Raw genomic sequence first — 72,089 nt, 5'->3', positions numbered from 1 at the left:
TATTATATTGATAAATATGGTTTGTAATATATTAAATATTATAATTCTAGAGAGTGTAAAAAAATCATTTTAATGTTTTAGAAAATAATAAAATGGGTACCCCTTGGGATACATAACCCTTATTTTTTTCATTTAAAATTAATTTTTGAAAAAATAAACGGCCAGTCATAACAGGGAAATATTATGTGCCGTGCTTACACATATTTTTCAGAAACTAGACACGGATAGTTGAAGCATGTTTACTTAAGTTATTTAATAATTAAAATAATAATAATTAGATAATTGTCTTATACAAAAGCAATAAATTAATAAAACAATAAAACAATAAATAAGACATTGTTTTCACTAAAAAATGGACTTAAACTATTAAAAAATTGACTGAAATACAACACAAACTAATATTAGTTAAAGTTTTTTATTTGCTGCAATTAAACTTTAGTTTAACACAAACTAATGTTAGTTAAGTTTTTTCATTTGTTTCGATTCGAATTGATTGGTTTTAATTATAAAAATATATTGTTAATTAATTGAATATGTATAACAAAATTAATAAACAATAAAATTAATTCAATTTAAGTTCATTTAGGTTGAAAAAGTAATTAAAGAAGAAAGACAAATCATGTTTATAATTAAGTTAAGATTGAACTGAAATAAAATTTATTATAACAAGACATTTTTGAAATATAACATCACAATAATCATAAATCATGCAATGCCATTAAATAATTCTTGATTAATTAATCAAAAGAATTATTAATTAAAATTATTATTATAAACTATAAAGTCATTAACTAAAAAGACATTAACAGATATCAAATTATCCAAAATTAAATATTAAATATCTAATCTTGTCATTAGTCAATAAGAAATAGTAAGATTTACATTTTTAAATATATATGATGACGTCACTTATAGATAAGGACTCCATATTTATAAGATAGAGTGATGATTAAAATAATTTCAATTCCCTTTATAAAATTAAATAGGAAATTGAATCTACATCATAAAAATGCATTTAATAATTAAGTTTTGTTAAAGGTGTTTCATAAAGTTGTTTCCTAGAAATTATCTAAATTTTAAGACTACATGTAGTCAAATTAATTGAAAATAAACAAAATAATGTTGGTTAGTTCTATAAAGTGAGATATAAAACTTTTTCCAAACAAAAGAAAAAAGAAGACTTAAAATTTGTCATTTTTATGCAATATCTCAAAAATATAAAAATACATAATTAAAAATATTTTAATAGAAAAATAATAGTTAATAAAACGTTAGTCCTTTTCAAAATTTTACTAAAACACTTTTTAAATATAATTTCTTGTTTTATTACGGGAAGCCTCAGCAAATTGGCTGAGTTATTTTATGTAATTTTAGAAGGGAATTTATTTATGAAGAAACCAATATTGGTAAAGATGCATACACGACAGAATCAATAACAATCAAATTAAATAATATTTAATTTTGAGAGAAATTCCAAAATAAAAAATTTATTCTTATTACATACTCATTTTTTGAATTAGACTTGTCAAAATTTCTTTTCAAAAAGTTAGGAATATTGATATAAAAAGATTAAAATTTTATTCATAGAGATATTGTATAACTAACTCATCGATTTTGTGTTTGGACGCTTAAAAATAAAAAAAAAACATAATATTGGCGGTTGATTATGATCTGGTAGAATTTCATACTTCAATAATCTCAACAACAAATTAAATGATGTGTTTTTCCACTAGCCTACATTCTTGATCATGTGAAGAGTTTAAGTAAAGAGGAGACTTTGGAATTCGAGAACTTTCATACAAAGGTAGTTTCGAATCATCCAACAATTTGTAAAATGACTTAGCATCATCAACGAGATGTTCATTGTCATTGTTCACATTATGGTACAAATCAACAATAATATCTTTCATTAGGTGATCATTACAAACGTCAATATGTTCGTCTATGGTATTACTCTCGTTATTCTATTATACATTCATCGGTTCGTTTACAAGTTCATCATCTAATTCATCATCCCCACCATCACTAACAACATTCACACTCTCACGTTCAATTCTCCTTTCCCCGTGAAAATACAAAAAAATCATAATTTTGTTTTACGTCAAATACAATCAGATGAGTTCTAACAATAGTCCTATTCTCATACACTCAATTTGCACACTTTACACAAGGACATGCAACGGAAGATCTACCCATAGATCTTTCTATAAAATCTATGAAATTGTCAACCTCCTCGATATATTTTGGATTAGTCTACGTATAATCATCCATGTTTTGTTAGGAATTTATATTGGGACTAGACAAAATATTACTATGTCAAATAAAGTATATCCTTTCAAAATCATTCATATACATAGGCCAATATTCTAATATAGAATCCAAAAATTTACAATCAATATATTTATTTAACCTACAATCAAATAATCTAACGTATCTAATTAACATAAAATCCAATAACCTAACATCATCTAACATACAAATAATTTAACATGCCTAACATACAATCCAATAATCTATCATTATCTAATATATAAATAATAAAAAACTAATATATCTAACATACATATAATCTAACATAATCTAGTCTATCTAAAATTACAAATAATTAAACCTAATCTAACATACAAATAATCAAATTTAATCTAACATATCTAACCTATCTAACATAAAAATAATCAAACATAATCTAATATATATATCTAACCTAACGGTCGGAGTAAGGAAAGAAGAAAAGAGAAGATAGACTAACCTGACGATGAACGATCGGAACGAAGAACGGCTGCGACAATAGGAGCGCAAGAATTGCGACAGTAGTAGCACATGAACGACGAACAACGAAGTGAAGAAAAAAGAAAGAAGAAAAAGAATAAAGAAGAATAAAAAAGGCTATCGAGTAAATTAAAAGGGTATTAGTAACGGCTATGTCGTGAGTCGTTACATATGCTCATTTAATGAGTATTAGTAACGGTATTGGCATTTAATCGTTATAGATACTCCTTAAGTATCAGTAACGATATTGACAAAGAGCCGTTATAAATACCCTTAGTTTGGAAAATGAAACGATAGACAACGTATCTTTAACAGTTTTCCAAAAAACCGTTACTAGTAGTATACAAGTTTCTATAACAACATTTCAAAGAGCCTTTATAAATACCTTTAATTCGGAAATGAAACGACAGAGATCGTATTTGTAACGGTTCTTTGGAATATCGTTATAGATACTTTTATACTATTAGTAACGGCATTCCTTAGACTCGTTACTATACCCTTGTTTTGAAAATTATAGTAGAAACTCTATAAAAGCGTTATTAATTAATTAAAAGAGTTATTAATTAATCAATAAATTATTAATTATTAATTTATATATTAATTAATATTCTATTAATTTATAGTAAAATACTTACAATGGAGCCCCTTCGCGAAACGAAGCTATTAAAGCGACAATCACATTGAACAATTTCTTGTTGAGTTATGAAAAAACAACACCAGAAGTTCTTACAATACTAAGGAAAATTAGAGACGACATTCAAGGGGAAATTAATTTCAACAAAAAACAAAAGACAATTGAATCATTTTTCAAGAAACTTTCATAAATCATTCATGTAATATGCTATATATAAGGAATTATTAATTTATATTATATATGGGGTTTAAAGAATTATAAAAAATGTATTATCTTATAATTTTAGCGAATTATTAATTTAGCCCCCTATCCCCGAGTTGGGACCGACCAAAAATATTATCTTAGAGAGTTTATTAAATAATCGGGTATTAATTTATCGAGTTTCTACTATAATAAGAAAACCATGGTATTAGTTAGGGATGGCAATGAGTACCCGTTTGCCCGATACCCGTGGGTACCCGATACCCGACTATTAATATGAAAGTAAAATATTTTTTTTTATTAAAACATAATGTGACTTTTTAAATGCCTATTCATTACAAATGTCATTATAAATACAATATTTAATTTTCTCTTATCAACACTTCACTTCAACTTTAAATTTTTTATATTTTTAAAAAACTATTTCTCTACATTAATCTTCTGTTTCAACTTTCTCACTCATCATCTTCATAATCAATCTTTAATTTTTTTTCAAGCTTCCACTAGTAGAAAATAGGTCTTCTGTAACGACTGCTAGTAACGGCGCTCGAACGCCCTTACTAATATTTTTTTATCACTAACGGTTATAATAAACCGTTACTATTATCAATACATCAGTAACAGCTATATAAACCGTTATAGATAAGGTTTCAGTTCAAACTTTTAGTGAGGGATATCAGTAACGGTTTTGGAAGAAACTGTTACTAATAGAGTATCTGTAACGGTTATAGAGAAAACCGTTATAGAAAGTGAGCAGTATTTTAAACTTCTCTACTAGTATCTGTAACGGTATAGAGAAAACCGTTACAGATAAGGCTTCAGTTAAAGCTTTTAGTGAGGGACATCCGTAACGGTTTTGGAAGAAAACTGTTACTAATAGAGTATCTGTAACGGTTATAGAGAAAACCGTTACAAAAAGTGAGCCGTCTTTTCAACTTCTCTACTAGCATTAGTAACAATTATAGAGAAAACCGTTACAGATAAGGCTCCAGTTAAAGCTTTTATTGAGGGATATCAGTAACGGTTTTGGAAGAAAACCGTTACTAATAGAGTATCTGTAACGGTTTTCTCTATAACCGTTACAAAAAGTGATGTGTCTTTTTAACTTCTCTACTAGTATCTGTAACGGTTTGTGTAATAACCGTTACAGATACCCATTAATAACCCGCGCCTTTTTTCCTTCTTCTGCGCCCGTTTCTTTTCCTTCTTCCGTCTGAAGTCGCTGTCGGTAATCAAACGATCTTCTTCTTCCACTAATCTTCTTCTTCCGCCGATCTTCTTCCGCCGATCATCCGCCCGCAATCAGGTAAATTTTTCTTCCCTCTTCTCTTCTTCTTCCCTCTTCTCTGTTCCGTCTGTTCCTCTTCTTCTTCTTGCAAACATTTCGATCACCGCCGCCGCTGCCTTCCGATCAATCAGGTAAGTTTTTCTTTTTTCCTCATTTCGGATTCATATCCTCATTAATCAAAACAGAGTTGTCTCTAATAAATTTGTCCTAATATACTTTTTGTTTACCGGCGATCAATCTGGTTTTCTCTCTGTTCTCGGCGGTGTTGCTGCTCCAACCGTAGCTGTTGCTGCAAGAGTATGATCAAGAAGACCAAATCAAATCTTCAACACACGTCAGTCGTAGAACAATTTTTTTAGGGTAAAAATTCCTATCCTTCTGTTTTTATTATTATTCATATTGTATCATTGATGACAAAAAAAAGTTTATCTGTTTGGCAGAATTTATATCTCAATCTTGCTTTTTTGTTACTTTTTTACCTTTTTTTATTTTATGTAATGGGCTTTAGATCTTACTAAGTTGAGCTTTCATCTTCTTAAGTGTGCAAATTTGTATTGATCTCATCATATTACCATTCTTGTACACTATGTGAGCTCTCTTGTTCTCATCTAAATCCTAGACACATATACACATCTCTCTGTATGAGATTCAATGGGTTTTCCTTTTTTGTCACCAATGGTTCATTTGACTGTATTCTGATTCATAATTATATGAATGAACCCAAGAATGGTAAATCATTCAAAGGAAGTGTTGAAAGTTGAAATCCAATTGGTAAGATAAAGTTGAAATCATTATTGATTATGACAGTATAAGCTATTGGAAATGCATTTAGATTTCATAAGGAACTCAAGTTTGAAAACATAACAAAAACTGTCTCCCATTCCCATCATATGCAAACAAAGAAAAAAGAAGAGGTTTTTGCACGGTTGGCCCCAAACATATTTCTATTTACTGTTTGTTTGCCTGTTTGTGAAAATTTGTAGTTTCTTTCTATTGGGTGTTCTTGATTATTATATCTTATCTGGGAGTATGTATTAATTATGTTGTTGGTGGAAGTCTTAGATTACAATATCTTAGTTGGGAGTAGGTATTAATTATGTTGGGTGTAGAGTGGTTTGGGTATTGGGATGTTGCTTCTTCAATAACACTATTGCTGTGTACTATTGCTTGATTTGTGGCCGTTTAAAATAATATATGAAGTTTTTTAACCTTTAATTTTAATATATATTAATTATTTTATTAATATGGACCATCGGATTGGATTGGGATGCGTCTAGAAAATATTTATACTCTTCTTTCATTCTATTTTACAGAAAATTCAATTTTCACCGTCTGAATTTGCCCTTGTATTTCCTGTCGCGGATTAAAGTTTGCCCTTTCAATTTCTGGTTAGCGTTCTTATTTACAACCAATGTTTGATTGTTAGATTAATATATTATTGGATTATAGCATTGTTAGATTAGTATTTTATTATGTTAGGTTAGTGGATAATTTGTATGTTAGGTTAGATAATATTGAATGCTAAGTTAGATTATTTGTATGTTAGATTATTGGATTGGTAGATTAAGTTAGATTATTTGTATGTTAGATTATTGATGGATTGTTGGTTTATTAGATTATTGTATGTTTGAATTATTACATTAATAAACGATTTGTATGTTTGATTATTGATGTTAGGTTAGATAATATTGAATGCTAAGTTAGATTATTTGTATGTTAGATTATTGGATTGGTAGATTAAGTTAGATTATTGATAGATTGTTGGTTTATTAGATTATTGTATGTTTGGATTATTAACTTAATAAATGATTTGTATGTTTGATTATTGATGTTAGGTTGTTGGATTATTAATTTGTATGTTAGGTTAGATGAAAATCCCAGACAAAACATGGATGACTATACTTCGTACCGATCCTAAATATAGTAAGGGGTTGACAAATTCATAGAATTTGCTGAAAGGTCTACGGGTAGATCATCGATTGCATGTCCTTGTGTAAGGTGTGCAAATCGAGTATATGAGAATAAGACTGTGATTAGATCACATCTGATTATATTTGGAATAAGACAAAATTATGGTTTTTGGTATTTTCACGGTGAAAAAAGAATTGAACGTCAAACTGTAAATGCTATTATTGAGAATGTGGAGGAAGATGAATCAGATGATGAACTTCAAGATGAACTGATCAATGTACAACCAAATAACGAGACTAATATCATGGAAGACGAACCTGCTGAAGTTTGTGAGGATCATATAATGGAAGATATTATTGCTGAGGATCATCTAATGGAAGATATTATTGCTGATTTGTATCCTAATATCAACAATGATAATGAACATCCGAGTGAAAATGAGCATCTCGTTGATGATGCTAAGACGTTTTACAAATTGTTGGACGATTCGAAACTACCTTTGTATGAAGGTTCTCGCATTTCCAAAGCCTCAACTCTTCTTAAACTTATTCACATAAAGAATGTAGGTCAGTGGACAAACACGTCATTTGATTTATTGATGAGTTTATTGAAGGAGGAAATACTGCCAATTCATAATCAACTACCAAATTCGTATTATGAATGCAAGAAATTCATTAAAGACATGGGTCTATCGTACGAAACAAATGACGCGTGTAAGAATGATTGCATGCTTTTTCGTAAAGAGGATAAGGATTTGCAGCAATGTAAAGTTTGTGGGATTTCTAGGTGGAATGTCAATAAATCTAATGGTGCAATTTGAACGAAGGTGAATGGCAAATATATACCCAATAAGGTGCTCCGCTATTTTCCATTAAAACTGAGGTTACAAAGATTATACATGTGTTCCAAAACTGCTCCACGCATGACTTGGTATAAAGATAATAATCCTGAAGATGATGTGTTGAGGCATCCTACTAATTCAATGACATGGAAGATCTTTGATAACTTGTACCAAAATTTCTCAACAGAACCTCGAAATGTGCGACTTGGTTTGGCAAGTGATGGTTTTCAACCTTTTGCTAGAGGAAAAACATCATACAGTATTTGGCCAGTTATTCTCATCCCTTACAACATCTCTCCTACCATATGTATGGACAAAAGCAATTTTCTTCTTTCAATGCTCATTCCAGGACCAAAAAGTTCCGGAGATTGTATTGACGTATTTCTTGAGCCACTTATTGAAGAGTTGACGGAATTGTGGAATACTGGTGTGAAGACATACGATGCAAGCAGAAAACAATATTTTAATTTACGGGCAACTCTTATGTGGAATATTAATGATTTCCCGGGTATATGCAAATTTGTCTGGATGGAGTACAAAGGGGAAATTGGCATGTCCGTCTTATAATCAGAACACTATGTCTTTGAGGTTAACAAATTGCCAGAAGGAGTGTTACATGAATCATTGACGATTCCTCTCGTCTAATCATCGATGGTGCAAAGAGACCGATACGTTTGACGGGCATACTGAGCATAGAGGTCCTCTTATACTAATATCGGGTTCCGAAATTCAATTGTAGGCACGAGATCTAAAGGAATTTTGTTTGACAAAGTACCTGTCTAAGAAAACAAAAGTTATTCATGAATCCTGAGGTGATAATTGGAACAAATTCAGTATATTCTTTCAATTGTCTTACTGAAAATCTTTGATGTTGAGACACAATTTAGATGTAATGCATATTGAGAAGAATATATATGATAGTTTGTTGGGAACTTTAATGAATTTCAAAGAAAAGACCAAGGATGGAATTAAAGCAAGGAAAGATTTGGTCATAATGACATAAAACATTCCTTACATCCGATTGAAGTTGATGGTGTTCTTCGGTGTCCGCCGCCCCCCTATGCATTGTCCTCAAAACACAAGAAACGTTTATGCCAGTTTTTGAAAGATATTAAAATGCCCGACGATTTTTGTTCAAATATTGGGGCGTGTGTAAACATGGAGGAGAAAAAAAATTCAGGATTGAAAAGTCACGATTGTCACATTTTATTACAATATCTCATTCCACTAGCTACACGTGCCCTACTTCCCGATGATGTGTACGATGCTGTGGTGAATTTAGCAATGTTCTTTCGGATGCTTTACCAAAAATTTTTACAACGCGGGAAATTGGAAACACTATATGACAACATTGTCTTGACACTTTGCAAATTGGAGAAGATATTTCCACCTTCTTTTTTTGATATAATGGTGCACTTACCAGTTCATTTAGCTTTTGAAGCTTGTCTTGGAGGGCCGATTCAGTATCGATGGATGTATCTAGTTGAACAATATATGAGCACATTGAAGAAATACCTTAGGAACAAGAACTTTCCAGAAGGTTCAATCAGCGAGAGCTACCTTTTGAATGAGAGTATGAGCATGTGTGCCCGATATTTGGACGACCACGAGTTAGAAGATGAATCAATACATACAAGTACAACATTCTCCATATTCATCGTTATGGAAGACTTATCTAATGGCACAGCCTACACATATCAACCGGGTGATCGTGAGCGTGCTCATTGGTACATCTTAAAAAATTGTCGCGAAGATGAAGAATATTATAAGTAAGTCCATTAATTTCATTATGAGGTATGATTTAAGTAATAATTTAATCTATCATTTGCCCAGCGATTTCGTTCAATCATGCCCTCCTAATATTTCCAATGAAGCTCGGGATAAACAATATGTTAGATATTTCCAAGAAAGAGTAAGTAATCGTCTCAACAATTTCTTTTTTTAGTATATGACAATTAGTTCAACAATAATTTATGTGACGATAGGTGGAGCAATTAACCGATCAATCCGATAGGACAACGAATCTTAAGATTTTAGGACGTGGGCCTACATTGTATGCAAAGAAATATAACTCGTGCAAAATAAATGGGTACAAGTTTAACACTGAAAAATATGACGAGTGCTTGACCACCCAAAATAGTGGGGTTTTGGTTGTTGGTAATAATTGGGCCGAGACTATTAACTACTATGGAGTGATTAATGAAATCATAGAAGTGATATTCTTTTGTGGAAGACGAGTGATTCTCTTCAAATGCAAATGGTTTGATGTTCATCACAAAGATCGGTGCATTAAAGTTGATAAATATGGTTATGTTAGTATAAATATCAACAAAATTCTACATACTCAATTAAATGAACCATTCATAATGGCAAGCCAAGCACAACAAGTCTTTTACTCTATAGATATGGCATCAAGGTTTGAATGGAAAATTGTGACACCAATAAATCCACGTTACTCTAATTAAGTTTGAATTAATTTCTATGAAGGGTTACTTGTAAATTTTTCTTATAAACATTACATTCAATATTTGCAGTTATCATGACACCTAAAAGAATACAAGTTAAGGGTTTAAGCAGCGCACTAAACGACCTTGTACAGAGGACCGAGGAGCATTCAGAAGACCCTTTGACACTACTTAACTCTATCGAGGAAATTTATTTGGACCTTGATGATGTCATGAACGTTGAGAGTGTGCAAAACACTAACCTCGATGATGATGATGAGACACAACCCCTTCTGAGGAACAAGATGGAGGTACCAATTTTTGATTAAGTATTTTGTTATGATCCTATATAATTTTGTGTTTTATTTTAGGATCTATTTCGAGGAGGAGACGGGGTAAAAAAAAAATACAGCAGTTGGTAGATTGCAAGCGGGGCAAAAGATGACTCTTTATTTTAACCCGGTAGATGGTAAGCCCATGTGCGAGAATAGGACAGCGTGGTCGAGGCATATTGGGAGTGTCATTCGAGACTCCAATGCACTACCTCACAGGACTTTGCGTTGGTCGGACCTGAGCTCTACACAGCTAGATCACATATGGATGGCTATCACGAAAACTTTTTATATTATTAATTTTTATGTATTCATCACAATCTATAATCATATTTTAATGCTGACTATTTAGGATCCTTTCGTGGCTGTGGGGGATGACATCAACAACTATCGCAAACAAGGTTTATTTCAAGCTAAAAAATTATGGGATAGATGGAGATGTCAATGGAACACATTGTACGTTAAAGCTCGTGAAGATAACGAGGAAGCGATTAGGGCAAATCCCCCTCCCGAGATCGAACTAAGTGATTGGCATTATCTTCTTTATCGTCGCTTTCTCACTCCGGAGTTCAAGGTAAGTTAATTTTTATAAAGAGCTCTTACATTAATAATTCATTAAACACAAATGTTTTCTTATTTACAGAAAACAAGTAATGTGAATGCGCAAAATAGGTCGTGTGTTGTGTACAAGAATCATGCGGGCAGCATCTCATTTTCGCAAATGGTTCGTTTAATCATTAAATAACAAAGTTGTTAATGTTATTACGTTTTTATCAATTATTAAATTTGTACAGGAGAAGACTACCGGTACATCGCCTAATTTTGCTGAATTATTTCTCCACACTCATACAAAGAAACCAACTCTACAAGATCCAAATCCGGAGGTCCCCCCTATTATTCAACAAAAAGTGGTAAGTCGTGTTTATTAGTTTCATTTATTTTATGTATGTAATCAAATGTAATTTGTGTTTTTAGACTGCCTTGCGAACTGCTATAGAAAAAGACCCCACTAGGAATGACCTACAGTTGACTGAGTATGCATTCGGGTCTCAGGGACATGGGCGAGTCGTGGGTATGGGCTCAGGTGTCACACCTGCATGTTTTAGAGCAGATGCTCGTGGGGGTTCTAGCACACTACGCAGTGACACGTAACATTTCCGTGAAGAAACCCGAGTTTTACTTGAGGAGTTGCAGAGAATGCGAGAGGAGCGTGAAGCGGAGAAACTTCAGTCACGGAGAGAGCGCGAAGAAGCATTACTCGAGCGTCAAATGGAACGTGAGGAAGCACAAAGGCAACGTCAAATGGAGCGCGGAGAAGTTTCAAAGGCAGCATGAAATGAAACGTGAAGAAGCTCAAAGGGAGAGACAACAATCATTTGTAAAGCGTGATAGAATGCGGGATGAGATGCTTGAGATGAGGGAGACAATGAACTTCTTATTATCCATGATTCCCGGTGCTCGATCTACACGTCCACCTGCCCCTCCCACTAGAGATGATGCCCCTTCGACTAGTGATGATGCCCCTCCCACTTGAATTCTGGTTAGTTGAAGGTTTAGATAGTTTTTGAAATGTATGTGTTATTTGAAGTACGTTAATTAATGGTTTTTTTGGATTTAAGATATGATTGTAATTTGTGGATGATTGTTGTTTTGAATTGATGATTGTGGTTTTTGGTTATTGATGATTGTGGTTTTGGTTATTGATGATTGTGGTTTTGGTTATTGATGATTGTGATTTTTGGTTATTGATTTATATAGGTATAAATTAATATGAAATATATATAAAAAACGATTATTATTTTGTAACAGTTTTATGCATTAAAAAACCGTTACTATAATTTGCTCTGTAACGGTTTAACAAAACAAAGACCGTGACTGAAAATTCTCAGGTATCAGTAACGGTTTTCGAAAACCGTTACTGATAGTCATTGAACAACAGTAACAATTTTCACTCGGCTAGTACCATTACTGTTGTCCAACGACTATCAGTAAAGGTTTTCGAAAACCGTTACTGATATCCAATACATTCAGTAACGGTTTTACCTCGGCTAGTACCGTTACTGTTGTCCAGTGACTATCAGTAACGGCTTTCGAAAGCCGTTACTGATGCCTGAGAAGTTTCTATGACGGGCGTGTCTGTAACGAATGGTAACGATTTTATTTGCCGTTACAGATACTTATCAGTAACGACTTTTGATGCTTTCAGTAACGGTTTTCGCCCTTACTTATACCTTTTTTTCTACTAGTGTTCATTCAAATTTTTCTTCACTCTATAACAATAAATTTTTCTTCAAGATCTATAAAAGTTAGTATGCAGGTAGGTAATGTTTTGATTTATTTTTTTTTAACATTTATATATTACAAATTTTAAAATTATTATGTTTCTTTTTCTTCCACCTCTATAATCTTATAAGTTTTTAAATCAGGTAATGGATACTCGTCAGGAATTGGGTACCCGATAAATAGGAGATGGAATAAAAATAGAGACGCTCGTCGGGTTCGGGTTCGGGGTCGGGTTAAGTAATATAAGAAAACCGGGTTCGGGGATGAGTACTTCACTACTCGTCAAGTAGGGTCCCTGTTGCCATCCTTAGTATCAGTAATGACTTTTTTAAGAGTCGTTACACATAATACATATCAATAACGGTCTTATAAAACTGTTACTAATATCTAGTATTTGTAACGACCCCATTTAGCCATTACTAATATGTAGTGTCTGTAACGGCCATATATAGTCGACTCACATTTGTTACATATGACCCTTTTCTACTGGTGAGAACCGTTAAAATTTTATAAAAGTTTTCTCTGTCAATTTCTTCATAGATGCAATAAATGTACATAATTTCTGTGAAATTTTCATGATTCTAGAACAGACTTTCATAATTCAGTCAAGTAAAAACAATGAATGATGCACACCATTTATTTTAAGAGAGTAAATAATTAGAATGATTTGAATTTGGAATTATTTGAATAAAATTTTGAATTCTAAATTTAAAATTTTGTTTGATGAAAAACTTAATTATTTAAAATAAATGATTAAATATTTATTTTATATTTAATTTAAAAATAAAATAATAAAATAAAGTAAAATATAATAGATTGATATATATATATATATATATATATATATATATATATATATATATATATATATATATATATATATATATATATATATATATATATATATAATCTCACACTAGGACTATTTAAAAAAATAATTGATTGAAAATGTGAAAAAATATTTTAATTAAATTTAAATAATCCTCATACTTATTATAAGTGTATTTGGAATGAAAACTTTCTCATAATCAAACACAAATTACTATTTTCAATATTAACATTGTAAATCAACTTTTTATGATTTCAATTGGACAAGGGAAATTTGATCAAATGATCCTTAAAGGAGGGTCATTCCCAAAACTAATCTTACTAATTTCAATTTTAATTTTTAACATTTTTTTAAAATAATTTAGAAACTTTTATCCTTACTAACCTTTTTTTTCTTTTTTCCCTCCCTTTCTTTCCCATTTCCCCATTTTCACTTTTGTCTTCATCCTCTCTTCGGGCCCTTAATCCCCAACCACCAACCGGTCCCCCACCAACCAACCCCCGCTCTCCCTCCCATCTCCCCAACCCCCAAGAAACCACCTGCAACGGTCCCCCTACGACGCCGGAGGACGACGAGACCTAACAACATCCGTGTACACCCGACCGACCCAGCATCGCCTTCAAAATGGGTATGTTTCCCATTTCTTTCATTCTCATTTAGCTGAACACTAAATATGTTTGGTACGTTTGAAATGTTGTGTCATACGTTTGAAATGTTGTGTCATACGTTTGAAATGCTATCAAAATGGGTATGTTTATTGAACGACCCACGACCCACGCATCAGGACCCATGCATCATGACCACGCACCACGGACCATGCACCACGCACCACTCCACGCCCCACGCATCACTCCACGCCCCACGCACCACGCACCACCCCCATGCCCCACGCTCAACTCCCACGCCCTACGCACAAGACGACGCCCCCACGCCCCACACACTCACCCCATGCTCAACCCCACGCACCACCCCCACGCCCATTGCCCACCCCACGCCTCACGCACAACCCCCACACCCCACCCCCACGCCCCACGCACAACCCCCACACCACACGCCCCACGCACAACCCCCACACCCCACCCCCACGCACAACCCCCACGCCCACCCCATGCCCCACCCCCACGCCTAAGCACACGCCATTTCAATTTTTTTACCACACTAACATGGTTTTGTTTACTACACTAATATTTCAATTTATATCAATTGCAGATCCCACTTTATTTGTTAACTGTTTTGTCCTATATGATGGAGAGTGGAGGAAAGATGATGATGATGTTAGTTTTTTTGACTCAAGTTCATTAGTAAGTGTGTCTCTATCCCTAAGTACTACATATGACGAATTAACTAACATTATCTATAATGTTATTGGTGTGGACAAATTGAGATATGATTTAGTGTTCAAAGTCAAGTATACTTTGATTTTGAAAACTCCTCCTCCTGTTGATATCCGATATGATAGATATGTGATGTTCTATGTAAAAGAAATTTTGACCTCACCACACGAGCTTCACAATCCTCTTTGTGTCTCTTTAGTAGAGAAATCACTACCTTCACACCCAACTGATGAAATCCAAAGAGAGGAGGTTCCTGAATTCCCTATATTTGAGTAGGATGTCTTACAAAGTCAAAATGACATACACCATGCAGAAGATGAAGAACAACAAGTCCCATGTTTGCATCTGAGTGAATTGGTTTCTAGTACCCCTCCTTTTGCACCCCGGCCAGCCATCATCACTTCCCCTATGAGGAAAACATCCAGCCATATTGAGTTGTTTAATACATTTAAACAAATCCAGGTTGAAACACATGCTCAATTAATCATTGAAAATGAATTGGAAGTGTGTACATTTTTTATGAAAAAAAAACTTCAATTGAGGGTGCATAAATATGCGATGGCTAATCATTTTGAATTAAAAGTCGAAAAGTCAACAAAAGATCTTTTGTTTGTGAAATGTGTGAATGAGGACTGAAAGTGGAGATTGCGCGCTGTGAAAGGAAAATTCCAGCAGATGTTTGAGATTCGAAAATTAGTAATGAACACGCATGCTCAATTTTGACTAGGCAATATAATGTGAGGCAAGCACCAACATGAGTAATTGCGGAGTACATCAAACGTAAGTACATGGACCATCACCATGACTACATGCCTAAGAAAATAATGGAAAACATGCAGACAAATTATGGGTTTAAACTGACCTATAATAAGGCTTAGAGGTTCAGGGAAATGGCCTTAATGGCGGTGCGAGGAACAGTGGACGAATCCTATGGAAAATTGCCATCATATCTGTTCATGTTGGCGAAGAATAATCCAGGTACCATAACTGACATTCAGACGGATGAGCATGGCCACTTCAGGTATATGTTCATGTCCTTAGGCTACTCAATTAGAGGTTTCAGGTATTGTCGTCCAGTATTGTGCGTCGACGCCAGTTTTCTTAAACACAAGATTGGAGGTCAACTATTGGTTGTAATTGCATTGGATGCGAATGAACAATTATATCTCGTTGCTTTTGGCGTCGTTGATTCAGAGAATAATTACTCTTGGACATATTTCATACAACAACTAAGAGTGGCAATTGGAGTAGTCCCGGATCTCGTCTTCGTATCTTATAGATACCCAAGTATTACCAATGCCTTGTCTGCTGTTTTTCTAAAAGCACATCACGCTGCATGTACATACCACATCAAAATGAATATTATGGCCAAATTTAAAACCGATAATTGCCACGATGAGTTTGATATGGCTTCACGCGCATATACAGTGTCACAGTTTCATCACCATTTTGATAAGATCAAGACTAAGGACCCTCAGATTGCTGCCTATCTGGAAAAAATAGGAGTGGAGAGATGGAGTCGTGTCTTTTTCCCCGGTTCGCGATACAATCAAATGACAAGCAATTACGTTGAGAGCTTTAAAAGTTAGTGCAAGGATGCTAGGAAATATCCCATATCGACTTTGGATGAGTATTTACGATTAACACTACAAGAATGACTTCATAATAGAAGAGAAAAAGCTTTTAACCACACAGAACGTCTATCTCCATACTATGAAAAGTTTTATGTGAACAAGCTGAGAAGGCCAGATTTTACAACGTTAATCCGCTTAACTGATACGATTTTCATGTGAACGACGGTGAACATAATTTTCATGTTGACTTCCAAACTCGAACTTGTACTTGTAGAGTATTTAATATATCTAGTCTTCCTTGTAAATATGCCCTTGTTGCTACCCGTTCTCGGAAAACTATTCCCTATGAATACTGCTCAATGTTAAAGAATGATTGCATGTTTAATTCTAAGATTGAATTTATATGACTTAAATATTATTTTTCAGGTTTTTCACAACTCAAGCGTGGTGCGTGGCATATGAGGAGACAATTTATCAGTTTGCAATGAAGGTTCTGGAGATATTCCGGAAAATATCAAGGAACGAGTTTGCCTAAAACGCCCTGTCAAGGTTAAGAAAGGGTCAGACAACAACAAAGCGTAGTGTTAGATAAATTAGACCGGTTAAAACAAGTTTCATAACAAAACACCGTATGAAGTGTATTTTGATAGAATTCCTAACATTAGGTATCTTAAAATTTTCGGTTGTAAATGTTACATTAACATAAATGGAAAAAATTACTTATCTGCTTTTGATGCAAAATCCGATATTGGAATTATGCTAGGTTACTTAGTGGTTAGTAAAGCATATAGAGTATATAATACTAGAACTTTAACCATGGAGTAATCTCTTCATGTTGTATTCGATGAATCAGTTGAAAGTAACACTGCATCAGCCATTGATCTGCACAACAGATTGGAAAATAATAATATCCATTCTGATAGTGAAGATGAGGTTCCTGTTTTCAGACGGTTTGTCCATGACCAAATGGGTGCTATTCAAACTCAGCCGGATCAAGCTGTCACACAGCAGGAAGCTGACACATCGGTTCAAATTGAGGAAATCGGTCGGTCTGACAATATTGATTAGCCTACCCATATGTCTTGCCTTGATCAAACAAACGGTGATTTGGTAGACACTCCTAAACCGAATCTCAAAAGGAACACAAATCATCCTCCTGAGCTTATTATAGGCGACCCTTCAAAACCCGTCCAAACTAGGCAACAAATACTGGAGGAATACTTCAATTCCGCTTTCATATCCCAGATTGAGCCGAAAAGGGTGAATGAAGCATTGTCGGATCCGGATTGGATCTTGGGAATGCAAGAAGAGTTAAACCAGTTTGAGAGTAATAAAGTCTAGTACCTAGTCCCTAGACCGAAAGATCAACCAGTCATAGGAACAAGATGAGTATTCAGAAATAAACTCAATGAAGACAGTTTGATTACGAGGAACAAAGCTAAATTAGTGGCACAAGGATACAAACAGGAAGAAGGCATTGATTTTGAAGAATCATTTGCTCCTATAGCTAGAATGGAAGCCATTAGGATTTTTCTAGCATTTGCTTCTTTCAAAAATTTTAAAGTCTTTCAAATGGATGTTAAAAGTGCATTTTTAAATGGTGACCTACGCGAAGAAGTATACGTTGAGCAACCTCCCGGTTTCAAAAATGATGACCTGCCTAATCATGTATACCGCCTAAATAAAATATTGTACGGTTTAAAACAAGCTCTTAGAGCTTGGTATGACACATTAACCGCATTTCTGATACATCATGATTTTACAATAGGTTTAGTGGATAAAACTCTATTCAAATTTGAGAAAAAGGGACACATTCTACTTGTTCAAATATATGTGGATGATATCATTTTTGGATCAACCGATCCTAAGCTATGTGATAAATTCTCAACCTTGATGACTAACAAATTTGAAATGAGTATGATGGGATAATTAAGCTTCTTCCTAGGCCTTCAAGTTAAACAACTCGAAGGAGGAACGTTCATTAGTCAGCCCAAATATACAAAGGAACTTCTAAAGAAATTTGGGATGAACACATGCTCCTCTGCCACTACTCCAATGAGCTCATCAATCAAGCTGGATTAGGATGATGACGGTCAGGGAGTAGACCTGACTGCTTATCGTGGAATTATCGGCTCACTTCTATACCTGACAACAAGTAGATCGGACATACTATTTGCGGTCGGAGTGTGTGGAAGATTTCAGGCTAATCCCAAACAATCTCATTATATAGTCGCTAAGCGAATCCTAAAATATCTAAAGGGAACCCCTGAAGTCGGTCTGTGGTATCAAAAGGACTCATCTTTTAACCTCACAAGCTATTCTGATGTAGACTATGCAGGCTGTAAAGTTGACAGAAAAAGTACCAGCGGAACATGCCAATTCTTAGGTGATCGGCTTGTTTCATGGCACAACAAGAAGCAAACATCGGTTGCTACATCAACCGCAGAGGCTGAATAACTGGCAGCCGGAAGTTGTTGTTCACAACTCCTATGGATTCAACAACAACTAAAGGACTTCGTTATCACCGCCGAAGAATCTCCGATTTTCTGTGACAACACAAGTGCCATAGCAATCACATACAATCCGGTTTTACACTCTAGAACCAAGCACATCGACATAAGGCATCATTTCATTCGGGAACATGTCATGTAGAAGCATATCCGGCTAGAATACGTATCCATTGATCAACAAGTAGCCGATATCTTCACAAAGACGCTGCAGGAAGCTAAGTTTTCTTACTTCAGAATCATCCTCGGTTTAACCGATATTCATCAACTCATTTCTTAAACCTTTAATCTCTAAAGGGAAAATCGGTTCGGACAGAAAAAACCAGTAGCTCTTCCTAAATTGTCGGAAACCGAATTTACCATCGTATTTATTGAAGAACCGTTTTGTCTATCAGTTACATTAAACCGACCAGTTACTTAGTGCCTACACTAATTAACTGTATCGGGACCAATGACTGAAAACCAACCGGTTTGAATATAATATATTCTGGATTATTTGGCTTCCGAACAAAAATGGAACAACTGTCTGTTCTTAGATGTATCTGTTCTGAAAAGATACATTTTCAAAACAAAACAGTCATGCCTCAAAAGACGTGAAGATATGATATCTCTTACCGTCCAGGCCTATGACTCACATCATTAGGCTGTGCATATACATAATTCATGCAAAATGTTTTATCCTATGGTTAATAAATTAAATCACCTACTACCCACTGGATAATACTATCACCTCTCAACTAATATATAAGTTAGGTGAAAATCATACAAATATTCACAATATCAACTCATCATCTCACTAAGACAAAAATGTCTCAGTTCCAAAACATTATTCAAGTTGATTTTGACTCAACGCAGGGGACACAACACTATGAGATATTGTGGATATTTGTCAAAGACTCCCGCCAAAGACTTACCGCCAAAAGTTTGCCGCCCAAAGACATTTTGGAGGGAAAATTTGCCGCTCATTCTTGATGTGATGGTTTGCGACGGTTTACATTCCAATCCGCGGCTATAAATACCTTCATTCGTCATTTTATTTCCTTCTTCCGCGAATCTGCTTTCTCTCTCTAGCAATCAACTCTTTCCTAAGTTCTCAATCTCTCAATCTTTCGGTCTCTCCAAGTAAAATGGGTCGTGATTCTGTGCTCTTTACTCACATCTTCCAAGTGGACTTCGAAGAAATTCGATCCAACGGATCGACAGAGGCTAAACAGGTGCTGAATCTCATAACTGCTTCGGGTCTTGAACACTTTATGAATGGACCGTTTGTCCTGTATCAAGACGCGGTCATGAAATTTTTCCAAACTATCGTACACAGTGAGGGAGTTATATCCGTAACGATCGGCATAAAACCGTTTCAACTCACAAAAGAATCGGTTGCTGAAGTTCTCCGCTTACCGACAGAAGGGAGTGACTTCTCGGTGCTTACAGACGAGGATGCATTCCTTGCGGTTTGCTGTAATGTATCGAATACTAAAGAACCGATAATGGTGTCCGACAAGAAAACCGACCTCAAACCAGAATACATACCACTTTGCGAGATTCTCTCAAAGTCGGTTCAAGGAAGAGGAGGAAACTACGATAGCCTCACACGCTCGAAAATTGAGATGATAGCCGGGTTAGTCAGAGGCATTAAGATCAACTAGGCCAAGGTTATTTTCTCTAATCTGTGTGAGATGGTGGATCCATCTTCAAAACGGTCGTGGGGATACGCCATTCCACTCGGCAAGCTGATGCGCCACTCAAATGCCGAAACCGGCCCGGGTGTTTTTATTCCTTCCAGCAAGATAATAAAATCCACCCACTTTCTGAAACCGGAGGACAAACCGGGCAGAGTGAAGGTCTCAGCCGGTAAACAATCAAACACTCGTCCTAGGAAATCGCAGCCTAGAAAGAGAAAAGCTCCGGTGGGTGAACAGTCCATAAGCAAGGCGGTTCCGCACACGTCCGGATCGGCTAATATTCAAGCCGACACCCCTAATCCAGAGAACTCCGCGTCTAACTCTAGCCGGACCCACTCCAACAACACCGAGGAGAATAAGCTAGACAAAGGGAAGGTGGTCGAAGAACAACCGGCCAGAAATTTTAATGATGAAACCGGTTCAGCTAGGCAACCGGAGGTATTTGAAACCGCGGACGACAACGTTCGGCAATTGGGAGAGGAACTTGTCTCCCAAATATTAGAACAACTTTACGATCAGGGTCATGTTGCGAGCGATGTCTACTATAAATGGGCTCTGGAACGATAGGAAGTCCTTTATGCCAACATGTTATCGGAGCATCCCGCTAACCATAGATATGAAAAACTGATTGAGATGGAAAGGTCGGTGCACAACCTTACAAAGGCTAAGAACGTGGTCACCGCTCTTTGAAGAGGAAGGATGGTTGAACCGCACGCCCAGTTGATAGAACTCACCGATCACATCCGTCATCTTCGTGAAAAAGATGTCCCTGAAGAGGAGAAAACCCAGTTCGATGACTTAGTGCTGGAATTGCTAACGACTGAAGAACGGGAGCTAATCGATGAAATGACGCGGTTGGAATCGGAACCCGCTCACCAAGAAGCGTCACACTTTTCCAGATCTCATCATAAAGGTGATGACGGTAACGAATCCAACGGCGGTCTGAATCCGAATGAGGCCGAGAATATCCCTCCTCCACTGGAACCCCCGGTCAACACCGTTGAAACCGAAACAGATACACTACTCACCAATCGGCCTGGATCTCCATAAACCAACAAAACGCCGGTGCCTGCTCAAACCGAGGCTAAGGTCATGGATTTAATCGAGGAATTTTGTAAAGATGCCATCATGCCGTGACAGAAGAAAGTGAGGGAAAGAGAAAAGAAATCCATCCGGTTGATTGAGTTTACCGGTGAAAGGATGAACTCCACAGTTCAACGGCTTACGGCCGTTGAAGATAACTACGGTTTGACCGATCAACTGTTCAGCTCAACGATACAAAGAACGATAAATCTGGAGACCAGTCTTGCTCACACCGACCAGCGAGTCGGTTTAATGGATCAAAAGCTAATGACAACAGATCAAAGGCTGGCAACTTTTAAAGAGGGTCTGTTTCAATCCGGTATCCAAGTCGGTTCAATACTTGAAAAAGTGGCATCACTTGAAGAAAAGCATGCCCAGACCGAAGTCGAGCTAAAGGCGGTCTCCGAATAGCTGGCGGAGATGATAGCGGCCAAGCTAACAGCCGACGAAGCGCTTGAAAAAGCGAATGAGATCGCGGCTCAGAAGATTCAAGAGGCCGAAGACGAGCGAATACAGCTTCAAAAGGAAAGGGAACAGGCGGATGCAGCCCTGGCCCAACATGTTCAAACAGTAGAAGATGCTGCACCGACACAAGCGGTTCAAGCAAATGAGGATTTTTCTCGGTTGTTCCAACAACACTTAATCGTGGAGGAAATAGAAGAAATAAATAAATCCTCGAAGGCGGCTGCTCCATCAACCGGACTGGTCACCAGAAAGAGAAAGGCCTCCTCCAAGAGGGCATCGGCTAAACGAAATCAACATCTGTTGGACGACATCGCTGAACCGATTGCTGCTCCTCCACCCAACCCAATTTCTCCAGAAGTTGAAGAGGTCGAGAAAGAGGATATACCGTTGAACAAGAGAACACGAGGTATCGAGGCAATTCCAAACAGATCAGTTCCCTCGCAGGTTTCACCGTTCACCGGAACCTCGGACGGTCAAGTATCCTCCTCCAGAGTTGGCGCCGATCCCTGCAATCCGGGAAAGGGAATGATAGCTGACTACCTACGGGAAAGATTCATGCCTAAGAAGAGGGAATAGAAGTTTTAATTATCTACTACTTATGTCAATTTTAGTATATTTCCCACTTATATATATATATATAAAGTATTTTTGGAAACCGGCCTATAATTTACTTCTTACATGGTTTTGAATATTTTAAATAAAATAATAAAAAAAAGGAGAAATTGATAAAATAAATTTCTTCTTCAAAAAAAAAATTTCTCAAAAATTTCTTAAATTTTCTCTAAGTCATTTTTCCAAAAATCCGGCAAAATAAAATTTTAAAACAACCGGCCTACAATTTACTTCTAACATGGTTTTGAATATTTTAAATAAAATAATCAAAAAGGGAGAAATTGTTAGATAAATTAGACCGGTTAAAATAAGAACTTAACAAAACAAACTTTCTGTGCATGAACGGCTAAGAACCAGGATTGGTCAAAAATCTGACCAGTCAAGAATCCAACCGATCAAGAAAACAAAACCGGTCAGAAGACAAGGCAAAAGATGTAACCAAAACCGAAAGTCATCCGGTTAACTTGAAGCTATGAACAACCGGTAGACATCCAAAACCGAAATGCATCCAACCGGAAAACCGATGAAGAAGCTACTTAGAGAAAGAAGCCAAGAATTTCAAACTAAGTACAACATACAAATCGGTGTAAACAGATACTTTGAGTATATGCGGAAAATGATACCAAAGGAACAGACTGTAACATTGCCATATTCATATAAGTTCAGTGATACTCTTCAGGCTGCAGAAGACCGCCTGAAAAGATCTTTCCACTCTGGGATAAGTCAGAGGCACAACATTCCAAGTGCAGGCAACTGTCCAACCGACAGTTGCTACATTAAGTAAAAGACAAACCTAGCCGGTTTGACCTACGCATTGGAAGCCTAAACCGCCAGGTCTGAAACACTGAACCTCTGCTCAACTAATCAGATTCAAGGAGAAGAAATATGACCGTTGGCACATTTCACCTATAAAAGGAAATGAAGAGGAGTAAATGCAGCTACCAGTTTAACCAACTACAAGAGCTAAGAGTTATTAATTACAAGTTCATCTCTCTACAAGATTCAAAGTTTAAGTGTACATTTGAAGTGAGATTACAATTTCAGTGATAATTGTACGAGTGTTTATCGAGCAGCAAATAAGTCTCGATCGGATATTGTGTTTGTACATTCCTTAGTGAATATCCTTCTCGCGGTTTCGAGAAAAAGGGGTGACGTAGGAGTTTTATCTCCGAACATCCATAAAAAACCTGTCTTGTTCTTTACTTTCTGTCGGTTCTACATTCTAACCGATTTGTACTAACCGACTCATACCGCCCTAACCGATTAAACATCACTTTAACCGATTTACTAAACCTTAAACCGACCTCCTAATTTCCAAACCAATATTCTCCAGACTCTATCTTCATTCATCCTGTGTGTTGCTTCAACCTAAAACAAACCACTTTCGCACTTCATTTAAAAAATTATGTTAATAGTGAAATTATGTTCACAAGAACGTGAAAAATTAAAGAAGAAAAAAAAGTTAAGAGTGAACAGAAATTAAATTTATAATAATAAATCAATATAACATCACAATAATCATAATTCATGCAATGCCATGAAATAATTCATGATTAATTAATCAAAATAATTATTAATTAAAATGATTATTATAAACTATAAAGTCATAAACCAAAAAGACATGAATGAATATTAAATTATTCAAAATTAAGATATTACTAAATATCTAATATTGTCATTAGTCAATAAGTAAGATTTATATTGTTAATATATATGATGACATCACTTAAATAAGACCCCTTATCTATATAAAAGAGTGATGATTAAAATCATTTCACTCTCTCTATAAAATAAAAGATTGAACTTACATTAAAAAAATGCATTTAATAATTAAGTTTTGTTTAGAAGTGTTTCCAAGTAATGATCTAAATTTTAAGACTACATGTAATCAAATAAATTTAGTTACACTTCAATTATCGGCGGAATTATTAAATATATTATAAATATGACGATATCCTAATCTTTTATTTATTTTTTATTTAATTCATTATTTGCATTTCTGATAGGATCGGTGACACCAATAGAGATCAAGACACGTCTCCAAACTTACTTATGATGATGAGGAATGAAGAGTCTTTGTGGAGTTTGTGGAGTAAGCCAGATCTGGAATATTCGGATTGTGAATGTGTTCCAAAAAAAGAATTCTTTTAGACTGATAGATTCTCTTTTGAGAGAATAAAGATAGTTCTTCATTTCAGAAAAGAAAACTTAATTATAAAATACAGTCCTTTATCTACTAGAAATACAACAAGTAAAATCTAATTATGTAGATAAATAAATATTGGAGCTACTTCTACAATGGTACTATGTTGCTTTTGCAGTTCATCATCTGATACATATACTCACGCAGCTTCAAACTTGGTTGCTTCTAGTAATCTTGAACAGACCATTCAACAAATAATTGATATGGGGGAGGCAACTGGGATAAGGAAACTGTCACTCGAGCTCTTCGTGCTGCTTACAACAATCCTGAGCAAGCTGTAGATTACTTATATTCAGTATGCCCTTGAACTTGTTAATTTTAGTTTCTTTTGGCATGTGAGATATTGATATATCTATTAACATTGTAGGGAATTCCAGAAACAACAGAAGTTGCAGTCCATGTGCCTCACTTTCCTACAAGTCAGGTTGCCTTGGAAGGGACTGGAATGGGCACAGTTTCTAATTCTTCTTCTATCGGAACACCCAATTCATCTCCACTGAACTTGTTTCCGCAGGTAGCATTCTCAGTTTCTTCCTTTGTCCTCTATATATTTTTTCTGTTTATTGCATGGTTAAGATGTAACAGGAAGTAGTTTCTGGTAGTGGCAACGATGGATTTGGTTCTCTTGTTTTTCTCAGAAGCATCCAACAGGTTTTGATTACTCTTCATTCATCCTATTTGGAAACTTATATTTGTCACGATTACATTGGAAAATCGACAAAGTTAAAACTGAAAGTTATTTTTTTCGTTTGGTATAAGATTTGTTCTGCATCATAATTATTTTGGATCAGCCAAATTATAGTGGGATTTTTATTGCTTCTTTTGGTATATAAATCATTTTCTAGATTATGATCCAAATAATAGTGATTTGTTTGCTTCATTTGATATAGAGATTTTTTTTCTTGCTCATGATAAGATCATGTTCAAATTATATTTTAGATCATTTTAATTTTTAGATGCATAACCAATCACAATCAACATGATTTTCTTGTCTACCAAAATAGCCCATTGGTAATTGGTAGCCTAGGTCAAAGCTTGGAGTACCCAGATAGACAACTTTCAGTCATCTAATGAGATTTTAAAAACTTATAAAAATGAAAATCATTTAAGCAGGGTCCTGCTGTGATGCTGGCACAATTTATTTTTAATGGGTTCTTTGTGAATTTGGCTTTCAGTTCCAAGCATTATGCACTATGGTTCAATCAAATCCACAAATTTTACAGGTGTGTTTTTGATAATCTGTTTTGCAAAAATGCTTATTTGGATGGGTTTTTGGGTTGGTAGATCATATCTCTTTCTGTTTGCAGCCCATGCTTCAGGAGCTTGGGAAGCAAAATCCACAACTGTTAAGACTTATACAAGAGCATCACACAGAGTTTCTTCAACTGCTTAATGAGCCTAGCGACGTTTCTGAAGGGTCAGTATATTATGACTAACGCTACAATTGAATTTGATATGTGCATTCCTTTTTGTAGCTTACTGCAAATGATCAATAGGGGGAAGATCTCATAGTTTTTTATGTATCCAAAGATCAGTGAACTCAAAAACTTTATGTGTCTGGATTTTGATCAAAATCCGGATCCAGATGAGAAATATCCAATAATTTTTTACCTAAGATCTATTTTCAAACATGGTCTCAACTGAATCCTTTGACAGAAAAAAAAAAGTGTTCCAACTTGGAAAGATGATGACACCTTTTGGAGAATCATATTTGGAATATTTTTATGGTTATCTATGTTGTTATTGCTAATGGTTTATTAGTAAACTAAATTCTCAGCGATATGCTCGACCATGCCGATCAGGAAATGCCTCATTCTATCAGTGTCACACCAGCAGAGCAGGAAGCAATTGCACGTGTATGGATAATTTATTTTCTCTTTAATCTCTTGATACATTTTTTTCACAAATTTGTCGTGTTGTACTATTTAGGTGGTCTCCATTTGCAGCTTGAGGCAATGGGATTTGATAGAGCCTTTGTAATTGAGGCATTCCTTGCCTGTGATCGTAATGAGGAATTGGTTGTTAACTATTTGTTAGAGCAAATTGAAGACTACGAGGATTGAATGGTAAATCATTTTCCTGAATTCTCTAGTCTCACATGTTTGCTCACAAATTTTTAAATAAACTAATTAAGATATATGCTAAAGGCAAAAATGGGCTCATTTTTTTGACCTTATGACTGCTTGAAGTTTTGAACAACTTCTTTGTAAATATGTTGCCATATTCAAAGTAAATTGCTGCACCTATTTGTTCTATGATGGGTACAGACAAAATATAATTTCATTGTAGGACAAATCTTGAGATATTCTATATCTTAATAACTGTTTTTACAACTTTAACAATAAATGGATCAGGATTATTTGAGATATTTGAATGTTTTAAAGTGATTTGCATATAAGCATTAAAATTGTCTCACGTCTACACTTACATATCTAAACATTCAAGTTTTAGGTTTAAATTTGTTAAACTTGCATGCCATTTATTTGAAATCTAAGTTTTCAAATTATCTCAAGGTTAATAGTTTCACTTGCAGTAAATGTACAAACTAATATTGGAAATGTTTCATGATGCTGGAACTTTCATAATTCAGTCAGCTAAAACATGAATGCATCATGCATACACAACATACATTTTAAGAGAATCAGATTATAATTAATTGAATTTGGGGTTATATTTGAATTATAAATTTAAATCTTGTTTGATTAAAAATTTGATTATTTAAAATGAATGATTAAATATTTATTTAATATTTGATAAAAATAAATAAAATACAATAGATTTATAGAAAATCTTCACTAGGACTATTTAAAAAGAAATAGATAGATAATATGATAAAAAAAAATTTAAATCATCCCCACATTTATTATATGGTAAAATTTGGAATGAAAACTTTATCAATAATAACCAAAACAGCTGGTTAATTTTAATTTTGTAAGCCATTTTTTAAAATTATCCACTGAAGTGCACAAACATATTTTCTTGTAACTTGTGTTATTTGTAAGTTTGATTTAAATAAACTTTTAAATTATTTAAATTTTTATATTTATAAAGATAAAAGTTTACAAATTTATAAATAATTATTATATGATTTAGAAAATAAAGTGAATTTACATTTATAAATTTTAAAAAATATATTATAATTATTTATTTGAATAAATGAATTAGGTTATTGATTTTGTAAATATGATTAGTTTATTTATTATTATTTTAATTAATTTATACTTAATTATATATATATATATAATAATAATATATAACTAATATTTATTAATTATTCCATTCTTTCTTTAAAGTATACACTGTTTCATGTTCACAAATAATTATTGAAGTGATAATTGAAAAATAAAATACAAAAATTATTAATATAAGTAAATCATAATGGCATAATTTTTTTTTTAATATAAATAAATCATAATGGCATAAAGGTACGTATATGAATATTTGAGGGATCCTAAAAGAAGAGTCATCTCAAAAATAACTCCCCTAACTTAGATTTTACAAAAATAATTTTTTTAAAATAATTTTGACGATTTTATTTTTACATTTTTTTTTCTCTTTTCTCCCCTCATTTTCTCATTTCTTCTTTTTCTCCTCTCCTCCGGCCGACCGTTGCTCTCCCTTCCCTGCTTCCCTCCCCTCCCCTCCCCGAATTTCCTACTCCTGACAATCGCCAAGCAACGCCGAATGACGCTTTCTCGCGAGCCCCGACTCCAGCAGCTCGCTGGACCACGAGACCACGCATGCAACTGTAGCAGCTCGCCGGACCACAAGACCACGCATGCAACTTTAGTAAGGCGACTGTAGCCGCTGATACAAAAGATGAGTTACACAAGTCGAGTGGAGGACCATGGTGTCGAACAGGTCGCTTCACTAGAAGGCAATGCAGTAGTCGAGGTAAAAGTTAGTTTGCGTCCGGCGCAAGATGAAGGTAAAATATAATTTGCGTCGACATAATTTAAAACAAAGTAGTTGTATTACTTATTCATGTATGTCATATAAGTGACCTCGATTTCAAGCAACTGTTTTATTTTTTTTACATTGTGTCGTAATGTAAAACAAAACAATTGAACCCTAGTCACTTGTATGAAAGGTGGTAATAAGTACCACTATACAACAACTACTTTGTTATAAATTGTGTGGACGCAAACTATACATTGCGTGGTCAATTTGTATATGTGGTGAGGAATAGAATCAAATTGAGCCATGAAAATTCTATCTTCATTTTTTTTCAAGAACATTCTATCACCCACAGGTCAGTTACGAACTTGTGATTGATAACTGCTATAATGAGTTATATTGAATCTCTAAATAGGTTATTATTGAATTATTGTATTGTGTTGCAGTTGCTATGATGTCTGCGGTTTATGAGCAAAATAAGGACGAAGATGGCTTTCTTTACATGACTTATAGTGGCAAGAACACCTTTGGGTTGTTTTAGAACTAAAAAGAAGAAGAGATGAATTGTGAATATATCTTTACTCATTTGAAATGCTTTGTTTTTAGTCTATTTTAATTTGCTTTATGTGAAGATGGAATTTGTTGATATGATATAGAGGAGAGTATTTATGAAACTTTTTCAATCTTGTTTTCTTACCAGTTTGTGGTGCGATTAAAATTAATTTAGAAATGATATTCTTGATTAATGATTCTTTTACTTTTCCCCTTTCATATCAATTACAAATTAAGGGTTTGTTTGATGTTGGTTAACTAGATTAAATCTAAATAAAAAAATCTCCCAATAACTTGAATCTAATAGGAAAAAGGAATTTGAACATAAACTTTATTATTAATAAGAGAAACAATATGTTTTCTCCTACAATAAAAATGAACCAAAAATGGAAGAAGTTATAGATATAATAAATGCATAATTCTAAACAAATGGTTTATTTATGACTCTTCCATGTTCACTGAAAATTCTCGATAATATGTCGTTAGTCAAACAGATCTTTAAATCCACTACAAGTAAAAAAAAAGGAATATATTATTTGGAATGAAACTAAAAATCATGAAAAGATTACAATAATCATATCACATATCTACATTCTAAAATTGTTTGGTTATCAATTTTGGAGTAGACATTATCAAAGAAAACGAATATATTATTAAAGAATAAGACATCCAGAGGGGAACATCCAATGTTGTTTGGCATTAGATTAAGAACCTTTATAACCATATTCACTTTATAATCCCACAACATAAGTGCCAAATGTTATTCTCCAATCACAAACATTTGGTGATGGGATTTCTTCCAGAAAAGAGAAAAAAAATTGAATGGAGAATTAACACTTTCGTCGGCGCAAACAACACTTACGCAAACTGTAACATTTTGCGTCGATGCAAAGTAAAGTTTGCGAATGTAACATATATATTCAGTCACATTCAGAATGGACACAATTAATTTGCGTCCCACAAAGAATGCAATTTGCGTGGGGACATAATATATAGAAATATTCTCACACATTCAGTCAGAATAATAACCATTCATACTCATTCAAACCACATTCAAACCATTTAGAAAAATATTCACCTAAAACCCTAAAAACCTAAAACCCTAAAACTTATCATACTTAGAATGCAAGCGGGGAAAAAATAAAAACTCACCTAAATATGCAAGCGGTGAATGGTGAATGTTGATGTGGGGAAGCGTCCAGTATTGCTTGGCGATCGTCGAGGAATGATGGAGGTTAGTAGCAGGGGAGAGAAGCGGGGAAGCGTTCGGCGATGCTGCTGGAATCGAGGCTCGCGGGGAAGCGTTCGGCGATGCTGCTGGAGTTGGGGCTCGCGGGGAGGGATGGGAAGCGCAATGGTCGCCCGAAGGAGAAGAGAGAAAGAAGAGAAGAGAAAATGAGAGGGAAAGAAAAAGAAACGAAAATAAAAAATATATATTAAGGGTCAAGTGGTCATATTTTTTTAAAATAGGTTAGTTTTATCAATTGTTTTTGGGCTAATTGTTTTTGGGCTAAGTTATTTTTTAAATAAGACTCATTTTTAAGTTCATTTTATCAAATTTCCCTATTTGAGAGGTTCTATCCGGCGATGAGTGGATAATTTCGGATCGGCTATCTAGTTTTTGTTCAATATTAAGTTTTTTTTAAATAAAAAAAATTATCATTAATTTAACTTTAAGTTTTCCTTTGTTTAATGTAAGAATTGAATGTAAATTTTATTATTAAGATAATTAGACTATATATTATTTTTTTATAATTTGTAAGGATCTTTAACCTTAAGTCGAAACACTTTTTACAAATATATAAAATATTTTTAAATACACTTTAGCAAACATAACAAACATTATAAACATGATGAAATCAAAATAAAAAAAATAATTAAAAAAAATATTATCTTAAATATATATTAATAATCAAATCTTTTATATGACAAAATAAACAAGTAACTTAATAAGAAATATAAAATATCTAATTTTACAAATTAATTGCTGACCAAAATTTTTCAAATAAATCTAATTTTTAAATTTTATGTTAAATTCTTATATATATTTTTAATATCAATGTATTTGAATAATTGATTATAATGATGTAAATTCTATAAAAACTAATTAGTTATTATTTTATTATTTTTTATATAAAAAAATAGATTTTTACTCATATTATTTTATCGGAAAATATGAATGTTGAAAATACTCTAAAATTTGTAATATAAGTATTGAATATAGTTAAGAAGAAAAAAAGTTAATAAAATTCAAATTTAACAAAACTGAAATATAGTTAGAATTGTGTGTTATGAGTAAGGTTTTAAAATACGCGATTCGACTAGTTGTTTAATCGGTCCGACCGCGAAACGCCTGAATGGGCGGTTCGGATTTTGACTTCAATACGCTTACCTTTCGAACCGGTAAAAATCCGGATCGACCGGAAAACCAAACTGGATATTTCCGGTTCGAAAGGTCCTGATTCTCATCTTGTTTACTATTTCTCCTCTCTCTTAACAAACTCTACTCAGTCTCTCAGATCTATTTTATAACCTCCAGATCTATTGCGGGGAAGAAAGAGGACGATCGGCGGAGTAAAGATGCAGTATATCTAGATCTGAGAAATTAAAGAACGGTAACTTCTGAGGAGTTAAGAAATGTAAAACCAGTTGGGTATATGATCTGCAATTACCTCTTCCTCAACTTCTTCAAATTTCAAACAAACCTGATCGCCACCTGCATTTCTTCTCCTCCGTTTACCTGACCTCACCTGACCTGACTTGACCTGACCTCCACCTGCATTTCTTCCCCTCTGTTTTACCCTACCTGCATTTCACTTCTTTTTCTTTTATACAGCTGTTGTGAGGTTGTGAGGGATAATAAAATATTAGCTGTACTTTCTTTTTTTTCCAAGTTAATTGTTGTTGAGAGATAAAAAGATAATAAAACATTAGGCTATAGGGTATAGTAGAGGTTGGTATGGATAAGTTTGGTAAGTAATTATTGTTGTGTAGGAATTAAATTTTAAGTCCTATTATAATTACATGGTAGGTTATTAATTTGTATAATAAATGATTGAGTTTAATTATTATGTATTTTATTATTTTGTATATGTCAAAATTATATATATAATCTATGTATTAATATATTTAAATTTATTTTAAAAAAAAATAAAATTAATCCGGTTTAACAAGTGGTTCAACCGGTTGAACCGGTCGGACCGAAGTTCGCCTAAAAATCCGGATTGACGACCAGAACGGTTTTCAGAACCATGATTATGGCACAACCCTACACGATGGTCAGGTCAGGGCCACTCGTGTATTGAATATGACTTTGTTTCTTTTTACGTGTCATTTGTCCTTTTAATGTATATATTTTAAAATTAATAATAATAATTAGTTTGTTTGAAAAAACAATAAATTTGTTAATTAATGATATTAATAATAAATTAATTTAATAAATTAAAAATTTTAATTATATTTAATTATATATTTTTGGTTTAATTAACTTTAAAAAATGTAAATTAAATCGCAATTTATATATGCGTCACAACTGCACACTCCCTGCTTACATCACTCCCTCACACCTCACACTAGGATATTACTAATACATGTAATGTATTAAATTATGGAGGTTAGTAGCGGGGAGAGAAGTGGGGAAGCATCCGGCGATGCTGTTAGAGTTGGGGCTCGCGGGGAAGCGTCTGGTGATGCTGCTGGAGTCGGGGCTCGCGGGAAGGGATGGGAAGCGCAATGATCGCCCGGAGGAGAAGAGAGAAAGAAGTGAAGAGAAAATGAGGGAGAAAAAAAACGGAAATAAAAAATATATATTAAAGGTAAAATGGTCAAATTTTTTGAAAAAAAAATTAGTTTTATCAATTGTTTTTGGGCTAAGTTATTTTTTAAATAAGACTCATTTTCATGGTCATTTTATCAAAATTTCCTATTTGAGAGGTTCTATCAAGTGATGAGTTGATAATTTCGGATTGACTTTCTAGTTTTGTTCAATATTAAGTTTATTTTTAAATAAAAAAAATTATTATTAATTTAAATTATTATTGTTTAATGTAAGAATTGAATTTAAATTTTATTATTAAGATAGAAATAAAAAGGTTAAACGCTAGTTCTTCTTTTAAGCCAGTGTAAACTTATTTGAGCTAACTTAGACTTGAAAATATATATTATTTTTTTATAATTTGTAAGGATCTTTAACCTTAAGTCGAAACACTTTTTTACAAATATATAAAATATTTTTAAGTACACTTTAGCAAACGTAATAAACATTATAAACAGGATGAAATCAAAATAAAAAATAATTAAAAGAAAACTATTGTCTTAAATATATATTAATAATCAAATCTTTTATATGACAAGATAACAAAGTAACTTAATAAGAACTATAGAATATCTAATTTTACAGATTAATTGCTGACCAATTGTTTTATCAAATAAATCTAATTTTTAATTTTTATGTTAAATTCTTATATATATTTTTAATATCAGTGTATTTGAATAATTGATTATAATGATGTAAATTCTATAAAAACAAATTAGTTATTATCTTATTAGTTTATAAAAAAATAAAAATATACTTTTACTTATATTTTTATCGAAAAATATGAATGTTAAAAATACTCTAAAACTTGTAATATGAGTATTGAATATAGTTAATAAGAAAAATATTTAATAAAATTCAAATTTAACAAAACTGAAATGTAGTTAGAATTGTGTATTATGGCACCACCCCGCACGATGATCAGGTGACTCGTGTATTGAATATGACTTTCTTTTTTATGTCATTTGTGCTTGTAATGTATATATTTTAAAATTAATAATAATAATTAGTTTGTTTGGAAAAATAATAAAATTTGTAATTAATGATATTAATAATAAATTAATTTAAAAAACTAATAAATTTAATTATATATTTTTGGGTTAATTAACTTTAAATAATGTAAATTAAATCGTAATTTATATATGCGTCACAACTGCACACTCCCCGCTTACATCACTCCCTCACACTAGGATATTACTAATACTTGCAATGTATTAAATTAATTTAAATCATAACTTAACTCTTATGGACATTTATTCAATCATCCTTAACTTATCCGACACACAATCATACCTTTTTAGCTATTATCAAAACCCAAAAGCTAAGAATTAGGGAAAGTATTGGGTTAAGAGACACAAATACATATGGATGAAAACTTAGTGCAAGAGTAGAAATATTTTAAAATTAAAATTTTGTTTAGTTTTACTATATGATAGTTTTCAAATATAAATTATAATGTATCCAATTAAAATATATGTTTAAACAAAGTTAAAAATAATACTAAACCAAAACATATTTAAATTAAATGCAAAAAGGGATTAAATAACCTTGTGCCCAAAGTGAATTATACACAATTTTTGGTGCATTCTTAGTTTCACCTATAAAAACAGTTTTCACCCTATTTCTAGATACTCTACTTATGCTATATATATGTCACATATTTTATATTATTTTAAGTGAAGTGGTCTATTCATTTGTTAAAACTTGTCAATGTTGTATATAAAAATATCGATGATTGTCATACTTATATTTCAGCAATGTTTAGAGAACATAAACATCTATATTTAGGTTTTTAATAATGTATATTAGAACTTAGAATATTCTTTCTGATATTTAGAAATTAGAATGCATTATACTTTCCCTTACTTGTGCTTCCCCCAATTATTTCTTGATACTCTAATTATGCTATATAACTATATTGTAAGTCTTTATTATATTGATAAATATGGTTTTGTAATATATTAAATATTATAATTCTAGAGAGTGTAAAAAAAAAATCATTTTAATGTTTTAGAAAATAATAAAATGGGAACCCCTTGTGATACATAACCCTTATTTTTTTTTCATTTAAAATTAATTTTTGAAAAAATAAACGGCCAGTTATGTGCCGTGCTTACACATATTTTTCAGAAAATAGACACGGATAGTTGAAGCATGTTTACTTAAGTTATTTAATAATTAAAATAATAATAATTAGATAATTGTCTTATACAAAAACAATAAATTAATAAAACAATAAATAAATAAATAAAAACAATGTTTTCACTAAAAAATGGACTTAAACTATTAAAAAATTGACTGAAATACAACACAAACTAATGTTAGTTAAAGTTTTTTATTTGCTGCAATTAAACTTTAGTTTAACACAAACTAATGTTAGTTAAGTTTTTTCATTTGTTTCGATTCAAATTGGTTAGTTTATTTATAAAAATATATTGTTAATTAATTGACTATCTATAACAAAATTAATATACAATGGAATTAATTCAATTTAAGTTCATTAAGTAGGTTGAAAAAGTAATTAAAGAAGAAAGACAAATCATTTTTATAATTAAGTTAAGATTGAACTGAAATAAAATTTATAATAATAAGACATTTTTGAAATATAACATCACAATAATCATAAATCATGCAAACCCATTAAATAATTTTTGATTAATTACTCAAAAGAATTATTAATTAAAATTATTATTATAAACTATAAAGTCGATCATTAACTAAAAAGACATCAACATATATCAAATTATCCAAAATTAAATACTAAATATCTAATATTGTCATTAGTCAATAAGAAATAGTAAGATTTACATTATTAAATATATATGGTGACATCACTTATAGATAAGACCTTATTTATAAGAAAGAGTGGTGATTAAAATTATTTCAATTCCCTCTATAAAATAGAGGATTGAACCTACATCATAAAAATGCATATAATAATTAAGTTTTGTTAAAGTGTTTCATAAATTTGTTTTCGAGTAATTATCTAAATTTTAAGGCTACATGTAATCAAATAAATTGTAAATAAACAAAATAATTAATGTTGGTTAGTTCTATAAAGTGAGATATAAAACTTTTTCCAAGCAAAAGAAAGAAGAAGAGACTTAAAATTTTCCATTCTTATGCAATATCTCAAAAAATATAAAAACTAATAATTAAAAATATTTTAATGGAAAAACAATATTTGACAAAACCTTAAGGAAAGATTTAATTATTTGAAACTCCTTTGCAAACATTAGAAAGATAATAGTAAACTTAGTTACATTTCAGCCATTTTCAAAATTTTACTGAAAGACTTTTTAAATATACTTTCTTGTTTTATTACTGGAAGCCTCAAAGATTACGTACATAGTAATTGGGTTGAGAGATGCATACACGACAGAATCAATAACAATCAAATTAAATAAGATTTAATTTGGAGAGAAATTCTAAAATTATATTTTTTTTTATTACATATATACTCATTTTTTAATTGGACTTGTCAAACAAAAATAACTTTGAAGTTGGGAAGCATACAAAATCTTAGAACCACTATTTCAAGAAGTTAGGAATATTGATATAACAAGATTAAAAAGTTTTCCTAGAGATAATGTCTAACCAACTCTCATTTTTTTTGTTTGTACGCGTAAAACCAAATAGCATAAGAGGGACAAAAGAACTACCAAAGAACTGCCAACATTTTATAAAAGTTTTTTCACTCATCCTTAATTTTCTATGTTCAATGTTTGTTTAACAAAAAAAATGAATTGTATTTATATGAAGGAAGAAAATATTGTCAATTTCTTCATAAATGCAATAAATGTACATAATTTCTTGGAAATTTTCATGATTCTAGAACAAACTCTCATAATTCAGTCAAGATGCAAACCATGCATTTTAAGAGAGTAAATAATTAAAATTATTTGAATTTGGAATTATTTAAATAGGTTTGTTTCACCGGTACTGTTTATATACAATTTCTGGTGTCACATTCTATCCTACCAAAGATGTGAGAGGAGAACCTATATACATATTTATCAGGTTATTTATATAATTTTGAGTACAATAATCTATTCATTTGTTAAGACTTCGTCTAGTAATGTTTTTTTGTCATAGTTATATTTCAGCAATGTTTATAAAAGATAAATATCTATATTTATGTTTTTAATAAAGTATATTAGAACTTAGAACAATGGAGATTTTTAAAAGAATCGTTTAAGTTTAAGGCTTAAAAAATATGTTCTGAAACGAGCACAGCACGGCTAAGATTTGAGTTAAGACACGAGCACACGATTATTTACTAATGCTATTTTTTTGTGTAACTAATTTAATGATTTTGAATTTAATACTTATATTAATTGTTTTATTTTTAATAATGATAAAACATTTTCATTATTTATATAACTATACTTTAATTCTTTATTGATGAATATGGTTTGTAATGTTTTAAATATTATAAAATTAATCTATAATCACTAAATACAAAATAAATACACTTATATCAAACCAAGTTCTTTATGAATTAGGTGGGGAGTGATTTTAGTCTAAAAGATATATAATTAATTGGTTGTAACATTATCTTAATATTGGTTGTAACATTATCTTAATAGTATAATCAATTTTTCAGTAATTTTGAATTCCTTTCAATATTTAAATTAAAAATATTGTTTATTAATATCATTTATAAATAACTAAGAAAAATTAAGAATCTCAAACTAAAAATCTTAGATGTAAAAATTTATATATCGTTTACAATAATTATTTCTTAGAAATAATTGTTTTTTTCTTAAAATTAATTAAACTCTTTGTTAACATTTGAGACACCTAAAATAAATATGACAAGATGTAGACTAATTAATTAATGACCCAATATTAAAAAATTGATCAAAATACATACAAGTTAGTTAAGTTCTACCATTACACTTTTCCATTTAGTTTGGGTAATTTTAATTATAAAAATTAATTGTTTAACCCACTAACAGTTTATTAAAAAATTAAGAAGATGTAAAATTAAGTCAACAAGAACGTGAAAAATTAAAGAAGAAAAAAAGTTAAGAGTGAACATAAATTAAATTTATAATAATAAATCAATATAACATCACAATAATCATAATTCATGCAATGCCATGAAATAATTTTTGATTGATTACTCAAAATAATTATTAATTAAAATGATTATTATAAACTATAAAGTCATTAACCAAAAAGACATTAATGAATATTAAATTATTCAAAATTAAGATGTTATTAAATATCTAATATTGTCATTAGTCAATAAGTAAGATTTATATTGTTAATATATATGATGACATCACTTAAAAAAGACCCCTTATCTATAAGAAATAGTGATGATTAAAATCATTTCATTCTCTCTATAAAATAAAAGATTGAACTTACATAAAAAAAAAAATACATTTAATAATTAAGTTTTGTTTAGAGGTGTTTCCAAGTAATGATCTAAATTTTAAGACTACATGTAATCAAATAAATTTTAAATAAACAAAAAATACTTGTTAGTTCAAATAAGTGAGATATGAAACTTTTTTTAAACAAAAAAATATAGAAATTCCAAATTTGCCTTATTTACTACAATATCTCACAAATATGAAAAACTAAGAATGAAAAATATTTTAATAATAAAATAACACTTAAAAAAACATTGAGAAAAGTGTTAATTATTCTAAACTCTCCCAGAAAAAATGATAATGATAAACTTAGTTACACTCCAATTATCGGCGGAATTATTAAATATATTATAAATATGACGATATCCTAATGTTTTATTTATTTAATTCATTATTTGCATTTTTGATAGGATCGGTGACACCAATAGAGATCAAGACACATCTCCAAACTTAGTTATGATGATGAGGAATGAAGAATGAAGAATCTTTGTGGAGTAAGCCAGATCTGGAATATTCGGATTGTGAATGTGTTCCACAAAAAGAATGCTTTTAGACTGATAGATTCTCTTTTGAGAGAATAAAGATAGTTCTTCATTTCAGAAAAAAAAAACTTAATTATAAAATACAGTCCTTTATCTACTAGAAATACAACAAGTAAATTCTAATTTATGTAGATAAATATTGGAGCTACTTCTACAATGGTACTATGTTGCTTTTGCAGTTCATCATCTGATACCTATACTCACGCAGCTTCAAACTTGGTTGCTTCTAGTAATCTTGAGCAGATCATTCAACAAATAATTGATATGGGGGTGGCAACTGGGATAAGGAAACTGTCATTCGAGCTCTTCGAGCTGCTTACAACAATCCTGAGCGAGCTGTAGATTACTTATATTCAATATGCCCTTGAACTTGTTAATTTTAGTTTCTTTTGGCATGTGAGATATTGATATATGTATTAACATTGTAGGGAATTCCAGAAACAACAGAAGTTGCAGTCCCTGTGCCTCACTTTCCTACAAGTCAGGTTGCCTTGGAAGGGACTGGAATGGGCACAGTTTCTAATGCTTCTTCTATCGGAGCACCTGATTCATCTCCACTGAACTTGTTTCCGCAGGTAGCATTCTCAGTTTCTTCCTTTGTCCTCTATATATTTTTTCTGTTTATTTCATGGTTAAGATGTAACAGGAAGCAGTTTCTGGTGGTGACAACGATGGACTTGGTTCTCTTGTTTTTCTCAGAAGCAACCAACAGGTTTTGATTACTCTTCATTCATCCTATTTGAAAACTTATATTTGTCACTATTACATTAGAAAATCGACAAAGTTAAAACTGAAAGTTATTTTTTTCGTTTGGTATAAGATTTGTTCTACATCATGATTATTTTGGATCAGCCAAATTATAGTGGGATTTTTATTGCTTCTTTTGGTATATAAATCATTTTCTAGATCATGATCCAAATAATAGTGATTTGTTTGCCTCATTTGATATAGAGATTTTTTTTCTTGCTCATGATAAGATCATGATCAAATTATATTTTAGATCATTTTAATTTTTAGATGCATAACCAATCACAATCAACATGATTTTTTTGTATACCAAAATAGCCCATTGGTAATTGGTAGCCTAGGTCAAAGCTTGGAGTACCTAGATTGACAACTCTCAGTCATCTAATGAGACTTTAAAAACTTCCAAGAATGAAAATCATTTAAGCAGGGTCCCTGCTGTGATGCTGGCACAATTTATTTTTAATGGGTTCTTTGTGAATTTGGCTTTCAGTTCTAAGCATTACGCACTATTGTTCAATCAAATCCACAAATTTTACAGGTGTGTTTTTGATAATTTGTTTTGCAAAAATGCTTATTTGGATGGGTTTTTGGGTTGGTAGATCATATCTTCAACTGTTAAGACTTATACAAGAGCATCACACAGAGTTTCTTCAACTGCTTAATGAGCCTAGCGACGTTTCTGAAGGGTCAGTATATTATGACTAACGCTACAATTGAATTTGATATGTGCATTCCTTTTTGTAGCTTACTGCAAATGATCAATAGGGGGAAGATCTCATAATTTTTTATGTATCCAAAGATCAGTGAACTCAAAAACTTTATGTGTCTGGATTTTGATCTAAATCCGGATCCAGATGAGAAATATCCAATAATTTTTTAACTAAGATCTATTTTCAAACATGGTCTCAACTGAATCCTCTGACAGAAAAAAAAAGTGTTCCAACTTGGAAAGATGATGACACCTTTTGGAGAATCCTATTTGGAATATTTTATGGTTATCTATGTTTTTATTGCTAATGGTTTATTAGTAAACTAAATTCTCAGCGATATGCTCGACCATGCCTCATTCTATCAGTGTCACACCAGCAGAGCAGGAAGCAATTGCACGTGTATGGATAATTTATTTTCTCTTTAATCTCTTGATTCATTTTTTCACAAATTTTTCGTGTTGTACTATTGAGGTGGTCTCCGTTTGCAGCTTGAGGCAATGGGATTTGACAGAGCCGTTGTAATTGAGGCATTCCTTGCCTGTGATCGTAATGAGGAATTGGCTGTTAACTATTTGTTAGAGCAAACGGAAGACTACGAGGATTGAATGGTAAATCATTTTCCTGAATTCTTTAGTCTCACATGTTTGCTCACCAATTTTTAAATAAACTAATTAAGGTATATGCTAAAGGCAAAAATGGGCTCATTTTTTTTTGACCTTATGACTGCTTGAAGTCTTGAACAACTGCTTTGTAAATATGTTGCCATATTCGAAGTAAATTGCTGCACCTATTTGTTCTATGATGGGTACAGACAAGATATAATTTCATTGTATGACAAATCTTGAGATATTCTATATCTTAATAACTGTTTTTACAACTTTAACTATGACAAATCTTGAGATATTCTATATTTTAATAACTGTTTTTACAACTTTAACAATAAATAGATCAGGATTATTTGAGATATTTGAATGTTTTAAAGTGATTTGCATCTAAGCATTCAAATTGTCTCACTTCTACACTTACATATCTAAACATTCAAGTTTTAGGTTTAAATTTGTTAAACTTGCATGCCATTTATTTGAAATCTAAGCTTTCAAATTATCTCAAAGTTAATAGTTTCACTTTCAGTAAATGTACAAACTAATCTTGAAAATGTTTCATGATTCTGGAACTGACCTTCATAATTCAGTCAGCTAAAACATGAATGCATCATGCATACACAACATATATTTTAAAAGAATCAGATTATAATTATTTGAATTTGGTGTTATATTTGAATTATAAATTTAAATCTTGTTTGATTAAAAAATTGATTATTTAAAATGAATGATTAAATATTTATTTAGTATTTGATAAAATAAATAAAATACAATAGATTTATAGAAAATCTTTACTAGGACTATTTAAAAAGAAATAGATAGATAATATGATAAAAAATTAAATTTAAATCATCCCGACATTTATTATACGGTAAAATTTGGAATGAAAACTTTATCAATAATAACCAAAACAGCTGGTTAATTTTAATTTTGTAAGCCATTTTTTGAAATTATCCACACTGAAGTGGACAAACATCTTTTCTTGTAACTTGTGTTATTTGTAAGTTGAACACATTTTGAGCATTACTTTTGTTAATATTTTGAATTAAAAAGTTTGATTTAAATAAACTTTTAAATTATTTAAATTTTTATATTTATAAAGAAAAAATTTACAAATTTATAAATAATTATTATAAGATTTGGAAAATAAAGTGAATTTACATTTATAAATTTTAAAAAATATATTATAATTATTTATTTGAATAAATGAATTAGGTTATTATTTTGTAAATATGATTAGTTTATTTATTATTATTTTAATTAATTTATACTTAATTATATATATATATAAATAATAATAATAATAATATATAACTAATATTTATTAATTATTTCATTCTTTCTTTAAACTATACACTGTTTCATGTTCACAAATAATTATTGAAGTGATAACTGAAAAATAAAATACAAAAATTATTAATATAAGTAAATCATACAGGCATACAAAAATTATTAATATAAATAAATCATAATTGCATAAAGGTAAGTATATGAATATTTGAGGGATCCTAAATGGAGGGTCATCTAAAAAATAACTCACCTAACTTAGATTTTACAAAAATAATTTTTTTTAAATAATTTTGACAATTTTACTTTTACTTTTTTTTCTCTTTTCTGCCTCATTTTCTCATTTCTTCTTTCTCTCTTCGCCTCCGGCCGACCATTGCTCTCCCTTCCCTGCTTCCCTCCCCTCCCCTCCCCGAATTTCCTACTCCTCACGATCGCCAAGCAACGCCGAAGGATGCTTCCCCGCGAGCCCCGACTCCAGCAGCTCGCTGGACCACGAGACCATGCATGCAACTGTAGCAGCTCGCCGGACCACGAGACCACGCATGCAACTGTAGTAAGGCGACTGTAGCCGCTGATACAAAAGATGAGTTACACAAGTCGAGTGGAGGACCATGGTGTCGAACAGGTCGCTTCACTAGAAGGCAATGCAGCAGTCGAGATAAAAGTTAGTTTGCGTCCGGCGCAAGATGAAGGTAAAATATAATTTGCGTCGACATAATTTAAAACAAAGTAGTTATAGTACTTATTCATGTATGTCATATAAGTGACCTCGATTCCAAGCAACTGTTTTATTTTTTTACATTATGTCGTAATGTAAAACAAAACAATTGAACCCTAGTATTTTGTATGAAATGCGATAATAAGTATCACTATACTACAACTACTTTGTTATAAATTGCGTGGACACAAACTATACATTGCGTGGTCAATTTGTGTATGTGGTGAGGAAGAGAATCAAATTGAGCCCTGAAAATGCTATCTTTATTTTTTTCAAGAACATTCTATCAACCACGGGTCAGTTACGAACTTGCGATTGATAACTGCTATAATGAGTTATATTGAATCTCTAAATAGGTTATTGTTGAATTATTGTATTGTGTTGCAGCTGCTATGATGTCTGCGGTTTATAAGGAAAATAAGGACGAAGATGGCTTTCTTTACATGACTTATAGTGGCAAGAACACCTTTGGGTTGTTTTAGAACTAAAAAGAAGAAGAGATGAATTGTGAATATATCTTTACTCATTTGAAATGCTTTGTTTTCAGTCTATTTTAATTTTCTTTATGTGAAGATGGAATTTGTTGATATGATATAGAGGAGAGTATTTATGAAACTTCTTTAATCTTGTTTTCTTACCAGTTTGTGGTGCGATTAAAATTAATTTAGAAATGATATTCTTGATTAATGATTCTTTTAATTTTCCCCTTTCATATCAATTACAAATTAAGAGTTTGTTTGATGTTGGTTAACTAGATTAAATCTAAATAAAAAAATCTTCCAATAACTTGAATCTAATAGGAAAAAGGAATTTGAACATAAACTTTATTATTAATAAGGGAAACAATATGTTTTCTCCTACAATAAAAATGAACCAAAAATGGAAGAAGTTATAGATATAATAAATGAATAATTCTAAACAAATGGTTTATCTATGACTCTTCCATGTTCACTGAAAATTCTCGATAATATGTCGTTAGTCAAACAGATCTTTAAATCCACTACAAGTAAAAAAAAAAGGAATATATTATTTGGAATGAGACTAAAAATCATGAAAAGATTACAATAATCATATCACATATCTACATTCTAAAATTGTTTGGTTATCAATTTTGGAGTAGACATTATCAAAGAAAACGAATATATTATCAATGAATAAGACATCCAGAGGGGAACATCCAATATTGTTTGTGTGAGTTTAAGCATTGATTGTGAGAAAATATAAAGGTGTAGGCCTTTATTGATGTTAGTGTATATAATATAATAATATATTATATTGATATATTATTATATTATACAATATAATATATTATATTATTATATTGTCCTTTATACCATTAGGGTATATTTAATTATTAATGGGCTTGGGCCTATATGTATAAGTAATTTAGGGTTCTAGGCTAATTACTCCTATATAAGGATTGTTTGTAAAGGTTGAATATACAACACTCAAGATTTTCAAGACTTTTTCCTTTTTAGCAAATATCTATTTTCCAGAGTTTCATATCTTCATAGCTGTTCTTAGAAAGATCCAATAGTCAAAGCCAACATTTGGTATCAGAGCTAGATTGAAGAACATGTCGTCGACAAGATCAACCTGAGATGCGGCGGCAATGAAGATTGGAAGAGAAGGGAATGTGACGCTCTCCTATCCGTTACTTACGAAGAGTAACTACTCGGTTTGGGCATTGAAGATGCGGGTAAACTTACAAGCACAAGGAGTGTGGGAAGCCGTGATGCTCGAAGATGTCGACGAACGGATGGATAGAATGGCTCTCGCCGCCATCTATCAAGCACTCCCTGAGGACGTTCTTCTCATGGTGGCTGAGAAGGATTCCGCTAAGCTAGCGTGGGAGACGTTAAAGACAATGCATGTTGGAGTGGAGAGAGTCAAGGAGGCAAAAGTGCAAACTTTGAAGACACAATTTGAGGCGATTCGTATGAAGAATGGGGAATCGGTGGATGATTTCGCCATGAAATTGACATCCATTGTGACTGGTATCCGCTCGTTAGGAGAGAAGGTGGAGGAGATATCCGTCGTCAAGAAGTTCCTTAGAGCCTTACCACAAACATACATGCAGATCGTTACAACGATCGAGCAATTTGGTGACCTCAAGAATATGACCGTCGAAGAGATCGTCGGCCGTCTCAAAGTCCACGAGGAGAGACTTCGCGGATACGGAGACCAAGAGGAGGAGCATCTATTGCTCACGCATGATGAATGGATGTCACAAATAAAGAAAAACGGAGAAGCCGATTTTTCTTCTGGATCATCGAGTCGTAGCGGCAGTGGTGGAGATAACCGAGGTCGTGGCAAAGGGCAAGGTCAAGGTCAAGGACGAGGTTGTGCAGAAAGCTCACCTCGACAAGAAGGTACCAAGCCCCACAAAGACAAGAGCACAGTGAAGTGTTACGCTTGTCAAAAGTATGGGCACTACGCGTCTAAGTGCCCTAACAATAGGTCTGACGGTGAGGCAAACCTCACTAGCTTCTATGATGAGGAGCCAGCATTAATGTTTGCTGAGGTAGTGACAAAAGCTTTGCCCAAAGAAGATGATGCAAACCTCGCTAGCTTCTATGAAGAGGAGCCAATATTAATGTTTGCTGAGGGAGACGAGAAGACAAACCTTGAGGAGTTCATGCAAGAACCGTCCAAGGAGGAACCAGATGTGGTGTTGTTCAGTGAAGAGAAAGTCATGGAGAAACTCCTCGCAAGTGGCGATGAGTGTAATCACACTAATGTGTGGTACCTATACAATGGAGCAAACAACCATATGAAGGGCCATCGAGAGAAGCTCAATGAGCTAGACGAGAAAATTACTGGAAATGTGAAGTTCGAAGACGGAAGCGAGGCGCACAAGTTTCCTAATTCATCTTACAGGGAAATCTATGTGAGCAGAGACGCTATATTCGAGGAGGAGAAAAAGTGGGAGTGGTGCAACGACAACAACAAGCTCGTACAAAATTCAAAGGAGTTTGGAATCCTACGAGATGTCTACGCGGAGGCACCACTAGTAGAGATGGATCCTGATGAATTGTTGTTGCTCACCACCGATGAGCCAACAACATATCACGAGGCGTTAGTCAAAGAGTCGTGGAATGAAGCCATGAACAAAGAGCTCGAGTCTATCAGGAAGAATAATAAGACATGGGAGCTCACCGACTTACCGTCCAATCACAAGACCATCGAGTTAAAGTGGTATTTCAAGTTTAAAAGAGACAGCGAATGCAACATCCTCAAGCACCAAGAGAGATTGGTAGAAAAAGGCTATGTGCATAAGCAAGGTAATGATTTTGAGGAGAACTTTGCACCGGTGGCGAAACATTACACAGTCAGGTTAATTCTTGGTATCGAGGTGGACCAGAAGAAAGATAGCATTAAGGTAAAGCAGGAAGCTTATGCGAAGAAGATGTTGAAACAGTTTGTAATGGAGGATTATAACTCGAGCAAGTATCCTATGGAAGCAAAGTTGCAGCTCGGAAAGGATGTGGAAGGAAACTTAGTGGATCCGAAGGAGTATTGGCGTATCATCGGGTGTCTCAGGTACTTGACACACACTCGACCGGATATCTCTTATGTAGTTGACATAGCGAGTCGATACATGGAGAAGCCTGCCACTCTACACCAACAGGCAGTAAAAGACATTCTTCGTTACGTGAAGGGAATGATGAATTATGGGATTCAGTTAAGAAGAGGACGAGAAGTTGAAGAACTCGTTGGTTTTACTGACAGTGACCTAGCCGGTGACACAGATGACAGAAAAAGTACTAGAGGGATGGTATTTTATCTCAACGGGAATCTGATCACGTGGCAATATCAGAAACAACGAACTATTGTTTTATCTTCATGTGAGGCGGAGTTTATGGAAGCTACTGCAGCGTCGTGCCAAAGACTTTGGCTAAGAAACTTGTTGAGCGAGGTGCTCGGATGCGAGATGAGGCAGGTAACCCTCTATGTCGACAACAAGTCTGCAATAGAATTAATAAAGAACTCGGTGTTTCATGGACTCAGAAAACACATCGACATTCGGTTCCACTTCATCCGTGAATGCGTCAAGAATCAACAGATCGTTGTAGAGTTTGTAGGCACTAGAGAGCAGCGTGCAGACATTCTCACTAAGGCACTAGCAAGAGTCAAATTTGCAGAGATGCGAGAGATGCTCGGCGTGAAGTATCTTGAACCAAATCAAGCTTATGGGGGAGATTGTGAGTTTAAGAATTGATTGTGAGAAAATATAAAGGTGTAGGCCTTTATTGATGTTAGTGTATATAATATAATAATATATTATATTGATATATTATTATATTATACAATATAATATATTATATTATTATATTGCCCTTTATACCATTAGGGTATATTTAATTATTAATGGGCTTGGGCCTATATGTATAAGTAATTTAGGGTTCTAGGCTAATTACTCCTATATAAGGATTGTTTGTAAAGGTTGAATATACAACACTCAAGATTTTCAAGACTTTTTCCTTTTTAGCAAATATCTATTTTCCAGAGTTTCATATCTTCATAGTTGTTCTTAGAAAGATCCAATAGTCAAAGCCAACAGTTTGGCATTAGATTAAGAACCTTTTGTAACCATATTCACTTTATAATCCCACAACATAAGTGCCAAATGTTATTCTCCCATCCCAAACATTTGGTGAAGGGATTTCTTCCAGAAAAGAGAAAAAGAAATTGAATGGAGAATTAACACTTTGCGTCGGCTCAAACAACACTTACGCAAACTGTGCATTTTGCGTCGATGCAAAGTAAAGTTTGCGAATGTAACATACATATTCAGTCACATTCAGAATGGACACAATTAATTTACGTCCCACGAAGAATGCAATTTGCGTGGGGACGTAATATATAGAAAGATTCTCACACATTTAGTTAAAATAATAACCATTCATACTCATTCAAACCACATTCAAACTATTTAGAAAAATATTCACCTAAAACCCTAAAACTCTAAAACCCTAAAACTTATCATACTCAGAATGCAAGCGAAAAAAAAATAAAAACTTACCTAAATATGCAAGCGGTGAATGGTGAATGTTGATGTGGGGAAGCGTCTAGTGTTGCTTGGCCATCGTCGAGGAATGATGGAGGTTAGTAGCGGGGAAGTGTTCGACGATGCTGCTGGAGTCGGGGCTCGTAGGGAAGCGTTCGGCGATGCTGCTGGAGTTGGGGCTCGCGGGGAGGGATGGGAAGCGCAATGGTCGTCCAGAGGAGAAGAGAGAAAGAAGAGAAGAGAAAATGAGAGGGAAAGAAAAAGAAACGGAAATAAAAAATATATATTAAGGGTCAAATGGTCAAATTTTTTTAAAATAGGTTAGTTTTATCAATTGTTTTTGGGCTAAGTTATTTTTTAAATAAGACTCATTTTCAAGTTCATTTTATCAAATTTCCCTATTTGAGAGGTTCTATCCGGTGATGAGTGGATAATTTCGGATCGGCTTTCTAGTTTTTGTCCAATATTAAGTTTTTTTTTAAAAAAAATTATCATTAATTTAACTTTAAGTTTTCCTTTGTTTAATGTAAGAATTGAATTTAAATTTTATTATTAAAATAGAAATAAAAAGGTTAAACGCTAGTTTTTCTTTCAAGCCAGTGTGAACTTATTGAGCTAACTTAGACTTGGAAATATATATTATTTTTTTATAATTTGTGAGGATCTTTAACCTTAAGTCAAAACACTTTTTACAAATATATAAAATATTTTTAAACACACTTTAGCAAACATAACAAACATTATAAACATGATGAAATCAAAATAAAAAAATAATTAAAAGAAAATTATTGTCTTAAATATATATTAATAATCAAATCTTTTATATGACAAGTAACTTAATAAGAAATATAGAATATCTAATTTTACAGATTAATTGCTGACCAAAATTTTTTCAAATAAATCTAATTTTTAACTTTTATGTTAATTTTTTATATATATTTTTAATATCAATGTATTTGAATAATTGATTATAATGATGTAAATTCTATAAAAACTAATTAGTTATTATCTTATTATTTTATATATAAAAAATAGATTTTTACTTATATTTTTTATCGGAAAATATGAATGTTGAAAATACTCTAAAATTTGTAAAAATTTGTAATATGAGTATTGAATATAGTTAATAAGAAAAAAAGTTAATAAAATTCAAATTTAACAAAACTGAAATATAGTTAGAATTGTGTATTATGAGTAAGGTTTTAAAATACGCGGTTCGACCGATGGTTCGACCGATGATTCGACCGATGGTTCAACCGGTCCGACCGTGAAACGGATGAATGGGCGGTTCGGATTTTGACTTCAATACGCTTACCTTTCGAACCGGTTAAAATTCGGATCGACCGGAAAACCAAACTGGAAAGGTCTGATTCTCATCTTGTTTACTATTTCTCTTCTCTCCTAAAAAACTCTACTCAGTCTCTCAGATCTATTTTATCACCTCCAGATCTATTGCGGGGAAGAAAGAGGACGATTGGCGGAGTAAAGATGCAGTGTATCTAGATCTGAGAAGTTAGTTAAGGAACGGTAACTTCTGAGGAGTTCAGAAATGTAAAACCAGTTGGGTATATGATCTGCAATTGCTTCTTCCTCAACTTCTTCAAATTTCAAACAAACCTGATCGCCACCTGCATTTCTTCTCCTCCGTTTACCTGACCTGACCGCCACCTGCATTTCTTCCCCTCCGTTTTACCCTACATTTCACTTCTTTTTCTTTTATACAGCTGTTGTGAGGTTGTGAGGGATAATAAAATATTAGTTGTACTTTCTTTTTTTCCAAGTTAATTGCTGTTGAGAGATAAAAAGATAATAAAACATTAGGCTATAGGGGTATAGTAGAGGTTGGTATGGATAAGTTTGGTAAGTAATTATTGTTGTGTAGGAATTAAATTTTAAGTCTTATTATAATTACATGGTAGGTTATTAATTTGTATAATAAATGATTGAGTTTAATTATTATGTATTTTGTTATTTTGTATATGTCTAAATTATATATATAATTTATGTATTAATATATTTAAATTTATTTAAAAAAAAATAAAATTAATCCGGTTTAACAAGTGGTTCAACCGGTTGAATCGATCGGACCACGATGTTCGCCTAAAAATCCGGATTGACGACCAAAACGGTTTTCAGAACCATGATTATGGCACCACCCTACACGATGGTTAGGTCAGGGCCACTCGTGTATTGAATATGACTTTGTTTCTTTTTACGTGTTATTTGTCCTTTTAATGTATATATTTTAAAATTAATAATAATAATAAGTTTGTTAGGAAAAATAATAAATTTTGTAATTAATAATATATTAATTTAATAAATTAATAATTTTAATTATATTTAATTATATTTTTTGGTTTAATTAACTTTAAATAATGTAAATTAAATCGCAATTTATATATGCGTCACAACTGCACACTCCCCGCTTACATCACTCCCTCACACCTCACACTAGGATATTACTAATACTTGTAATGCATTAAATTAATTTAAATTATAACTTAACTATTCCAGTATTCCGGACATTTATTCAATCATACTTAACTTATCCGACACACAATCATACATTATTAGCTATTATCAAAACCCAAAAGCTTAGAATTAGGGAAAGGATTGGGCTAAGAGACACCAATACATATGATGAAAACTTAGTGCAAGAGTAAAAATATTTTAGAATTAAAATTTTGTTTAGTTTTACTATAAAATATTTTTCAAAAATAAATTATAATGTATCCCCTTCAAATATATGTTTAAACAAAGTTAAAAATAATACTAAACCAAAACAGATTTAAATTAAATGCAAAAAGGGATTAAATAAGCTTTGGGCAAAAGTGAATTATACACAACTTTTGGTGCATTCTTAGTTTCACCTATAAACAGTCTTCACCCTATTTCTGGATACTCTACTTATGCTATATATATGTCACATGTTTTATATTATTTTAAGTGAAGTGGTCTATTCATTTGTTAAAACTTGTCAATGTTGTATATAAAAATGTCAAAACATGTTAATGTTGTATATAAAAATGTCATGATTAATTGAGTTTGTAATATGTCTGATAGGATCGACTTTATCGTTAGAGACGGGGTCTGGCTAAAGATGAAAGCTTATGAAAAACGGTTTGAAAGAAATCATGTTAGGGATTTAATTCACTTTCTATTCTACGCAAACTTGTGTAAACACTTGAAACGGATTCAAGGCGGAATTGTTTACTTAGGTTTGAAGCACAAGTCGAAATATGAAAAGATGACAGAAAATGAAGAACACAACAGTTTGTTTATGGATGTTCGGAGAAACTCTCCTACGTCACCCCTTCTTCCAACTACCGGAAGGATTCACTATATGATGAGAATCAAATACAGTTTACACACACACTTAGCTCACTATTGAACATAACACTTTCTGTTCAATTACAAGAAGATGAAGAATATCACTCAGCTAATGGTGTTTTGATTCTAGCTCTCTCTCTCGATTCACACACAGTACAATCAGAAAAAAGCTTCAAGATGAGTTCAGTAAGCAAGATGATTGAGTAGACTCTCTCTCTGCAAAATCAGTATGCTTGTTCGCAAGGTTTCTTGTCAGGCAAGGTAAGAATCGGTACTTCATCCGTTGCTCTAAGGATTGGTTAAATACTAATCAGAAGCTAACGGTCGAATCTTCAAAATGATACGTGGAGCTCTTTCATTGGAAAGCCTCCATTGTACACAACAGGTTCTAAGCACAAGGATCGTGACCGTACCGAACTGGTAGTGCACCGAATATTCCATCAGGGATGTACCTGCAAAACGGGTAATGTGAGGAAAATTCTCTTACGTGTCATTCCTTGATTGGATGCATATAGCTGTTGTACTAATCTTCACAAGATAGTGGAGCAGGAATACGGTACAGCTATAGCACGTGGGTAGGAGAAATGCTAGATTCAAGCGTACTGCTTGAATTAGAGCATTAGACGTATTTCAGTTAGACGGATCAGTCTAATGAAATAAGTCAACTCCTTCTGATGAAAAACGTCTATTAGACCGCCTTGTCTAATGTACTTAGACTTGCGTCTAATATCAATAACCATTAGACGGGTACGTCTAACTCCACTGAGTTAGACTACCACGTCTAATTCCGGTTCTACCTCAGACTTATCTGAAGGAGTTAGACTCACGTCTAACTTTCACTAATTAGACAATCCGTCTAATTATAATAACCATTAGATGGGTACGTCTAACTCCACTAAGTTAGACTACCACATCTATTTCCGGTTCTACCTCAGACTTATCTGAAGGAGTTACACTCATATCTAACTTTCACTAATTAGACAATCCGTCTAATTATAATAACCATTAGACGGGTACGTCTAACTCCACTGAGTTAGACTACCACGTCTAATTCCGCGTATTCATTAGACCATCCGTCTAATTCTTTACGTCTATTAGACTTACACGTCTAACTCCGATGAGTTAGACTGTACGTCTAATTCCATTAGACTAACGTCTAATTCCGTGTATTCATTAAACCACCCGTCTAATTCTTTACACGTCTATTAGACTTACACGTCTAACTCCGATGAGTTAGACTGTACGTCTAATTCTATTAGACTGACGTCTAATTCCGTGTATTCATTAGACTACCCGTCTAATTCTTTACACGTCTATTAGACTTACACGTCTAACTCCGATGAGTTAGACTGTACGTCTAATTCATGCGTCTATTAAACTGCCCCGTCTAACTCCGTTGAGTTAGACTAAGCGACTAATTTCATTAGACTTGCGTCTAACTTAATGCGAATGGAGATCAAAATTGGTCTAATGACCCTCATTAGATCCAAGTCTAAAGACATGTTTGTCTTAATACACCTGCATCAAGACTTATAAATTATTTCATCATCAAAATATTAGGGGATAAATTATTTCAACACTTAGTCAAATTAATTTGACCCAAGAATTTCCCCCTTTTTGATGAAGAAATTGCAAACCTGCATACAAATAGCACAACATGCATTCATCCAATAAATAAACAAACGGACAACATGCAAGTAATCATTCAAAAGCATCTACGTTAATCACATATAAGTGTTTTCAGAAGAAACACTCAAAACATTGTTCAGTGTAACCATGATAATTTTACCAAAAGCATTATAAAGACATTCAAAAATAACTACAAAAAGACATTTAAACATTAGTCTTCTTCTTCTTCTTCTCCCTGGTCATAACTTTTGGATGGGATACGCTTCAGCCTAAGATGCCTCTAAGACAACAGTTACGAGAGAGTTGGAGTCTTCACTTTTACGTTTCTTAGATTTGAGCGTTTCCACCCTTTGAATATAATCTACCACTTTCTGGTAGTTCAGGATCTTAGAAGAGAGAGGGAAACTTTTACCAGATTCGTTCAGACGATGACAAAGAAAGGAACTGAAAGGACCATCAAAGCCAAAGATCTTCTTTCTGGCTACAACCATTCTGACAAGATTCCCGAAGAGGAAGCTTTTCCAGTTCACAGGAACACCCCTGGTGATGGCCACCATTATCTGAAAAACCTTCGTACAATACTTGTAGGAGGTTTCTTTAGATAGAAGGGATTTAGAGATGATATCACTAAGAAGAGCATATTCAACCTTCAGAAGGTTCTTATTTCCATGAATATCTACTTCAGAGGAATCCGAAAAGACTTTGATCATCGAAATCATGAGGTTAGGGTGAGTAGAAGAGAAGTCATCAATACCTTCAGTTGGGAGATGGAAAAACTCACCAAAGGATTCTTCTGTGAGCCATACCATCTGGCCCATTACAGCACCAGCAATGACGCTATCTTGATAGAAGCTAGCGGTTTGGAAGAACTCATTTACAAGCTGTTCATGATAGGTTTCATGAGGGGTGAGGAATCTTCTCAGCCCTGTAGCTTTCAGAGAGTCGAACATCCTTTGCATGCCCGGAGATTCAAGAGTGGAAACGGATTGAAAGTCCACCTGAATCGATTTTGGTTGGAAGGGCAGCATGTTGATTTGAAGAACAAAGGATTGAGAGATTCAAAAGGTTCGATTTCTAAAGAGAGAAAGAGATTTCAGGGAACTTCTAACATTTCAGAGAGAATGAACCTATTAATACCGGGGTTTTAATTATGAGGAAGAATGCTTAATGATTACTTCTACCGTCAAAAATTTCAAAAGACAGTTCCCAATACACAACATTTAATGTTAGCATGAAATAATCCGTCTAATACTAAATGTACAAGCAAAAGATGTCAGAAATATTTGTCATTTCTTGCATATTGAGAGACACGTGTCTTCAATTCTTTTGAGAAATGACTGATTTATTTTTCGGCGGGAAAAAATAACTCAAACAGACGTCATTAAAAGGACAGTTGTCCTAATTGACAGAAGATGAAGAGTCTAATTACACCAGTAGTTAGACGTTTTTATTCTTCTTTTCACATTTTCAATTTCTTTTGAAAATTAGTCTATTAGACGTGTGCGTCTAATTATGCTATAACAACACGTGATACACGCGTGTCTAATTAGAAGTGAGCAGCCTCTTGCTCATGACGTAAAAACGTCTAACGTCTATTAAACGTTTCCGTCTAATAGATGAATCCGTTTAATCAAGCAAGTTAAAATAACCAAGACAATGATTTTATATAGAAATTAAACTGCTCAATGGAAATGTTCGTCTAAGTAGCTGTGTTTCTCAGACTCTAAATCCTTAGGACAAATTAGAACCTCCGTCTTTTATATCTGTTCAGTTTCGATTTGAACAATACGTTCCCCTCAATTTATGCACATAATTACGTCAATCAAGATCAACAAGACCTAGCATGTTTCTGAAATGAGAAAACTTAGCTTCCGGAAGAGGTTTTGTGAAAATGTCTGCGGTTTTGTTGATCTGTAGGAACATGTTAAAGACGGATTTGCTTCTAATTGACGTGTTCTCGGATGAAATGATGCCTGATTTCAATATGCTTTGTCCGAGAATGCAGAACAGGATTATAGGATATTGCGATGGCACTAGTGTTGTCGCAGAAAATTAGAGATTCATCAGCCTCAATTCCATAGTCTCTGAGCTATTGCTGAATCCACAGAACTTGAGAGCAGCAACTACCAGCTGCAAGATACTCTGCTTCAGCTGTAGAGGTTGCCACAGAAGTCTACTTCTTGCTGAACCATGTGATTAGACGATCTCCAAGGAACTGGCAAGTTCCATTTGTGTTTTTTCTATCAATTTTGCATCCTGCATAATCTGCATCTGAGAAACTAATTAAATTGAAACTGGAATCCTTCGGATACCACAGTCCCATATTTTGAGTTCCCTTTAAATATTTAAGAATACGTTTAGCAGCAGTGAAATGAGAGAGTTTAAGATCAGCCTGAAATCTGCCACAAACACCAACAGCAAATTGGATATCTGGCCTGCTGGCAATTACATATAGCAAGGAACCGATGAGTCCTCTATATGCTGTAACATCTACGCTTTGGCCACCTTCATCTTTGTCCAATTTGACTGAGGAGCTCATAGGAGTAGCTGCTGCAGAACAGTTCTCCAAACCAAATTTCTTTAGCAGTTCTTTGGTGTATTTGGCTTGGTTGATGAGGGTTCCGTTTTCCAGTTGACGGATTTGAAGTCCAAGGAAGAATGTAAGTTCTCCCATCATGCTCATTTCAAACCTATCCTACATCAGCTTGGCAAATTTCTCACATAATTTGGGGTTAGTTGACCCAAAGATAATGTCATCAACATATATCTGAACAAGTAGTATATGAGAGTCTTTAGCAAATCTGAACAGGGTTTTATCCACTGTTCCAACAACAAAATCATGATCAAATAAGAAATTGGTTAGAGTGTCATACCAAGCTCTAGGAGCTTATTTTAGACCATACAATGCTTTGTTAAGTCTATAAACATAATCAGGTAAAACATGATCTACGAAACCAGGGGGCTGCTCAACATATACTTCTTCATTTAATTTTCCATTTAAAAATGCATTTTTTACATCCATTTGAAAAACTTTAAAATTCTTAAATGATGCATATGCTAGGAAGATTCCGATTGCCTCTAATCTTGCAACCAGTGCAAAAGACTCATCAAAATCAATACCTTCCTCTTGTCTGTATCCTTGAGCAACTAAACGAGCTTTGTTTTTGATGACTAGACCATCTTCATTGAGCTTGTTTCTAAAGACCCATCTTGTTCCTATAACCGACTTGTCAGTTGGTCTAGGAGTAAGATACCACACTTTATTTCTATCAAATTGGTTTAACTCCTCTTGCATAGCATTGATCCAATCTGGATCAACTATAGCTTCACCAATTTTCTTTGGTTCAATTTGAGAAATAAATGCAGAATTGGCCATTTCATCCATCAACTGACGTCTTGTCCTTCGAGGAGAAAAAGGGTTACCAATTATCAGTTCTGGTGCATGATTTCTGTTCCATCTGAAGTTGGAACCAAGAGGATTGGTCATCTGAACTAGTGATACCGCGACATCCAAACTTTCAACTTCTTGTTGAACAGGAGTTTGTACGTCTGGTTGAGCTTCAACCGGATCAGCCACAGGATTAGATAGAGCCATCCACTTGTCCATAGTTTCTTCTTCACTCACAGTCTCAAGACTAGCGGCTTGCAGTCTGTCAGCAAGATCAATGGGTTATTTGGATTTACTCTCAACAGGCTCATCAAAGATTACATGAAGGGATTCTTCAACAGTATGAGTTCTTTTGTTGTATACTCTGTAAGCTTTGTTTACTGATGAGTATCCCAACATAAATCCCTCATCTGCCTTAGCATCAAAAGCAGTTAAATAAACCTTTCCATTGTAATGGATAAAACATTTACATCCAAATATTTTAAAATAAGAAACTGTGGGAATTCTCCCATAATACAGTTCATAGGGAGTTTTATCAAAACGTTTGTTAATAATTGAACGGTTTTGAGTATAGCAGGAAGTACTAATGGCTTCAGCCCAGAACCTCTGAGGAACATCTGATTCAGCAAGCATAGATCTCGCTGCTTCTTTCAAAGTTCTCACTCTTCTCTCAGCAATGCCGTTTTGCTGTGGAGTTCTGGCACTAGAAAACTCGTGCCTAATTCCATTCTCCTCAAGATAAGATGATAGAATTATGTTAGTGAATTCAGTTCCTTGATCACTTCTAATACATGAGATATTCAGAGATTTCTAATTCTGAATGCCTCTAAATATTCTGATCAAATTTTCAGCAGTTTTATCTTTTGATGGCAAAAATGCAACCCACATAAAACGTGAAAAATCATCAATAACAATTAAGGAAAATCTCATTCCTCCTACACTTTTTACAGGAATTGGACCAAAGAGATCCATATGTAAAAGTTCTAGGATACGGCTGGATTGTGATTTTCCTTTGCTTTTGAACGATGATCTGCCCTGTTTGCCTAACTGGCAAGTAGTGCAAATCTTGTCCTTTGAAAAATGAAGATTAGATAAAACAATAACTAAATTGTTTGAACAAATATTGTTGATGATTTTAAAATTCAAGTGGTTCAAACGTTTATGCCATAACCATTTCTGGTCATTTTTGGCAATCATGCACATAAGATAAGATGTTTCTTTTTGCCAATTCATTTTATATGAGTTTCCTACTCTACTTCCAGTTAATAAAATGTTTCCATCTTGGTCTTTAACTAAGCATGCATGAGTTTGAAAGTCTACTGACAAACCATTATCACATAGTTGACTGATACTAATTAAATTATAACACAAGTTGTCAACAAGTAGCACATCATTAATGGTTAGGTTACCATAGATAATCTTACCCTTACCCATGGTCTTACCCTTCTTGTTGTCACCAAATGTGATCTTAGGTCTAGAGTAGTCTGATATATCAGTGAGAAGCCGTCTGTTTCCAGTCATATGCCTAGAACATCCGCTATCAAGATACCATACATATTCCTTCAGTCCTTCATTTATTTGTACCTACATAAATAAATATTTACAATCTTTTGGTACCCACCTTTAATTGGGTCCTCGGTCAATCAGTCCCTTAGGAATCCATATTTGAGTTATTCTGATGGATTTCCCATTCTGTGTTGTTATTAATGCATATAATTTTGACTTAGCAGATGACTTCCTGCTAGCCACTGATCCTTTAGTTTTTGAAGAGGATTTTCTTTTAAAACTTCTTGACTTAGAGTCAGACTTTAATTTACCATACATATTGGCCTTTTCAAGCTTATTCTTAAGCCAGCTAACAGTTGGTGGAACATAAATTATTTCATTTTTAAAAACCACTTCTTCATGAATTGGATCAGATTCCATGTCAGGCATACTTCCTTTGACAAAACTTATTGGCTTAAGTTTGTCATTTGGCTTTGACTTTTTGCAGGACAGGTTAGGATCATTGCTATCAAATCCCAATCCGGATTTAGATCCAGCAGGTTTCAACATGCTGATCTGATATTTGACATCATCACCAGACCTTGTCCATGCACTGACTATGTAGTTCAGTCTTTTGTTTTTAGATGAAAGAGTTTGAATCTGTTCTTTGAGCATCTCATTCTCTAATGAGATCTCTGTTAAATTTTCATCAAAAGCATTTGATTCGGGTTCTTGTTTTGAAAAGAGAACAGTTGATTCATATTTGACTTTCATTTCATAAAAAGAGTCAGCTAACTTTTTGTACTCAATAGCCATGTCATTGAGTGCATTAGTTAGCTCCTCGTTTGTAAATTCTGGTTCAGAGATATCATTTACCTTAGGTTGGTCATCAGCCATCAGGCATTTTACAGCTTCATTTTCTTTTTCGGTAGGAGATTCCTCAGTATCAATGTCAGCCCATCTGGATTTGTTCTGACTACACATGAATACGTTCTGGTTGTTCTTTGCTTGAGGACTCACTCCATGGATCTGGATGAGCTTATCCCATATTTCTTTTGTAGTGGAGTAGGACTTAATCTCACAGAACATGTTAGTGTTGAGAGACTGGAACAGGATGTTCTTAGCAACATTATCCAGGTTATTTGTCACCTTATCTTCAGTGGTCCACTCACTTCTTGGCTTTGAGATTTTTATGGGACCATCCGTGATAACACTCCACATATCATAGTCAATAGCAGCCAAGTGAACTTGCATCTTTATCATCCACAAATCATAGTTGTCCTTTGACAGAAGAGGGATTTCATTGATGCAAGACATGCTTTGGGAACTTGATGCTTGAGAATAGAAACAAGGCTCTGATACCAATTGATAGGATCGGCTTTATCGTTAGAGACGGGGGTCTGGCTAAGGTTGAAGGCTTATGAAAAACGGTTTGAAAGAAATCATGTTAGGGATTTAATTCACTTTCTATTCTACGCAAACTTGTGTAAACACTTGAAACGGATTCAAGGCGGAATTGTTTACTTGGGTTTGAAGCACAAGTCGAAATATGAAAAGATGACAGAAAATGAAGAACACAACAGTTTGTTTATGGATGTTCGGAGAAACTCTCCTACGTCACCCCTTCTTCCAACCACCGGAAGGATTCACTATATGATGAGAATCAAATACAGTTTACACACACTTAGCTCACTATTCAACAAAACACTTTCTGTTCAATTACAAGAAGATGAAGAATATCACTCAGCTAATGGTGTTTTGATTCTAGCTCTCTCTCTCGATTCACACACAGTACAATTAGAAAGAAGCTTCAAGAATGAGTTCTGTAAGCAAGATGATTGAGTAGACTCTCTCTCTGCAAAATTAGTATGCTTGTTCGTAAGGTTTCGTGTCAGGCAAGGTAATAATCGGTACTTCGTCCGTTGCTCTAAGGATTGGTTAAATACTGATCATAAGCTAACGGTCGAATTTTCAAGAATGATATGTGGCGCTCTTTCATTGGAAAGCCTCCATTGTACACAGCAGGTTCTGAGCACAAGGATCATGGCCGTACCGAACTGGTAGTGCGTTGAATATTCCATCAGGGATGTACCTACAAAACGGGTAATGTGAGGAAAATTCTCTTAAGTGTCATTCCTTGATTGGATGCATATAGCTGTTGTACTAATCCCCCAATTATTTCTGGATACTCTAATTATGCTATATAACTATATTGTAAGTCTTTATTATATTGATAAATATGATTTGTAATATATTAAATATTATAATTCTAGAGTGTAAAAAAAAATATTTTGATGTTTTAGAAAATAATAAAATGGGTACTCCTTGGGATACATAACCCTTATTTTTTCATTTAAAATTTATTATTGAAAAAATAAACGGCTAGTCACAACAGGGAAATATTATGTGACGTGCTTACACATACTTTTCATAAACTAGACACAGACAATTGAAGTATGTTTACTTAAGTTATTTAATAATTAAAATAATAATAATTAGATAATTGTCTTATACAAAAACAATAAACTAATAAAACAATAAATAAAACATTGTTTTCACTAAAAATAAATGGACTAAAACTATTCAAAAATTGACTGAAATACAACACAAACTAATGTTAGTTAAAAAAAAAATTTGCTGCAATTAAACTTTAGTTTAACACAAACTAATGTTAGTTAAATTTTTCATTTGTTTCGATTAAACATTCGAATTGATTGGGTTTAATTATAAAAATATATTGTTAATTAATCGACTATGTATAACAAAATTAATAAACAATCAAATTAATTCAATCTAAGTTAATTAAGTAGGTTGAAAAAATATTAAAGAAGAGAGACAAATCATTTTTATAATTAAGTTAACATTGAACTGAAATAAAATTTATAATAATAAGACATTTTTGAAATATAACATCACAATAATTATAAATCATGCAATGTCATTAAATAATTCTTGATTAATTAATCAAAAGAATTATTAATTAAAATTATTATTATAAACTATAAAGTCATTAACTAAAAAGACATTAACAGATATCAAATTATCCAAAATTAAATACTAAATATCTAATCTTGTCATTAGTCAATAAGAAATAGTAAGATTTACATTGTTAAATATATATGATGACGTCACTTATAGATAAAGACCCCATATTTATAAGATAGAGTAATGATTAAAATAATTTCAATTCCATTTATAAAATAAAATAGGGGATTGAATCTACATCATAAAAATGCATTTAATAATTAAGTTTTGTTAAAAGTGTTTCATAAAGTTGTTTTCTAGTAATTATCTAAATTTTAAGACTACCTGTAGTCAAATTAATTGAAAATAAACAAAATAATGTTGGTTAGTTCTAAAAAGTGAGATATAAAACTTTTTCCAAACAAAAGAAAAAACAAGACTTAAAATTTGCCATTTTTATGCAATATCTCAAAAATATAAAAATACATAAGTAAAAATATTTTAATGGAAAAATAATAGTTGATAAAACGTTAGCCCTTTTCAAAATTTTACTAAAAGACTTTTTAAATATACTTTCTTGTTTTATTACGGGAAGCCTCAACAATTACATAGTAATTGACTGAGTTTTTTCTGTAACTTTATAAGGGAATTTATTTATGAAGAAACCAATATTGGTAAAGATGCATACACGACAGAATCAATAACAATCAAATTAAATTAAATAAGATTTAATTTTGAGAGAAATTCCAAAATAAAAAATTTATTCTTATTACATACTCATTTTTTGAATTGGACTGGTCAAATAAAAATAACTTTGAATTGAACTTGTCAAACAAAAATTTCAAGAAGTTAGGAATATTGATATAAAAAGATTAAAATTTTATTCATAGAGATATTGTATAACTAACTCATCGATGGTGTGTTTGGACGCTTAAAAATCAAAAAAACATAATATTGACGGTTGATTATGAACCGATAGTATTTAATCCTTCAATAATCTCAACAACAAATTAAATGACGTGTTTGTCCACTAGCCTACATTCTTGATCATGTGAAGAAGTTTAAGTAAAAAGGAGACTTTAGAATTCGAGAACTTTCATACAAAGGTAGTTTCGAATCATCCAACAATTTGTAAAATGACTTAGCATCATCAACGAGATGTTCATTGTCATTGTTCACATTATGGTACAAATCAACAATAATATCTTTCATTAGGTGATCATTACAAACGTCAATATGTTCGTCGATGGTATTACTTTCATTATTTTGTTGTACATTCATCAGTTTGATTACAAACTCATCATCTAATTCATCATCCCCACATCAACTAACAACATTCACACTCTCACGTTCAATTCTCCTTTCCCCGTGAAAATACAAAAAAATCATAATTTTGTTTTACGTCAAATACAATCAGATGAGTTCTAACAATAGTCCTATTCTCATACACTCAATTTGCACACTTTACACAAGGACATGCAATGAAAGATCTACCCATAGATCTTTCTATAAAATCTATGAAATTGTCAACCTCCTCGATATATTTTGGATTAGTCTACGTATAATCATCCATGTTTTGTTAGGAATTTATATTGGGACTAGACAAAATATTACTATGTCAAATAAAGTATATCCTTTCAAAATCATTCATATACCTAAACCAATAATCTAATATAGAATCCAAAAATTTACAATCAATATATCTATTTAACCTACAATCCAATAATCTAACATATCTAATTAACATAAAATCCAATAACCTAACATCATCTAACATACAAATAATTTAACATGCCTAACATACAATCCAATAATCTATCATTATCTAATATATAAATAATAAAAAACTAATATATCTAACATACAAATAATCTAACATGATCTAACATACAAATAATCAAATCTAATCTAACATATCTAACATAAAAATAATCAAATATATATATCTAACCTAACAGACAGAGCAAGGAAAGAAGAAAAGAGAAGATAGACTAACCTGACGACGAACGATCAGAACAAAGAACGACAACGACAATAGGAGCGCAAGAACAACGACAGTAGTAGCACAGGAACGACGGACATCGAAGGGAAGAAAGAAGAAAAAATAATAAAAAAGACTAAAAAGGCTATCGAGTAAATTAAAAGGGTATCAATAACGGCTATGTCGTGAGTCTTTACAGATGCTCATTTAATGAGTACTAGTAACGGCATTGGCATTTAGCCGTTACAGATACTCCTTGAGTATCAGTAATGATATTGACAAAGAGCCGTTACAAATACCCTTAATTCGGAAAATAAAACGACAAACATCGTATCTGTAACAGTTTTCCAAAAAACCGTTACTAGTAGTATACAAGTTTATGTAACAACATTTCAAAGAGCCGTTATAAATACCTTTAATTCGGAAATGAAACGACAAACATCGTATCTGTAACGGTTCTTTGGAAAATCGTTATAGATATTTTTATACAATTTGTAACGGCATTCCTTAGACTCCTTACTGATACACTTGTTTTGAAAAATAATAAAAAAATCAAGGTATTAGTTAGGGATGGCAATGAGTAGCCGTATGCCCGATACCCGTGGGTACTTGATACCCGACTATATTAATATAAAAATAAAATATTTTTTATTAAAACTTAATGTGACTTTTTAAATGCCTATTCATTACAAATGTCATTATAAACACATTATTTAATTTGTTCTTATCTACACTTCACTTCAACTTTAAATTTTTTATATTTCTAAAAAACTATTTCTCTACATTAATCTTCTCTTTCAACTTTCTCACTCATCATCTTCATAATTAATCTTTAATTTTTTTTTCAAGCTCCATTCAAATTTTGCTTCACTCTATAACAATAAAATCTTCTTTAAGATCTGCAAAAGTTGGTATGCAGGTAGGTAATGTTTTGATTTATTTTTTTTTAACACTTTAAAATTATTATGTTTATTTTTTTTCCACCTCTATAATCTTATAAGTTCTTAAATCGGGTAATGAATACTCGTCAGGAATTGGGTACCCGACAAATCGGAGATGGGATAAAAATAGAGATGTTCGTCGGGTTCGGGGATGAGTATTTCACTACCTATCAAGTAGGGTACACGTTGCCATCTTTCGTATCAGTAATGACTTTTTTAAGAGTCGTTGCACATAATACATATCAATAACGATCTTATAAAACTGTTACTAATATCTAGTATTTGTAACGGCCTCATTTAACCGTTACTAATATGTAGTGTATGTAACAGTCATATATATTCGCCTCACATTTGTTACATATGACCCTTTTCTACTAGTGAGAACCGTTAAAATTTTATAAAAGTTTTCTCACCATCCTTAATTTTCTATTTTCAATGTTTGTTTAACCCAAAAAAAATTGAGTTGTATTTATATGAAGGAAGAAAACATTGTCAATTTCTTCGTAGATGCAATAAATGTACATAATTTCATTGAAATTTTCATGATTCTAGAACAGACTCTCATAATTCAGTCAAGTAAAAACATGAATGATGCACACCATTTATTTTAAGAGAGTAAATAATTAGAATGATTTGAATTTGGAATTATTTGAATAAAATTTTGAATTCTAAATTTAAAATTTTGTTTGATAAAAAACTTGATTATTTAAAATAAATTATTAAATGTTTATTTTATATTTAATTTAAAAATGATAAAATAAAGTAAAATATAATAGATAGATAGATAGATATATAGAAAATCTCACACTAGGACTATTTAAAAAAAAATAATTGATTGATAATGTGAAAAAATATTTTAATTAAATTTAAATAATCCTCATACTTATTTTAAATGTATTTGGAATGAAAAATTTCTTATAACCAAACACAAATTACTATTTTCAATTTTAACATTGTAAACCAACTTTTTAAAATTATCCTATGATCGATTGGACAACATATAACAGTGTAACTTGGACAACATTAAATAATTATCTAACACTATGGAACACATTTTAGTTGATCTTTGTAAGTTTAGAGGATAATTTAATTCATGAATTTTGTTAATATTTGGTCAAAGTTCTTAGATAACCTTTTAAACGAGTTAAATTCTTATAACTTGAAAATAAAATTTTACGAGTTTATAAATAATTTTGATTATTCGATCTTATAAAAAAAGTGAATTTATATTTATAAATTTAAATAAAATATTATTATTTATTTAAATAAATGAAATATGTAATTAATTTTGAAAATATGATTAATTTATTTTTTTATTATTTTTAATGTATGTATATTTAACTATATATATAACTATATTTTCAAATAAACTTTTAAATAAATAAATTCTCAATTTCATGAGTTTATAAAAATGTTAGCTAAATTTATATTTTTTTAGGATGCTTCATGTTTAACACTAAAATAGTGAAATTATAACTTAAAAAAATTATAAAGTGTAATCATCCCAAACTAAGTTAAATAATTAACATATAAGATTTACTCCTTTTCTAATCGGAAGTCACTAAGTCAGAGTAAGAGTTGCCCATACTAGACCTGCGCGCAATCAATAGGTAGAATTTAAATTTTCTTTAATATAATTTATTTTAAATTTTACTTTAATTTAAGACGTTTTAAATGATAATTGAATTCTTAAGTTTAAGTTTTTATCTCTTTTTTCATTTTTACATTTGAACTTAATTAATTAAAAATAATTTTTTTTTTATAATTTATAGTGTTTTTAACTTATATTGAACTATCTTAGTTAATTAAAAGGAATATTATTTTTTATAATTTATAAGAATCTTTAACTTATATATATTTTTTTAAATTAACTTATTCGTAAATGCACTTAAACATCCATAAAAAAAAATTGCAATAGAATGAAATCAAAATAAACACAAGACAAAGTAATTAAAAGAAAATTCTTAAATATATTTATTGGTCATCAAATCTTTTATATGGAAACTTAGATAATAAAGTAGTTTAATATGAAATATAAAGTACCTAATTTTACATATTAATCCGCTGACCAAAATCATATTCAAATAAATCTAATTTTTATGTTGAATTCTTATATACTTTTTTAATATTAATGTATTTGAATTTATTATAATGGGATGTAAATTCCTTAAAAATAATTATTTGTTATGTTATTATTTTATAAAAATTTAGAATTATTTTTACTTATATTTTTTGGAAAAATATAAATTTAAAAAATACTTTAAATTTTGAAAAAAATAGTTTGACACATAAATTGAGAAGAAAAACAAATATTTTTTTAAAATATTTTTTAGGCTTTTTTAATTTTAAATTTATTTTGTATTTTTAATTTTAAGAAATATTTATTTATAAAATATAAAAAAAATATTTCATTTTTTTCAATTTATTTTAAAAAATATATATATATTTAAAATTTAAATTTAATAAAACCAAAATATGTTAGATTACACCACACAACTCACGACACAACACTAGTGTGCTCACGATCAATTGTGTTTTTCCATAATAATTAAAAAATAATTATTATGTATAAATAAAACAAGAAAATAAGAATAATTGGTAATTAATGATATTAAAATTAGTTAATTAATTTAAATTAATAATTGTATAATATTTTGTTGGCTTCACTAAACTTTAAATCATGTCTCTTACATCACTCACTGATATTAGTAATACTTATAATTTTTTTAAAATAACTTAAATCATAAATTAACTTAACCTATTGATAATCATCCTTTAAGTTATTTGACACTCATTCAATCATACCTTTTTTCTTATATTAACTTTATAAGTCGTTTCCACAATCCATATATCGTTCCGATCAAAACTCAAAACAATCCATATATATCGTTCTGATCAAAACTCAAAAGTTTCTTTCTTTATTAAATAAATTAGTATAAGCCTAGTGAGAAGGAAGTAGAGAGGCAGCGGCAAAAGAGAGATATCAACACAAAATTAGAATAAAGATGAAAACTTAGTGCATTAGTAGCAATATTTTAAAATGAAAATTTTGTTTTAAGTTTTATAACATTGTCTTTAATGCTCATTTATAATGATATTTTCGAGATATAAATTGTATTATATCTTGTTAAAATATAAATTTAAACAAAGTTAGTAGATGATAATATTAAACCCAAAAATATTATTTAAATTAAATGCAAAAAAAAGGATTAAATAGGTTTGTTTCACAAATACTGTTTATATACAATTTCTGGTTCCTACTTAATTTCTGGTGTCACATTCTATCCTGCCAAAGATGTGAGAGGAGAACCTATATACATATTTATCAGGTTATTTATATAATTTTGAGTATAGTAATCTATTCATTTGTTAAGACTTCATCTAGTAATATTTCTTGTCATAGTTATATTTCAGCAATGTTTATAAAACATAAATATCTATATTTATGTTTTTAATCATGTATATTAGAACTTAGAACAATGAAGATTTGTAAAGAAACGTTTAAGTTTAAGGGCTAAAAAATATGTTCTGAAACGAGCACGGCTACGATTTGAGTTAAGACACGAGTACACGATTATTTACTAATGCTATTTTTTGTGTAACTAATTTAATGATTTTAAATTTAATACTTATATTAATTATTTTCTTTTTAATAACGATAAAACATTTTCATTATTTATATAACTACTTTAATTCTTTATTGATGAATATGGTTTGTAATATTTTAAATATTATAAAATTAATCTATAATCACTAAATACAAAATAAATACACTTATATCAAACTAAGTTCTTTATGAATCAGGTGGGGAGTGATTTTAGTCTAAAAGATATATAAGTAATTGGTTGTAACATTATCTTAATAGTATAATCAATTTTTCAGTAATTTTGAATTCCTTTCAATATTTTAATTAAAAATATTGTTTATTAATATTATTTATAAATAATTAAGAAAATTAAGAATCTCAAACTAAAAATCTTAGTTGTAAAAAATTATATATATTTACAATAATTATTTCTTAGAAATAATTGTTTTTTTTCTTAAAATTAATTAAACTCTTTGTTAACATTTGAGACACCTAAAATAAATATGACAAGATGTAGACTAATTAATTAACAACCCAATATTAAAAAATTGATCAAAATACAACCATGTTAGTTAGGTTCTGCCATTACACTTTTCCATTTCGTTTGGATAATTTTAATTATAAAAATTAATTGTTTATCCCCACTAACTGTTTATAAAAAAATTAAGAAGATGTAAAATTAAGTTCACGTGAAAAATTAAAGAAAAAAAAAAGTTAAGAGTGAACAGAAATTAAATTTATAATAATAAATCAATATAACATCACAATAATCGTAATTCATGCAATGCCATGAAATAATTCTTGATTAATTAATCAAAATAATTATTAATTAAAATGAATATTATAAACTATAAAGTCATTAACCAAAAAGACATTAATGAATATTAAATTATTCAAAATTAAAATGTTACTAAATATCTAATATTGTCATTAGTCAATAAGTATATTGTTACTATATATGATATCACTTAAATAAGACCCCTTTATCTATAAGAAAGAGTGATGATTAAAATCATTTCATTCTCTCTATAAAATAAAAGATTGAACTTACATAAAAAAAAAATGCATTTAATAATTAAGTTTTGTTTAGAAGTGTTTCCAAGTAATGATCTAAATTTTAAGACTACATGTAATCAAATAAATTTAGTTACACTCCAATTATCGACGGAATAATTAAATATATTATAAATATGACGATATCCTAATCTTTTATTTATTTTTTATTTAATTCATTATTTGCATTTCTGATAGGATCGGTGACACCAATAGAGATCAATACACATCTCCAAACTTAGTTATGAAACTTAGTTATGATGATGAGGAATGAAGAATGAAGTATCTTTGTGGAGTAAGCCAGATATGGAATATCCAGATTGTGAATGTGTTCCACAAAAAAGAATACTTTTAGACTGATAGATTCTCTTTATAGTTCTTCATTTCAGAAAAGAAAACTTAATTATAAAATACAGTCCTTTATCTACTAGAAATACAACAAGTAAATTCTAATTTATGTAGATAAATATTTGAGCTACTTCTACAATGGTACTATGTTGCTTTTGCAGTTCATCATCGGATACCTATACTCACGCAGCTTCAAACTTGGTTGCTTCTAGTAATCTTGAGCAGACCATTCAACAAATAATTGATATGGGAGGTGGCAACTGGGATAAGGAAACTGTCACTCGAGCTCTTCGAGCTGCTTACAACAATCCTGAGCGAGCTGTAGATTACTTATATTCAGTATGCCCTTGAACTTGTTAATTTAGTTTCTTTTGGCATGTGAGATATTGATATATGTATTAACCTTGTAGGGAATTCCAGAAACAACAGATGTGCCTCACTTTCCTACAAGTCAGGTTGCCTTGGAAGGGACTGGAATGGGCACAGTTTCTAATGCTTCTTCTATCGGAGCTCCCAATTCATCTCCACTGAACTTGTTTCCGCAGGTAGCATTCTCAGTTTCTTCCTTTGTCCTCCATATATTTTTTCTGTTTATTGCATGGTGAAGATGTAACAGAAAGTAGTTTTTGGTGTTGGCAACGATGGACTTGGTTCTCTTGTTTTTCTCAGAAGCAACCAACAGGTTTTGATTACTCTTCCTTCGTCCTATTTGGAAACTTATATTTGTCACAATTACATTGGAAAATCGACAAAGTTAAAACTGAAAGTTATTTTTTTCGTTTGGTATAAGATTTGTTCTGCATCATGATTATTTTGGATCAGCCAAATTATAGTGGGATTTTTATTGCTTCTTTTGGTATATAAATCATTTTCTAGATCATGATCCAAATAATAGTGATTTGTTTGCCTCATTTGATATAGAGATTTTTTTTCTTGCTCATGATCAAATTATATTTTAGATCATTTTAATTTTTAGATGAATAACCAATCACAATCAACATGATTTTTTTTTTATACCAAAATAGCCCATTGGTAATTGGTAGCCTAGGTCAAAGCTTGGAGTACCCAGATTGACAACTTTCAGTCATCTAATGAGACTTTAAAAACATATAAAAATGAAAATCATTTAAGTAGGGTCCTGCTGTGATGCTGGCACAATTTATTTTTAATGGGTTCTTTGTGAATTTGGCTTTCAGTTCCAAGCATTACGCACTATGGTTCAATCAAATCCACAAATTTTACAGGTGTGTTTTTGATAATCTGTTTTGCAAAAATGCTTATTTGGATGGGTTTTTGGGTTGGTAGATCATATCTTCAACTGTTAAGACTTATACAAGAGCATCACACAGAGTTTCTTCAACTGCTTAATGAGCCTAGCGACGTTTTTGAAGGGTCGGTATATTATGACTAACGCTACAATTGAATTTGATATATGCATTCCTGTTTGTAGCTTACTGCAAATGATCAATAGGGGAAGATCTCATAGTTTTTTATGTATCCAAAGATCAGTGAACTCAAAAACTTTATGTGTCTGGATTTTGATCTAAATCCGGATCCAGATGAGAAATATCCAACAATTTTTTAACTAAGATCTATTTTCAAACATGGTCTCAACTGAATCCTCTGACAAAAAAAAAGTGTTCCAACTTGGAAAGATGATGACACCTTTTGGAGAATTCTATTTGGAATCTTTTATGGTTATCTATGTTGCTATTGCTAATGGTTTATTAGTAAACTAAATTCTCAGCGATATGCTCGACCATGCCGATCAGGAAATGCGTCATTCTATCAGTGTCACACCAGTAGAGCAGGAAGCAATTGCACGTGTTGTACTATTGAGGTGGTCTCCATTTGCAGCTTGAGGCAATGGGATTTGACAGAGCCGTTGTAATTGAGGCATTCCTTGCCTGTGATCGTAATGAGGAATTGGATGTTAACTATTTGTTAGAGCAAACGGAAGACTACGAGGATTGAATGGTAAATCATTTTCCTGAATTCTCTAGTCTCACATGTTTGCTCACCAATTTTTAAATAAACTAATTAAGGTATATGCTAAAGGCAAAAATGGGCTCATTTTTTTTTTACCTATGACTGCTTGAAGTCTTGAACAACTGCTTTGTAAATATGTTGCCATATTCGAAGTAAATTGCTGCACCTATTTGTTCTATGATGGGTACAGACAAGATATAATTTCATTGTATGACAAATCTTGAGATATTCTATATCTTAATAACTGTTTTTACAACTTTAACAATAAATGGATCAGGATTATTTGAGATATTTGAATGTTTTAAAGTGATTTGCATCTAAGCATTAAAATTGTCTCACGTCTACACTTACATATCTAAACATACATGTTTTAGGTTTAAATTTGTTAAACTTGCATGCCATTTATTTGAAATTTAAGTTTTCAAATTATCTCAAGGTTAATAGTTTCACTTGCAGTAAATGTACAAACTAATCTTGGAAATGTTTCATGATTCTGGAACTCACCTTCATAATTCAGTCAGCTAAAACATGAATGCACCATGCATACACAACATACATTTTAAGAGAATCAGATTATAATTATTTAAATTTGGGGTTATATTTGAATTATAAATTTAAATCTTGTTTGATTAAAAAATTGATTATTTAAAATAAATGAATAATTATTTATTTAATATTTGATAAAATAAATAAAATACAATAGATTTATTGAAAATCTTCACTGGGATTATTTAAAAAGAAATAGATAGATAATATAATAAAAAAAAATTAAATCATCCCCACATTTATTATATGGTAAAATTTAGAATGAAAACTTTATTTATAATAACCAAAACAGCTGGTTAATTTTAATTTTGTAAGCCATTTTTTAAAATTATCCAAGGGAGTGCACAAACATCTTTTCTTGTAACTTGTGTTATTTGTAAGTTGAACGTATTTTGAACATTACTTCTGTTAATATTTTGAATTAAAAAGTTTGATTTAAATAAACTTTTAAATTATTTAAATTTTTATATTTATAAAGAAAAATTTTACAAATTTATAAATAATTATTATAAGATTTAGAAAATAAACTGAATTTACTTTTATAAATTTTAAAAAATATATTAGAATTATTTATTTGAATAAATGAATTA

At 31.9% G+C, this 72,089-nt stretch overlaps 1 protein-coding gene and 2 pseudogenes across 1 annotated transcript; all 3 read left to right on the top strand.

The window, feature by feature from the left end:
* The first annotated feature begins 25,087 nt into the window (after nt 1-25,087).
* LOC124928696 lies at nt 25,088-27,055 on the top strand (annotated as a pseudogene).
* A 12,237-nt stretch (nt 27,056-39,292) lies between these two features.
* Nucleotides 39,293-41,302, top strand: LOC124922787 (annotated as a pseudogene).
* A 27,830-nt stretch (nt 41,303-69,132) lies between these two features.
* On the top strand, nt 69,133-70,938 carry LOC124921944 (ubiquitin receptor RAD23b-like). Its single transcript, XM_047462651.1, has 7 exons — nt 69,133-69,303; nt 69,375-69,509; nt 69,581-69,646; nt 70,161-70,210; nt 70,270-70,356; nt 70,712-70,790; nt 70,822-70,938. The coding sequence occupies exons 1-7, from the start codon at nt 69,211-69,213 to the stop codon at nt 70,936-70,938; spliced, it is 627 nt and encodes a 208-aa protein (XP_047318607.1). The 5' UTR covers nt 69,133-69,210.
* The last annotated feature ends 1,151 nt before the right edge of the window (nt 70,939-72,089 follow it).

The sequence above is a fragment of the Impatiens glandulifera genome, chromosome 1 (genome assembly GCF_907164915.1).
Source record: "Impatiens glandulifera chromosome 1, dImpGla2.1, whole genome shotgun sequence".
NCBI lineage: Eukaryota > Viridiplantae > Streptophyta > Magnoliopsida > Ericales > Balsaminaceae > Impatiens > Impatiens glandulifera.
The sequence above is the reverse complement of the archived record's forward strand: the minus strand, read 5'-3'. Positions and strand labels throughout refer to the sequence as shown.

Excerpts from the sequence above, each read along its gene's own strand:
- LOC124921944 (XM_047462651.1), top strand. The coding sequence starts at position 69,211 with ATGGGAGGTGGCAACTGGGATAAGGAAACTGTCACTCGAGCTCTTCGA. Across the intron at positions 69,304-69,374 it reads CTGTAGATTACTTATATTCA|GGAATTCCAGAAACAACAGA; the intron begins GTATGCCCTTGA and ends TTAACCTTGTAG. Across the intron at positions 69,647-70,160 it reads TTCTCAGAAGCAACCAACAG|TTCCAAGCATTACGCACTAT; the intron begins GTTTTGATTACT and ends TTTGGCTTTCAG.